The sequence below is a fragment of the Cupressus sempervirens genome, chromosome 4, assembly GCF_028749045.1.
Source record: "Cupressus sempervirens isolate cs-2001-9-10 chromosome 4, ASM2874904v1, whole genome shotgun sequence".
Classification (NCBI taxonomy): domain Eukaryota; kingdom Viridiplantae; phylum Streptophyta; class Pinopsida; order Cupressales; family Cupressaceae; genus Cupressus; species Cupressus sempervirens.
In genome coordinates, this window is record NC_143121.1 from 547,655,131 (window position 1) to 547,727,219 (window position 72,089).

At 34.7% G+C, this 72,089-nt stretch overlaps 1 protein-coding gene across 1 annotated transcript; it reads right to left on the reverse strand.

The window, feature by feature from the left end:
• Nucleotides 1-8,461: 8,461 nt before the first annotated feature.
• On the reverse strand, nt 8,462-40,101 carry LOC149562355 (protein SEMI-ROLLED LEAF 2-like). Its single transcript, XM_089825877.1, has 20 exons — nt 39,217-40,101; nt 38,974-39,120; nt 34,704-34,778; nt 34,449-34,564; nt 31,364-31,478; nt 31,114-31,242; nt 22,389-22,436; nt 21,987-22,189; nt 21,677-21,873; nt 21,131-21,423; nt 20,671-20,820; nt 20,069-20,542; nt 19,780-19,929; nt 18,985-19,060; nt 15,356-15,483; nt 14,766-14,963; nt 14,475-14,615; nt 14,258-14,386; nt 9,159-9,380; nt 8,462-9,032 (listed from the first exon to the last, which is right to left on the reverse strand). Exons 2-20 carry the CDS (start codon nt 39,106-39,108, stop codon nt 8,856-8,858), a joined length of 3,156 nt encoding a protein of 1,051 aa, XP_089682003.1. The 5' UTR covers nt 39,109-39,120; nt 39,217-40,101; the 3' UTR covers nt 8,462-8,855.
• Nucleotides 40,102-72,089: the final 31,988 nt, after the last annotated feature.

A 72,089-nucleotide genomic window follows, 5' to 3' on the forward strand; every position in this document is an offset into this window, starting at 1 on the left:
TAAGAGGATGCAAAAACAAGAGATGCAAATACAAGCCAGGTAGCATGCTTATATAGGCTAGGAAGAGGGAGGAGGTGGCAACACCAACCAATGAGGAGCAACCATCTATCAGACTAAAGATAGAAAAGTATCTTCCCAAGATAGCTAATGGATGCTCACATGTAGGAAGGTGACACCTCACAACCATTCACCTAATAAGACATGCTTTATTAACCTAAGCGAGATTATTAAAGTGTAGGAAAAACCTAGCAAAATAGGAAAAATAAAAAACTACACTAACAAAAAACTTTAAAAATACAACATAATTTGAATGAATTCAAATACTAAACACCCATTAAAAAACCTTAACTCAACTATACAATTAATCTTTTATCTTTTGCATTGTTTCTTTCATTATAGTATAAGAACTATATTGATTCCTACAACAATTTTTTATTTAATAATTTATTTATTTTTAAAATGTTTTAATTTTCTTTTCTTAATTCAATTAGAAAAGCAATTTTTGGAAGTATTCATAAACTTATATATTTAGTAATCTATATACTTCATTCTTCTCAATTTTATGAATACTTATTTTTAAATGCAATTATTTTCATACTTACAAATATTTTAAATTCAAACAAACCATGTAAAAATAAACAAATAAATTAAAACTTTTGTAATGTAATATATAGTTTAAATTCTAAACAAATTCGAACAAAAAAAAAATAGTTACTTCTATTTTTTAATTTATAGTATTTTAAGTATTGATTTTATTTTCCATTTTATTTTTTATCATTAATTAAGTGTTTTTTAAATTGTTTATTTTCTTTTTTATTTATAGATTTTTTAATTAATTTTTTTATTATCATTAATTAAAATAATGATAATATTATTTTACATAGACACCAGAAATCAATATTTTCCAAAACTATTCGACTTCAAGGTTGATATTTATCTTTTGTATATTTTAAGATTTAAGCATATACTTCTCAAATAGGAAGATCATAGGATCTCTTTTCTCCTTATTTTCCATTACATGATCCATTTATGCATTGATCACTCTCTTTTGCTTAATCGATTTGGATCATTCCTATTGAAAATTAGGGTTGAGGAGAGGCACTATTTTCACCCTATTCAACTATATTATTTTTATATTTACTTAATACATTGTATATGCATGTGCACATATACATATATGCATACATGCATATGGATAGACATGTTTGTTTTCATACATAAACATAGATACATGTGTGTCTAGGTGAGATCAAATATTATTTAAATCATGAATTTAATATTTACATAAAAAAGGAAAAAATACTAACAAGACTCTAGTTTTTTGTATCTTAAGAATAGCTTTACATCTTGACTAACATAGGTTCATCTTAGGTTTGAATTAACTTATTATCTAAGAGGACACGAGGTTCATTAACTAATTATTCGACCACAAACAAAGATGGCTTGAACTTAAATGTGTCTATGAAAAGGATCAAATGATATTGATCACATGTTCATCCTATTTATCACTCTCCCAAATTAAAATATTCCTCTCTATTATGGAAGGTAGAGTATATCATCATGTATCCAATTATCGACCACACCAACACTTTTCCATTACATAAAGATGATCATATATAATGAAATAAAAATAGTATTCATACATCATTAAACATTAACAATAACATTAGATATCCATTTTCTCATTTCCAAAACATCTAATTGAGCTAAACTAAAATGTCACATGCATATTTACTACATACTAACATAGAAGTAAAAAAAAATTGTTAATGTCATAAAATGGGGTGAAACAAAAACTCTTGCAGTATTGCCCTTTAAATGTAGAGCGTAGGGAGCATGAATGGTGCTTTGTAAAATCCACAATATCTAGAAAAACCACATCAACCAATCAGCTCTGTTGCTTATGTTAGCATTTTGTAGTCGGTGTTCCATGTTAGCTTCATTGCATAAACAAAGGCATCACTAACTAGAAGTGAAGGAACACCTCAACACCCTCATTATCAATATTTTAAAAGAGTAGGGGTAGGGTCTTAACTTCCTTGAATTGTAGTTGAGCACAGATCTTGTTCATCCCTTGCCCATCACTTCCAAGTACTAAGCCATAAAGAAATTATTTGTTTCTTGTACATTACTTAGTTGTCCATGGATGCAATCAAAAAAATTCTTTTAATGGTAAATATGTTGATAAATATGAGATAATTTCCACACCAAGTCAAAATTATGATATTGCTATCATACTTTAACTATCTAGTTTTTGAATCAAACTCATTGATCCTGATAATAGTATCATAACTCAATATGTTCTTGGTCTTTGAGGATGGTGTAGATGGAATAAGACATCAAAATGCAATAAAGCATGACTCGTGGATTCCTCCTTTATTAAGGCCCTATTCAGAATAGTAGTTAGATTTTCTATTTGAGGCCTGAATTCAACCAATGAATCTTATTTTTACCTCGGCAATGAACTTCTTTTTCTCCAAAATCTAATTCTTATTTAGGTGCCTCTTATCCTTATCTACATTTTTTTTTTGCATACTCAAGATGAGCTTCACTCTCTGAAACCTAGATAACAGTCATATGGAGGTATATCAAATGTCTATGACACAATCTTGGGCTAAGATAAACTATTAGAGTCTTCATAGAGTCTACACATTTTGCAGAATCCTTTTTTAAAATGTTGAGCCAATTTTCTAATTAGTTCAAGGCTTAAACATCAGTTGATATCTTGTAGTAGTTTTATCTCCAAAGACTTCATTATTCATAGCTTTTAAGTCTATATGCCCTATCTTTGTATTTTTCCATAATCAACTTGACTCTAGGCTCATTCTTGGAAACTATGGGCATGTCATAGTACATGTACTTATTGAAAATGGTGCTTTATCAATTTCATTGGCCTTGTCGTACCTCTAAACAACTTTAGGAGTTGTTTCTGCTATTGCATCTTCCTCTCGAAATAATAGGACACTTGCAGGGTTATAAAACACGTTTATAAATTCAAAATAAGAAATTAAAACTATTTATTAGATCAAATTCTATCGCTTGAAGGAAATTTTGGGTTTTCAAGTTTCAAGAAGACAAAAGGTCCAAGGATCAGGATCTAGAGCAAACCCAAGGTTTCAATGATTTATCAAAAGATTGATTAGAATCTAAACAACTGTAGAGAGTCTATTTTTAGACTTTAAAACACATGGGAATGACTTCTATGAAAGTTCCAATCTTATGGACCCAAAGTCCAGCTTTGACACATTAAGTTTTTTTCTAGTGACCCAAAAAAATAGGTTTCTAGATAAAAGAGGGTTTTGAGGACAATATCTTAGTATTCTTTAAGTAATTCAAATCATAAGGACTCTTTTGCAAGTGCTTAGTTGTAAGTTTGTGAAGTAGGTTTTTAGGAAGTTCAAGGTAATAATGATAAATTTGTGTGACTTCTGGAGACTCAAAGTCCTAAAGTATAAACTTCATGGCTTCACAAATACTAGTTTTAGGCTTAGAATTATTTAGTGTTGTCATCAAAGGTTTCTAGTGACTCCATGGATATCCTCCTTTATCTAAAGTCCCAAGGCAATTGTGAAAATTGAACAATTAGTTGTCTTGAGAGCTTGATTTGAGTTTGATGGTGGCCATGAGATGTTATGATATCCAAAGTCCATTGGGTAAGATTTTAATGCACAAAATTGTTCTTAAATTCAAATGTTAATTGGGGTTTATGCATGGTTTGAGAATATTTTAGAATTGTGGAACTTGGAATTCTCCTATGGTACATTTGAAAAAGATTTCTTACGATTAAATTGAATGAAAAGATTTAGAGGTTTAATTTATTACTAATCTAAAAGAGGGGAAATAAATATAAACCCTACACTACTTAGAAAGTGACAAAAATGAAAATTTTCAAAAAAATTAAAAAAAAGGAAATGACAAACAAACAAACAAAAATACATTAAAAAAAAACTTGAGTAGAGGAAGCAAGTAAAGAACTTATTTCCTTCCATGAACTCAGGACACTAATGGAAATCACAAAAAAATAGTGAACATGTATGATAGAAACAAGCATGCAAAGTGAAAATAGATAGTGCATGAAACTTAATTCTTTAATCATGAGAAATGGTACATTTGATTCTCTAGTTTCTTTTTAGAGCTCACAAAATAACTTTTAAAAATGAAATATAATAAAAAATGAACATCCAATTGCTTGAATATCATTTTTTGGATTGGGAATATCACTATAATGTGGTGGTTGAGTTCAATGACTTCACACTCTTTCAAATTCTAAAATTTTAAATAAATAAAAAGGAATCAAGAGTGGGAATTCAATGTAGGAACTTGAGGACTAGGTCCTAAGGTCCATGTGGGTTTTGGGATTATGTAAGCACAAACAAGCATAAAAAGAAAAATAAAACTTGAAAAAGAGAAAGGAAATAATAAATTGAGAAAGTTGAGATTGCAAGGATCTTATGACCAAGTCCCAATATACCTACAACACCTCAAGTCCTAAAAACACAAAATACAAAAATAAACAATTATAACAAAAATGGGGGGGAGGGGAGAGGAAAAAGTGAAACACAAGAACCAAAAGACAGAATAATAGAGGGAGACCTTGTTTTGACCACCAAAATGAGGAGGATCAACTTATCATGTTTATTTTCTATTAGAGTCTATTTGGTTAGTGGAATTATAGAAATCAAGATTTATACAAATTTGAATTTGAAAATCTTTAAAATGATTTTTGGAATTTTAATAGTTCCATTTTGTTAACGTGGAAGATGAATGTGAAGATTATTTTTCCTTCAGAATATAAGATGGAAGGTAAAGTCCTACAAACTTAGAAATTATGAGGTGTCGTCATTAAAGCCTCAGACGAAAGCTTATTCTATTGTTCTACCATATCGTGTCTCCCCTACCATGAAGTTTGGAAATTTACACACATGTCCACTAAATTTTGAAGATGTTGTTGTCTGCTCAAAATAAATTAGATTGTCATTTCCTTGTCCCATGGTTGAAAGGAAAAAATTTCTCACCAATTTATGCTATGCTACATTACAAAGAATTCTAAGATCTCTATAAATGGAGGCACTTATAATGGATTGTGTAGTGAATATTGAACAAAAATATTGTGTGTCTATTGTGCCTTGAGAGTCCTAATTAGTCTGATGTACATTTTGAATGTTTGATCATTTTCTTTGATAAGTCCAATGGCTACAACTATTAAGTACGAAGCGGAGGCCATAACCTTTGAGGAAAGCTCCAAGGATGACAATTTTCCTAAGGAGGTGATGGAGAATGAGTGTTAAAATTTGACATGGATCCTCGTCAAGATTGGAAGTGTGCAGGTGATACAGAGAGACATGGATAGGAGAGCACTCAATTGGCCCAATATTAGAGACCTAATTGAGAGGGGAGATGAGTTCATAGCCTACATTCAAGACCAAGCTTCATGCTATGAAAAGGTGATGGGTTGGATGAACCAACTCACCAAATAGAAAGATTTAATATTGTGCTCCAATCATTGGCAATGCATTTTCCCTCGCCTATGTCGTTGCAGCAGGTAGACTTCAAGAAAAGATAAAATGTGATTTTTTACACTCCTCAAAAAAATTTAACTAGGTTTTGATTTTCAATTCCAGGTAGCTAGTGGGAAGTATGATAACCTGATTTTGAGGTAAAATTAGATTTCTTCATTTCTAATTCCACTTTGAGATTTTGGACACAAACACAAAAAAGTTCAAATCTAGTTTCTACAGATGCCAATTCTCATCTAATTGGACAAACCAAATAGGCCCTTGTAGAACTCTAGATATACCAAGTTTCTTTTCTATTATAGAACTTTGTTGTTGCTTTACTAGGGGTATTCCTGCCCATAACAAATATTACTTCTAAAATGTGTTTCTCTACTAAGTGTTATGTCAAGTTTAAAAACTAAGCTTTTGAAATAAAAAGTGAATCTTTTTCTATTTTTAAATTTAGATTGTTAGTTTGTATATTATATTTGTTTAATTTCTAGTTTACCAAATTTGTTAGTCATACAAAATCCATTTAAAGATTGTGATCAATTATGTGAATCCCTTTTTTCTAAAGAACAGACCATAAAAACTTTCAAAATACAATATAATTTGAATGAATTCAAATATTAAGCACCCATTTAAAATCCTCAACTCACCTATACAATTAATCTTTTATCTTTTGCATTGTTTCTTTCATATTAGTTCCTTACATACCCAAAGAAAATGCATACATCTATCCACATGCATTTATAGAAATATCTAAAATGACAAACTACCTTTTGTTATTTTAGCACACCTTAAACTTCAAAATCCTAGGAGTTTTCACTTTTATTCACATAAGAACTAGATTGATTCCCATAGCAATTTTTTATTTAATAATTTATTTATTTTTAAAACGTTTTAATTTTTTTTTTTAATTCAATTGGAGAAGCAACTTTTTGAGGTATTCATAAACTTATATATTTAGTAATCTATATACTTCATTCTTTTCATTTAATAATTTATTTATTTTTAAAATGTTTTTTTTTTTTAATTCAATTGAGGAAGCAAGTTTTTGAGGTATTCATAAACTTATATATTTAGTAATCTATATACTTCATTCTTTTCAACTTAATGAATACTTATTTTAAAATGCAATTATTTTCATACTTACAAGTATTTCAAAATTTAAACAAACCATGTAGAAATAAACAAATTAATTAAAATATTTGTAATGTGATATATAGTTTAAATTCTAAATAAATTATAACCAGAAGAAAATATTTACTTCCAATTTTTAATTTATAGTATTTTAATTATCGATTTTCTTTCTTATTTATATATTTTTAAATTTGATTTTTTTATTATCATTAATTAAGTGTTTTTTAAATTTTTGATAGTTCAATTTATTTTTCTTTTTTATTTTTAGATTTTTTTAGTTATTCTTTTATTATCATTATTTATGTATTTTTTTCTATTTTTGATAGGTTAGTTTTTTATTCTATGTATTTTATTTAATTATTTAAAATTTGACTTATTTTTATTAAGAGAACATATTACTTGCATATGAATTTATATTTGTCTTACATGCCACTCTTATATGTATAATAGTAATAGTAGTTAAAATTTCAAATTAATGGTACTAATGAACTAGCCAAAAAAGAGATTTTAAAAACAGAAGTTGGAAGATAATGTTAGAATTTATACATGTTTCATTTTAATATTTAAAATTTTGTATTAATATTAGGATACTTAGATTTGGCAAATATTTTAGTAGTAGTATATTGTCTTATTGTATTATAAAAACGAAAGCGATATATTTTTGTATGTTGTACAATAATTACATTAGACATGAATTTCATAAATATACATTATAAGAATAAATTTGAAAATTAATATTGATTTAACTTCTACATATCCACATGTTTGGAAAATATAAGCTAGAACATATTTTTAATACTTTGTATGGCACATTTTAATATAATGTTTATGTATTTTATGTTTAATTGTTATATGCAAAAGGTAGTCTTTTCCCATATTATTTATATTTATGATAAAAAAAAATATTTTAAGATGCTACACATTCTATCACTCACATACACACACACACACACACACACACACACACACACACACACATATATGATAAAAACTTGTTGACATACATTTCGCTCTCTCTCTCTCTCTCTCTCTCTCTCTCTCTCACTCACACTCTCTCTCTCTCTCTCTCTCTCTCTCTCTCTCTCTCACACACACACATGTATCTATACAACTATCTACCAATATAAATTAGCATTAAATTTTGAACTATACTACTATTAGTATCATGTCACTCGATAATAGATCAATATATGAAATAACATTATTCTAATAAATACAATAAATTTAAACTTATTCCAACACATACCAAATAAGTGGATCAAAAATTTTGAATAATTTTTATAATGAATAAAATTAAATTGTCTAAAAACTAAATGGAGCTCTCACATTTTATCAAAAACTAAAAACTAAATAAAACAAACAAATATAGTGATGCATCTTATACATAATGAATTTAAATAAATGTAATACTTATTTATCCTTAGTAACTTCCATAATTTTTTTAGACTAACTTAATTAGACCTTAAAGAAGAGAATGATAGTCAGAACGTAATTAGACCTTAAAGAAGAGAATGGCCAATAAACAAACTTTGTATTTAGGATATTGTTGAGTACCAAAAAAAAAAAAACTTCATTTTACTGAGTGGGGATTAAATTAGCTTTGCCTCTTGTTTAAGAAATCAAAATAATTTATTCAATAATTAAAAAAATCACATATCCTTTGTGACTAAAGGTGCCTATTGTCAAGAATGCTTGCTAAACATTTCAATAAGCTATTGTTAAAGAGTTAAATTTAAAAGAATCTTATTGTTTAGATTTCGTTAAAGAGCTAGTTTAGCTAGTTTTAAAAGGATCTTATTGTTTAGATTTCGTTAACGAGCTAGTTTAAAGAGAATCTTATTGTTTAGATTTATAAATACAAAAATGCCTGCCTTGAGAAGCAAAGCAATAAAAGGTGCATTACATTGTTAATACAGATCCTTTTAGACTCAAAATCAACAAATCCCTTTCCTTGAAATGTGAAAAAGGCTGCTCTTCAAACTAGCACGGTATTGCTTACTCTCTTTTCGAAGCTAGCTTGCAGTCAATAAAAAACCCAACAATAAATACATATATATAATTACAAAAGAATGAGGAGCTCTATGATATTTGCAAGATTCCTGAAAAGTAATACATCTCTGACTGTTTGAATTTGGATACCGCGTGCATTTCCCCTGTCAAAAACCATGAGACACATTTTTTAACCTGGTATAATTTAAACAATACTCAAGGAAAATGTCAACAGCCAGCAGCTTTAAGAAAGTTGTCATAAGGGCTCGACGGAGGTAGCCTGAAAGATTGAAAAGATTGTTCATATTCGCGAGGAAAAATTCTTGTGCTAGGCGACTTGTTAAACCATAAGGGCTTGGCAGCACTCGTAATAGCTTTTTGTTCAAAGACTGAATCGTTTTTAATCTGCAAACACCTCTAGCACTAATTATTAAAAATTCTTGTGGATGAGCTTGATTTCTCATTCTGTTAGAATGTCCAAGCAAGGACAAAAACCATAAAACAACAAAAGAGAATAATTTCACCACCCACCTTAGTGAATTCTTGAATGGATCCATTCTTAGTTGGTCTACTTGAATCGTTATCTTCTGTTAAAGAAAGCAATGAATCTGTGTTTCTCTTGAAGCTCGTGAGAATCGACATCTTCTTTTGCTTGCCTATTACTAGAGCCTCACATTGGCTTGCCATTTCATTGTAAGGGACGGGGCTAGTTGAAACAGAAATACTTGCAACATGACGGGCAGTGTCAAGAACCTGCCAAAAGTCCAGAACCATCAAAGTTATTATTGCATAAACTCTTATTAATATATTAAATACTCAGGAGTCAGCATTAATTATGATCTCACACATTCTCATACATATTCTCTTCCAAACGATAAGATATTATCTTCCTAACGATAAGCAAGGGAGCCTGACACAATTAAATAATACTGAAAACTGAGAACTTCTAGTCAAAATATGTAACAGAGAAACATACACAATGATAAGAGTTCAATTTTCTGTACAAAGCAGGGCCACACACCTCGTGTTTTCCACAACCTATGTTTGACAAATATAAGCAATTTATTTCAGTAGTCAAGACCGTATACATGCAAACATTAATTCTAATTCAATGCTTCTGCTGCAACAAATGTGCGAATGCTCAAAGGCCTGACATGACGGAACACTATTATTGAATTATTCACTGTACAGCCCTGAACGTTCTTCACAAATGGCTCATAGTCCTGGTCTCATCTCATTGGTTGATAACACTAACTTGTCGGTATTGACCCAAGTTTATTGTGCATCTAGACCAAAAGAATGTAAATGAATTCCTGTTTCCTTTCCATACTAAAGTAATAATAACCTCTACATTTTCGTAGTTAAGATGTATTTCCTCAATCCCAACTTCATTACTAAGTTACTGGATAATATGTGGATGTCTGTCATGCCCATAGTCAATAATATGTATCTAAGTGTGGATTTTACTCCTTCCCCTTATCCCACAACAATCTCTTAGTCCTTTTGGCCTGCAATGGAATTTGTGTTTTAACCATTTACTACCAAAGTATGTTTAACTTTACTTGGCATTACTCTCTATTGTACTCTTCTTCACAGAAGAATGAAACGGTTGACACCAATGAGGATGAATGCACAGAGGATTTAAGTGTGCATTAAGTGTGTCCACTTTGAGGTGTCCATATAACTGAATTTGCCTGCGCAGAAGATATATGTGTGCATTAGGTGTGTCCATTTTGAGGTGTCCATATAACTATGAATTTGCCCCATGGTGCCAATGTACCTGGCTTAGAAGCCCGTAAAGAATCCAAACAATAAAAAAGACGTCAACCATTTTTTTTTTTAAATTGCCTGCATTGAGTTGTCCTTGATCAGTATATGACACATTCATTAATGGCTAGAAAAGGATGACTAGTCAAAAAAATTATGCTCAGAAATTTTTAGGCTTCCATGGCCCATAATATTAGAAAATGAAACATGGAAAAATGTTTGTTTCAACATTGGGCTACATAAATCCTTGATAAGAACACTTGAAAGAATGTTAATGATCTAATGAATCTGATTGTCTGCATTATATAATATTGACACTTGTGCAAAGGGTGAATTGTAAGCTTGTGGTTCCTTCACACCATATATCAACATTCATATCAGTAGCAGAGCCATGGATAAACTCCGGTAAACCTGAGTCTTGCATTAAAAACTCAAATCACGAATTTAAAAGTGATTTAATTAAATGAGATTCTCTTTTAAGTTCAAACAGTATCTCTATTTGTCTATATACTTTGGCAAAACTACAAGAAAACATATGCATACAAAAAGCCGAGCTGTCATGGCTGGCCATCTGGTAAGATTTCTCCGGGCTTGCCTAACTGGAGGCAGGTTTTAGGCTAAGGAAGGGTCGATTAAAATTCCACTCCCACCCTGCAGCAGTATGGAGTTTATGCTATGAATCAAGCCCACCAACTACTCTCTTCTCTCTGGATGGAAAGTAGTTGCTCTGTCCAGTAGTCCATCTGCTTCTTTCTGGAGGTGCATCCAATGCTGTATTGACAACTATAGCTAACAATCTCCGGTAGATAACAATTCCAGGGTAGGGGGTTCTATTGCCGCAAGCTGATGCCATGGCATGGGAGGCCCCATAGGAGGTTGGGGTGGGTTGGAGGAGACAGGATGCTATTTTCTGCCAGGTAGTGCACCAGTTTGCCCTATATCCATTAGTCAAAACTCAAAAGTGCGGCATTCTATACAACTGTAGGACTTCCTGGGGTGGGTTGGGGGAGAGTTTGGGTGGGTTGTCGGTAGGTTAGGAAATGGTACTAGCTTCTATTATTCACAATGATGGAAAGGCCAAAGAGTCATCGCAATGCCCTACTATTCTAAGGCGATTGAATCCATCAATAGCAGCAGGTATGCCAGAGAAGATTGATCCTTGACACCGTTTCTTTCTAGTTGATTGATCTTACTAATCAATCGAATCGAGTTTCTTCGATCTTGGACATGACTTTCATGGAAGTGAGGATAGGGCTTTCAGAGAGAGACTAACCATTGATGCTATTCAGTTTGCATTGTACTCACATATCCGAGAAGTGAACTTGAGCAGTTTGTTTTGTAACTCGATGTGCTACCTCCCTGCTATTAGGAAAAGCATAGCACTCATTTAACAGTACACAAGTGGTTGCCACAAAAAGAGAATCCCTGGCACTGCCCAAGATAACAAGTCACAGAACTCAATATGGAGGTATGGTTCTGCTGCTCCATAGAGTGATGGTTCCACTGCTACTGATGCTTGTGATGCACAGATGTTTCTACCAAAACTGGCAAGATAGATAAAGCTTGGTAAACTGTACCATCTGTTAGTGGATTAGCTGCTTTAAGCCTGTATCTGTTGTCTTTCCTGCCTTTACTTATGCCTTTGTGTCCACCAAAGGAGCTGGGGTTAGTAATAGTTAGGCCCCACACAATCAGACCCATACTGGGATCAACCAAATCCGGGTGCATATCCTGTTTCAACCCCTGCCTGCAGAGGCAAAGGTAACGGCATAGGCAACAGAGAGAACACTAGCATGTAGTGAAACAGCAGGCAATGTTGGATAACGAGGAACATGTGCCTATATAAAAACGAGTGGCCTTCACATTATTCCTAGTCAGTCAATCAGATGCTGCTTAGCATACCTCCCTATGGCGGGATGGTGGTGAAGAAGCTAGCCATCATGTTGACTCAAATATAGACTCTTCTCCTATTCTGAGAGGCAATAGGCGATAGGCAGAACCCTTTTGAATTGATGAGTAGAGCACTACAATCTCATTCATCATTTTGGATCTGCACAGGCCAGCCCCCATAGTAATGGCAAAATCTCCGGCATAAACACAAGGAGGATGTATAGCCACCAATAGAGGATCTTAAGAACAGGATTTGATTTTGCAAGCAGTTCTGTGAACAAATCCCTATAGAATGGTAGGCGATCACCTAAGGCCCATCGATTAAGGATTATCCATTTTTTTGCCAAGACTTCCCCACTATAGAAAAAGGTAGTAGGGGCCGAATAGAATTTGAAAGGGTTGTTGCCCATAGAGGATCATTGCCTACTATTCTAAAGGGGCTTCTCTTGTTTCATAGTAAGGACCGAACAGAATTTGAAGGGGCCAAAGCCTGATTTCAAATTAAAGGTTATTGAAATTGCAGAGGTTCCCTGCGGCGGTGATCAAGAATGCAGAAACTGAACTGTCTGTCAATGAATGCCCTGAATTTTGGGCAACCGAACTGTCTAATTAAACCGAAATGTTGTGAGTTTGGAGATATGCAAATAAATGGGTGAGCTTAAGCACAGTCTAAAGCCAATCTTTCTACTATCTTAGAGTAGTTCATTCCTCATAGAACTTAGAAGTATCAGACATGGCTTTGCCAAACGCAATGCATTCCATTCCTTTTTTTTCAATCGATCCAGCCGATTTTGCCCCTCCAAAAGAATCTAGTTGCTAAAGAAGCAATCGAAGACCTTGATCCTTGCCATACCAAGGCCCAACTCCCTTTTGAGTGAAGAGGGTGCAGCTGTTACAAATGACCAATGAATCGTGACCAATTGGTTAGTGTTTCCGAATCATTCCGCATAATATGAATGCTGAATGTGCCTGATCGAATTGAATGAATCGATGCCTGCCCACCCAATGAATTGTGAGCAGCAACAAACAACTCAGATACAAGGGCCCAGTCCCCACTCTATATGGTGATGTTGGATGACTAAGTAACTGAAATGGCATTGGTGATCACTGTGATTGGTTGGACAGTGAACAGGATTGGAAGGGTTGGCTACCCCACCCTTATACCTTACAGAAATCAGTCACTCGCACCTAATATCACTGCCTACACAGTGATCACATAGATGCCAATCGATATCCAAATCCATGGCCATTAAAATTGCAGGGGGCCACAGCGCTAATGTGAGGAGATGGAAACGATGCGGCTGATTTCATTGTAGGTTGACTCCAATCAGATCATGTCTCAGAAGAAGTGATTGCGCTCTGCTGTTCCAAGGTAAATGGATGGCGGTGAGCAGAGTTACGGTCAAGGCACCAGTCAACCATAACTACCTAGGCTATTTAGAGTACTCTCCTACATGACACGCCCCTACCCATATTGCCTATGAGGCTGAGCTTCAATTTACGTAGCTAATCGTAGGGGCATTTAAGTACCCAAGGCTCCTGCATTCTGATAGAGTAGGCATTGGCATATTTGTAAGGATGGGCCAATTCTCTCTATCAATTATTACATCATCTTGATGCAGCTTTGAAATCAGTCACGTCTACGGAAAGCACCACTCACATCATGGTTGTCGAATTCCCATTCAACACAACTCTCACAGGTCCTCTATGGATGAATTAAAAATCATATATTGAATTTGAAAGTTATTTAATTAAATGGCATTCTCTTTTAAGTTCAAACAACAGTGTGTGTGTGTGTGTGTGTGTGTGAGTTCCTTTATTTGCCAAACAGAGAAAAAATATACACAAACATATATATTTGCAAACCCGAAGAAACATATGCACACAAAAAGCCACGTTGCTACTTAAACAACAGCATTCTCATTTAAACAAATATTGAACTACTTGTGAAATCTAGAAAGTATGGAACATACTGATTCTAGTAGCTGATTAACACTGAGTACATGTTTACCATCCACAGAAACATGATCAGTAGTCTTCGCTTGTGTTCCTAATGACTCAATAGCTGTATCTTCCTCTGCCATGAATGTTGCTGAGACTAGCTGTTTACACCCAGATTCGCATAGTGTGTTAGCATGTTTGCAACAGTAGTTTGTTTCAAAATAATCAATCTTAAGTACTATAGACTACCTCATGAAAAGATGAATTTTCAATTGTCTTAAATGGAGAACATGGCCGAGGTGTTTCCATGTATAGCTGAGCTCCTAGAGCAAATGCATCATCAGGAGAAAAATTCTGCAGGAGTTCTTTCCTCAAACTCGAAGACTCTGCCTGTTTAATTAAAGTTTCATAAATAAATAAATTCATCTCACATGAGAGAACTATAGCTATATTAAGGTTTAAGAGACTTTCTTTTACATACTATCAGAAAAACAAAGGTAATCAAACATGAAACGTTTAAGGGACCTTCTTTATACATACCTCTGACAGCTTTCCTAGATTGCTGATGATTAAGGATACTAAGAATTCTCTGGACTGATCTGAATTCAAATTTACCACTGAAAGGAAGGTCAATGCAGCAGCATTATCCTCATCTGAACCATATGCAATTTTTTCCTTGTGGGAAATGGTATTGGACCTCAGCCTATAATCATCTATTAACTGCAGAAAAGGATCCATCTGGTTTGCAACAAAACAAAGCAGCAATGTAACAACCAGATTGTAAGAGTGATTTCATGGTTGACAAGACTGTCCCCAAATTTCTTCTAGATTAGTAAAAGTTTTAATATTCAACAATATCATGAATACAGACAGTAGTTCAAGTTCAAAATGATAAAAAGAGCAACAAACTAAGAATATCCTTGAGAGTCTGAGATACTTTGAATGGCTGAAGATATTACATGGAATTCAATTTTTAACATGCTATCTCCTAACAACACTCTTTCACCTCAGTCTGTGACACTGGACTACATAATCCAGTAAAAGAGATTCTACAATAGTTTACTCATCACATTTGCAAAACTGATCTTAAATGGGTTGTTTTCAAAAGAAGAGGGTAAAAGAATATTAACCATTTTATCTTTGAGTGTTGTCTTTATACATGTAAGAAGAGACGGGCAATGGTAGGTTTTTGCTGCAAAAACAAGCATTGACATAGCCACTGTAAAAAGAGATCTGCGGCAACATGGTCGCAAATAGCCTGCACAAATGATGTATAAAAGTAAGTATTCTGCCCCACAAAAAAAAACTAAAATGTTTCTTAAGAATTATAAATCAGATTTGCCCAATTGTAGTATTATTAATCTGCAAAGATAGACCTGATTTGCTTTAATGGAATCTAGGCTTTAGTTGTCTGAAATCTGAAGGAACAGAAAATCATTTCATTTAAAAAGACAACATTAATCTTCAAGGCTAAAGGCCCCAAGAAACTGACTTGACAAATCATTTCTCCAAAGATTTTCCTACATGTTTATCACCTAATCTATCATGACAATATACAGTACCGTTTCAATGACTAGGTCTTTGCTTACCTAAATTAGTCTTTTCATGTTTGATTAGTGAATATATATCAGAAAAAAGCAATTTGCAACAGCCCTTCACATACACAGGAAATTAATCCTAATAAATTGATATAAAATAAAAGAGCTTTATAATACTGTATGCCTAAAGAATCAAGGTCTCAAGGCAAAGTGATTCGTGCATATGAAGGCTTTGTTGCTGAATATGCACGTATTTGCCAAGGATCCCTTGTCAAGTATTGAAGTTTAGCACTGTGGACAAAAAAAATCTACCAATCCTCAAATGAGAACAATTCTTCATTTCTTCTAAGATTTTAAATTGCTAAAATTGTCAGTTCAGGTATGAGGTCTGGGCATCCCCATATAGTAGTTTTTCCCCTGGGTAAGACAATGGGAGTATATGTATATACTACAGTGATTTTTTCCGTGGGTATAAATTGGATATGTATTTATGCACTTCTTTTCTTTAAACTCCCTCCTATTTCGTGTCTATATATATATATATATATATATATATATACACATACAGATTTAAATAATAAAATATAAGAAAAAGTAAACAGGGAAAAACTAAAGTATGCCCAAGTGGTTCTCTAAAATTAAACTTCGATGGTGCCTCTGTGCAAATCTCTGCGACCAGAGCAAGTTGCACCATCAGGGGCACTAGTAGGAGAGTAATTTATGCAATATCAAAAAAATTGCAGTCAAGGATTAACCTAAGTTGCCAGTTCGGATTCTGGTTTGGATGCGGGTTCGACATTCGGGTTCGGAATTCACTCAAAAAAAATTTGGGTTGGGTTCAGGTTCGTTTTTGGTTTGTCTGTACAAGATTTTTTTTAATTAAATATTTTTTATATATATGTAAAAATATGCTGCAACAAATAAGTTCACACACCACTATGCTAATATAAAGCAATTTAGCAAAATACAACACCACATATATCAACGATTTTGTTTGAATGGCAAGATAAAATGTCAAAATACACCACCATATGAATGTTTCAGTTCAAAAACTTTAAAATAACAATGTCAACAATACTAATCAGTCATCGGTCATAGACTCATATGTTATCAAATATCAATGTATCATCAAATAATATCTAGACCAAGCCAATAAACAGGGACAAGCTCCTTCCAACGGGGACCAGACTAAGCCAACAACAAACATATGCATCTAGACTGCCACTGCCAAAAACCCCAAACTGTCGCTGCCAAACACAGGTTATAATATGGAAAAATCCCAAACGGCGTTGTTTTAGGTTTTAATATGTAAATAGCTACCTAAAACTAAGTTGACAAGTAAATAAGATGACGTGCCCTCAAAATTCACCCAAATTCATTTCACATTCCTCCAAGGCTCCACTGACAGCAAACAAATTCGCTCAAAATTCCTCCAAATTCGACCAGTGTTCGGAACTACAAATTTACCGGGAATTCTGATGGTAACAGGCGAACTTGTAATGATTTTGAACCGACTTTGAATTCAAGCGAATTGAATTTCGAATTTCCTGGTTTTTGAGCGAATATGATAACTTAGGGATTAACAATTAAATCAAATTTCAAGCACTACTACTTGTCTAAAATTGTGAAAAACCATACGTATTTCCAATATAAACATTAAGGGAACTCACGGATAACTATTACTAACACTTTGAGAACGAACATTTCAAATTGGAAATCAAATGGTATTCTCAAGAAAATTTTACCAATTCAAAATAAGATAAGAAACAACACTATCACGAACTGCCGAGGGAAGTAAACAAGCTAGCACACTTGCCAGCCAATCAGAGATTTAAATGAACAGAGGAAAGATAAGTTCTGGCAATCCAAGCATTTTGCATGGCATAAGCCTTGCAGAAATCGTATTGCATAAGTTCTGGCAATCCATGCAATTCACATGGCATAAGCCTTGCAGAAATCATATTGCATAATTTCTGGCAATCCAAGCATTTAGCTTGGATTGCATTGTGTAAAATTGTAGGAGAGCTAGCTAAGAGCAACTGTCCCATAGCAATTTAGCTTGGATTACATTGTGTAAAATTGTAAGAGCAACTGTCCCGTCAAATTTAAAAGTAGCATTGCAGGTCTCACTATTGAGCCCATCATGGAGAAAACATTTGGAGTTGGTGCCTGAGAAATATATTTCAAAAAATTCACTAAATTTTCAAATGATAAAGAGGGCAGTAGGAGTTGGAATAGCACATAAAAACAAAGGTATAAAATTAAAAACAACTAAAAGGATGTAAAAGAATAAAGATTTAGTTAAGACAACTAAATCAATCCGTCAATCAAAAGCATAATAATTGAATTAAAATTCAATCATACCTACCTAAATTTTGAAGAAGTCAACCAGATCAAGGAAATGGCGCTATTTTTCTTCCATACGTTAAAAATTTAAAGGCAAACAAAAAGAACGAAAAGGATGAGAAGGGAGGTCATAGTGGAAATGTTAAGACAACTAAGACAATAAATTAAGGATTAAATTAAAATTTAATCCAATCTATCTAAAATTTGAATCTGCAAGATCAAGGAAAAAGCACTATTTTTCTTTCATATATTGCTTTCCTAAAAATGTATAAAAAGGAATAGGAAAAAACAGCATAGCTATACTTTTATCAGGAATTTGTTGAAAGCTGTCTCATAATGGTGTATCTTAAATTTAAATAATCCAAGCCAGAAATAGAACAATCCATCATCAGGTACAAGAAGCATCTGCACTCATTAAAAAACATCAATAGGTAAACGTAAAAACCTCTTCAAGAGAGTGACTTGAAATCTTGAGTGCATGCATAGTGGGACAACATTACATCGAAATTTTAAAAAGAAAAGTATGACTTCAGTCTTAAACAAAATAAGGACCACATTGGTGCAATGATCACATCCTTTGGATCACATTGTCTACCACTTGAACATACAAGATTGCTCAAATAAGGCCAAACATAACTTTTGTATGTTTGTTTTGAATTAAACAACAGATATTTAATACATCAATCGTAAATGTATTTAGAGTGCATGCTGTTGCTATTCACTAAACCATTGGATGGCATATACTTCAAGATAAACATGTCAAACATATCACAGAAAATTATTTGTGCTGATTAAGTCCATTGACAACGAGATGTATTTTAGGTTCATAAAGAAGGTCCTCAAATAATTAAAGCAGTTTAGAAATATATACTTACTTTCATGATCAAGAGCAATGCTCCTTAATGTGAAAGCAAGCTGGAAACTTCGAATTAATGTACTATGATTTGAACTCTGCAAGCACGTATATTCCATCTCTGAATTAGTATGTTGTGATAAGGCTCATTGACAAGATGCAGCAGCCATGTTGACAAACAAGGAATCCTGCCCTCTTCAAAACAGTTCCATCTACATCCAAATCTCATTTTGCAAATATAAAAAAGTCTTTGCCCTAGTGAATGAACACAGATCAAACTAATATTCAACAGAGGTTAATTGAAATCAAATCACAAAAATTAATCAGAATGCAGTACTCTTATTTCAGTACTTGCCAATGGAGAAAGTGGTATCCCAAGGACTGAAAATGTCTAAATTATCATATGGAAAGGGCACAAGTACAATGTTGCACATCTCTTCTTCAAGCTTATACATATATGCTGTACTGAAGTTACAGGTAAACAAGAACATAAGTATACCTATATTGATGAATCCCACCCATTGTAATCATTGTCGCACATTTAGAATCTACCATCAACAAGCATAAACAGATAGATATCCATTTTTCGACTTGACAAATTTGACCCTGCCTTTACAAGGTTGTGATAAATAATGTAATTCCTAAAGAAAGCATTTTCCATAATCCAACTTTTATGTCCAAGTAAAGAAATGCACAATATACTTAGGCTATAACTTGTAAAGGAAAACATGAGCATTTTAAATAATCAATATTCCTCAAACAAAGCACTCACACAATTAAAGAGCAAGTTAGGCATATAACTTAAAACATAGATTACCTTGACACGAGAGAACAACAATGCAAGACTATAAGTATTGGCAACTGCCTCAAAATTTGCTGGTGTATTTTCAGGGTATATTGCCTGAGTAAATAGTGAGGAAAGTAAAAGTGCCATTTGATGTCCACTCAACCTTAGAGAGCTTGTTTCCTGATAGTTTCAGAAGTAAAAACAATATTTCAACCCTAAAGTTAAAAGTTCTGCCACACAATACAAATGGGCAAAACAGAAGTCTTTCAAAGAGAGATGCCGAAAATAGTTTAAGACATATAACACAGAGTGTACTTACCGCATTCTTCATAGTTTCCCTGGAGAAATTTACATCAGTTATAGCACATAATGCAGGAAGCTTCAAGCTATGGATTTGGGTGGGACTTGGATAAATTGTACAGTGTTTAATATCAGCATCACTTCTTGGTCCGTCCTCTTCTTGGGGCATGTACCCTGTTTTCTGCATCTTCTGAATATCTTTTATATCATTTTCTTGAGCATTATCTTTACTTCTGTCTCCATCCAGAGATCCCTTTTCCTTTCTTAGTTTCTCAAATAAGGAAGATGCTGAAGAAAACACTGAAGCAGTTCTTGAAAATGTCCTCTTGAGTCCCTGCACTCCTGGTGAATCTGGAGGATGAGACTCAGGCTGAGGACAAGTAGAAGATGGCACAAGGACAATTGAAAGAATTCGATGGGCTCCAACCCTTGTTTCATTATCTGGATGTGCCATAGCTTGCAATAACTGATGAAATAGAGCCTCTGGAAAAGCCTGGACAAGAGATATCTTATGTCTTGAGAACCCTTGTGCCTCAAATGCTTAAAAAAAAAAGCCCAAAAATTTAAGTAATTATCTAATGATGCTAGCAATAACTAGGAATATAAGGAACAAAGACATGCCTTATTATAATATGAATGATTTGGTATAGATGATATGATATGTGCAATAAGATACATTGCTGCAATTGTTGTTCTAGCTACGACAGTGGTTGTAGAAAGATTCTCCAATGAGACAGCCATCATGTCAAGAATTGGACCAGCATCACCAACCTGAAAACCCAAAAGTTAATCAAAGATGTCATGGTAGGTTCCTGTAGAGAAAAATTGCAAATTATTGTGATGAAACTCCTTTACTATTTAACATCTATGTTTTGCTAGGAAAAACTCCACTTTCCTTGTCTGAAGGCATTTCTTATTCTTTCAGACAATTTCTTGGCACCTCTTTAGTATTGTATCTAAACAAGTTGAACTTTGAAATTAAATTGACCAACTCTGCATATTAGTGGACATTTAATACTATTTCATATGTGTCTAACAGCATGTGCATTCACGAAATGAAAGGAACTGTTAAATTTATCACCTTTTTTGCAAATTGCACCAGACACTCTTCAATTGCAGCCTGAAAAGACTTGTTCCACTTGTTTATATCATCACTGAGATTGGAAGCCTCATAAGTACAATGCATGCTCTTGCGCAAATGCCTTGCGAGATCAGACATGGCACCAACCATTGCTACAGAAGCTTGTGATTTTGACTGTTGTACCAGGATAGCAGAAATTTCAATGATATTAATCTGCATTTGAGGTTGCTGCACCACATTCTTGTGATCAAGATGTTTAATGAGCATGGACAATAGCAAATGAGTAGAATGGCCTGCAAATTGACCGGCAGAAAAGCATGAGATATCATAAAATATTAAATTCAAAAGGTGAACTTGGCATTTGGAAACAGTAACTGAAATATTCACTTATAAATTATAATTTTAACCAAAGTATTTTAAAAGTGAAATTCGAAATTCAAATCAGTAGATATCATATATTAACCTAGAGATGTAGCCAATGAAGTTTGACTTTTGCATATTGTAATTTGCAAGTAGGATTATAAATTGTGAAATCAGAAATGTTACCTGCTTTCTCCATTAAGCATTGCATGTCATTTAGAACACATAGTGCAAGTCCATTCTGAAGGGACCAGTGTTTCCCACTATCAAAAAAACGAAACATGGGTTCAAGTACACGGCGTATTGTGGTGGCTTCCTTTGCTAATTTGGCCATGTTTTGAAGACAAATCTTTGACCAAACTTTAGGATCCTCTGCTTCCTCCCTGTAATATTATTCAACATATCACCACACTAAAAAGAAATAATGAGAATAGTTCATGAGAACACTGTGAACCAACAATAGAACAAGCATATGAATTATTATGTATTCATATACCCTAGAAGATGTATTTTGCCCTTTAAGTCTACCACCTCCCTCCATGAAGGAATTCTCGTGAGAACATCTGGCAATGCTACAATACGACCTCCACCTCTGAGTACTTCCTGTACCCAGTGGCCATAGGTATTTCCATTGACTTGATTGGTAGTTTCCAAATTTATTGGAAAAGAATCATAATTATCCAACATCACTCCAACAATCTGAAAAATAAAACAAATTAAGTCCTAGAAAATTATTATTAACTAATTGCCATACAGAAATCTGATACAATACCAATATCAGGAAGAAATATAATTCATTTTAAATAAAGATCTCAAGCTAAAATGTGTCAGATACTAAAATCTGATATAAAAATCAGTGTTAAAATGCTTCTGATTTACAAACATAATGGTATCTTACATCATCAAAATCCATTGAAATATGTGAATGTTCTCCCATGAACCACACCTGCACATTCAAACAAGCACATAAGAATGTTAGTAAAGGAAGATTCACAAAGTGCAAAGAACTAATAATTAGTCACGAAATCCCTAGAGAATTCCAATTAGTTTTGTTTTTATGTTAGACAAGACCATAAACCAGACTACCAACTAAATTACAAGATATTGTAAGAAACAGAAAACACTTTCATTAAATTTTGTGTTTAAGGGATATTAATTTGAGTCATGAATGCATCAAATTGCACAACAAGAGGTGCAAGAAACTGCATAACACCAGAAACCTCGCAATGCAGAAGTGATATTAAGTTCAACTATAATGAGAAGCATGCAACTTTAAAATAAGATGGGATACTGCTCCTTTGCAATATATCTCATATTTTTGCACTAATTTTAGTGTGCACTCCCCTGGTATGTTTAAGACTGCTTGTCACATGTTTCTGACTTTCCTGGTGATCACAATAGGACACTACTATCAATAAATGAATGAATTAAAGATTTTAATGATGTCTGTGAGACTGAAGCAGCCTATGAGACCCACTAAAATAGCATGCACCCCAGAATTGGGTGCCAGAACCTTACACAATTTGAAAGTACTTCTCTAAATCTGCTTGTCAACGGTGAATTTTGATCGCTGGGTTTTTCTGTCCTGTCTACCTGTGTGTCTTCAAATAAGGTATTTAAATTGTCCGCTTCTAAAATATCCACATAGCTAGAGCAGATGTCATTGTATGTTGCAACTCGTGATAAAGTGTTGCTTTGTCTCTACCTCTCCCATGTTGCAAAATAGGAATATTCTGTATTCCCAATCTTCCTTAGGTATCATCCATCTACCTATTTCACACCTCAAATGATGAGAAGTAGTCCTAAATTGCCATAAGCATTTTTCTCTCCATTTAATATTTGCTCCTCCATATGCTTTCTCCTCATGGTTTTCCACTGGGTTGAATTCTTTGATGTAATAAACTTTTTTACATCCGTTTTGTATTGACCATATGATACTCGTGAACATTTTCCTCACAAACTTTTTTAATCCGTCATTGTTATCCTAACATTCATGTATATTAAGTTATTAACATTCCATTTTTTCATCCAATTGTCGTTTTGCTTCATCCACTTGTTCTTTCTTCTATCTAGTCTTTCCTACATTATCAATTTAGGCCAATGTTGTTTTTAGATCTGTAATTTAATTATTCAGATCTGCTATATTTATTTTTTCTCTGCTTTTTTCGGAATTTTTTTGAATTTATTTTCTGGCAGAGAAATTTTTTTTTTTTAGCAGAACCGGGCAGTGACACCCCGACTCTGCCATTTGGAGGTATATTCCTTTTGCCGCACAAGTCTATTGTGGGCATTTAAATCAGATTGGGCCATACCACACGCAGTGGCCACAAATTCACAGCAGGCTATACAATACCACCGGAATACGTTACAATTCCGGCAAGATCAAGTCCAAACCGGACCAACGCACAAACTTATTTGTTTGAATAGCGCAGAGGCTTGTCTTTAAACATATCAAATAACTCTTTTCCCACAAATGTGGGACTAAAGAGTTTCAGCTCCCTCGGCCTTTGAAAATCTAGCGGATGTTTTTTTTTTTAAAACTCAGGCAGCATACTCCCACGCAGAGCACTGTTGGAGATTCCCAGGCAGCGGATGTGAACTCTGCCACTTTTCCGACAAACGTTTTTTGTTTCCACGAAGTGGTTAAACTCGGCAATAGCAAATTTTTTTCCGGCAGAGTGAAAACATATTCCGACCCGCATTGAAATTCCAGCACAGCAGATCTAGCATCTGCATCTATAGCGAATATTCTGCCAGCTTGGATTTTTCGGCCCTTTTACATTCGGACATGTGGCTTTGATACAGTCTGCCACCTCACCAACTTGCAAACACGTCATTTGCTAGCTGATCCGCCACGTCAGCGCCTCTGTCAGCACAACACAGACTTGTACAATCAGCATCCTATGCAGATAATTTTGCCATGTCAACATACAGCTCATCCACCATGTCACTGGTCCGTACTGTATGAAAATCCCAGTCAACAGTCCAATCATCCGACACATCAACAAGGACCATTTTTCGCTCACATCAGCTTTTCACTAGGTTAAATTTGACGGTCATTTGACCGTCAAACCTAGTCATTTTATAACTACAGTGACGGTCGTTTGTCTGTCAAATTTAACTTTGCAGTTTTTGCTCAGACCCTCTCCAGATTGCTTTTCAATTTGGCAGCCTGACTTTGCGAGCCCATAACTTGGACATCTAGATTCCGATTCAGGTGCAATTTTTTTTAAATTTGGGTAGAATTTCCTGAATTTTCCAGTGGTGGTGTTGTTTTCTGGTTTTGGTGCACAAATTTTGCAGAAATTGCGTTTTTTGGTGACGATATCTGCATAATCCTACTTTTTGCAACTTCAAACACTCCATACGGGCACATCTAATCACTTTTTCAGGTTCTGTTTTTTTAAAAGTGCATATTTTTTCGTCTACTTTCCAGATCTAAAGTCAGATTCTAAGGTTGTGTGGACCAATTTCTCACTTTCAGAATTAGACCTTTTTCGGCATTGTAAAGCTTTGATTCTTTTTCAGAATTGTTGTAAATTTGAGCTACAGTGCTTAAAGTGACAGATTTAAGCCTCATAAGGCAGTTGTAAAAGCAAAATCAGAAAGTCCATTTTGCTCATTTTGACAAGTGACTCATTGTACACACACTACTTACAAAGTGCCAAAAGCATCTTTTTGGGGGGTCTTTTGATTGAGTGAAAAGAGGGGGGATGCACTGTGTTTTTTGTGTCTCTCTATTGTGCTCTTTTCATTTCTACATCATGGGTTTTAAATGTCCTCTAACTTCACACGACTATTCCACATGGAAAGATATTGCATGGAGTAGATTAATGGAAAAAGGATAGTCTTTATGTTGATGGTACAATTACCAAACCTACTGATGCTAAAGAACTCATTAATTGGCAAACTCAAGACCGACAAGCTTTAGGAGTTATCAAGAGTTGTGTACAAGGGGATATTCTCTTTCACCTTACCAATTGTTCAGACTCTAAAGAAGCTTGGGAAAAACTTGAACAGTTGTATGGGAAGGTGGATGAAGAAAAGGGATTTCAGATTGAGGATGATCTACTTCTCTTGGATCCAAAGAATTTTGACACAATTCAAGATTACATCATCAAAGCCAATGAGTATAGGGCACTTCTTAAAGATTGTGGAAATCCCATGAAGGATGACAAATTGATTCATCACATCCTGAAGAGGCTACCTTCTGAGTACGTTTCCTTTGTTTAGAGTTTTAATACTCATAGGTTGACCATGGGATCTGCTTACCAGAAGCCTTCATTTGATGCATTCGCAAAAATGTTGATTGTTGAGCAATCTCACTTGATGGATTTAGGACTTCTCAAGTCATCAAAGACCAAAGCCTTGGTGGCTAGTGATGAGCACAAATCTAGTCAAGGAGGGAAAAGCAACAACAAGAAGAAGCAGTGGAAGCAGAAATCACAATCTGAGACACAACAATCCTCCTCACAACAAGGCAGTTCTTCTTCAAACAAGAAGAGAAGTAATGAAAAGAAGGAAAAACTCTTTTGTGCATACTGCAAAAAGCCAAATCATGACGAGCATCATTGCAAGACAAAAAGAATCAATGAGTTAGAAAATCTACTCAGGAAGAACAAGATTCAATTGTCAGGTACTTCCAAGGATTCAACTCCTACCTCTTCAAAGGGTAAAGGGCAAGCACTTATGGCAAACACAAGTTCTTCTTCGGAATGGATACTTGACTCAGGTGCCTCTTACCATATGGGTTCTTCAAAGGGAGATTTTTCTTCATTGAAGCAATCAAAGGTACCACACATCTTCATGGGAGATGATACTAAAATGGAAGTTGAAGGGAAAGGACATGTGGAAGTGGAAAATGGGGAATTCAAAGATGTTCTCTACGTTCCAAACCTTAGCTCGAATCTCCTATCAGTTTACCAAATCACTCACCTTGGAGATGGTCATAAAGTTTAGTTCCTTCCAGATTCAGTGATGGTGCTAAGTCTAAGAGATGATTCGTTGGTTGCAATGGTGAAAGTCAATGATGACAAGAGGCTTTATTCTTTCTCCCACTTTGTGCCTAAGTCTCCTTCTCAAGCCTTGTTGACTCACTCTAATTCACACAACAACTTATGGCATGAGTGGTTTGGTCACCTTGACTTCCACTCTCTTCAGCAACTTTGCTCGAAACATATGGTCAAAGGTCTACCAAATATCAACTTTTCTAAGGGAGAGTGTTCATCTGGTTCAGTGGATATGAATCTCAAGGAGAAGTATGATAAAGGGAAGTCTTCTAGAGCTCCAGTTGTTCTCCAGTTAGTTCATATGGTTTTAGCAGGACCAGTTGCAGTGACTTCAGTCAGCCAAGGCCGCTACATCCTCATCTTCATTGATGACTTTTCAAGACTCACTTGGGTCTACTTTATCATAAGAGTGAAGTGGTTCATAAGCTTCAAGACTTTAAGACTCATGTTGAACACAAATCAAGGAAAGCCATCAAGGTTCTACGGGTGGACAATGAGAACAGATATGTAGATAGAAGACTTAAAGATTTCTGCAGAATTGAGGGAATTGATCTTCAGAACCCACCAGCATTTAGTTCGCATAAGACAGATGTTGCAGCTATGAGGATTAGGACTCTCAAGACCATGGCAAGTTGCATGATAAAAGCCAAGTATCTCGATCCTACAATAGAAGTTGAAGCCATTAGCAGTGTTGCTCACATACTTAACAAGTCTCCTCATAATGCCTTAGATAGGAAGACTCCTTTTGAGGCATGGTGCAGCAGAAAACCAGTTGTGGATCACTTCAGAGTCTTCGGTTGTCCAGCATGGGCAAACCTATCTTCTAGGAGTTGCAAGGCACCAGCACCTAGGCCGTGTACCTTCATCGGATATGAAGACAAAGCAAAGGCTTACAGACTTATGGATCCAGAGACTCACGAGATCTTTGTGGAGAAGGATGTTCACTTTGAGGAAAGTTCTCCAAGCTTATCCTCTACTCTTTGCACATCATACACAGTGGAAATTGATAGTGACACATGCGATAGTGCTTCAACAAGTTCAGACACGTGGAGTTCTATCGACAGTTGCAGTGAGAGGTCACATCAGTCCAGTCCACATGCTTACATTGCCACAGTGAAAGGTCCATCACAGCATGGTACATCTCGTCTTCCAACTCCAGCTTCAGTTGACTTAGCAGATAGACTTGAGGACTTACATCTTCTCATTGATGAAGGTGATCCTTCTACAGTTGTTGCAAGGGCTCACTCTGACCCTCATGTCCATTCTCTACATGATCAATCTTCAAAGGTTGGTGTGATTGTGGATCCTTATGAACAGCAATTGGCGGAGGTCTCTTTGTCAATAGAGGAGATAGACAGTTCAGTGGAACAGGTTCAACAGACATCCTTGCCAGATCTGCAATCGTTCTTTTCAGCACAGTTGGAAGGGGTGAACATCAGCGTCAGCACAGGGATACTTGAGCAGGTTTCAGGGCCACCATACATCTTCAAAATTGTACCTTTGCCATTGTTTCTTCCTAAGAGGAGGAACACCATTCTGCATTCTTGGACCAGCTTCTTCATCAGAGCGGCTTTCACTTGTCGGCATTCTTCTTTGGGGGGGGAGCCTATTTTGTCTCTCTTCCTTCTCTCATTCTCTTATGTATATACTGGATGTATGTCATAATGGGGGGGTCTTGATTACTCCATCCATCCATGCATCCCTATTTATCTCTCTTTTTGGGGGAGGGTTTTTCCCATGAGGTTTTCCCTCTTTCTCTGCTTTATGAGAGATTTGCATTTTCATTATGTACATGGGTACCTAACATGGCCTAGTAGCCGGGACCCATCATGCATCTTCATCCTAGTTTTTGTAAGCTTAAGGGCATTCCCCTAAGTTGCACTTAAGAGGGGGTGTTGGTGTAAATAAATATTCACTATTTACACTTACTTAAGTTTACTTAGGTTAATGCATTATTTTATTATTTTATTTTGTGAAACACTTAGGAGTTTGCGCACATTTTTGAGTTGTCATGTTGACAACACAAGAGTACACAACTCTATTTTAGCGCATGCTGTCTACAACACTAATTTGCGTGTCACACCTTTGTAGGCTTATCCTCTCATCACCGCACTTACTTTCGTGTTTAATGGAAGATAACCCATATCTGGTGGACATGTGCCTAGTTGTTGACATATCATGTAGCTGATTACGAGGCATTCTAGATGTATCTTAAAGGCTTTTATATATAGGCACTCCTAGTATACTTTTAAATGGCATATTGAATATATCGTCATTCTGATCATACTCTCTTTCTGCTCTACAGTCATGCTTGTGTTTGAGTTCTTAGTTCCTGGGTGAATTTTGCCCTTGGGAAAATTCTTACAATAAGCTCATACCTAAAATCGGAAACTTCTCCTTCATTTGACCCTTGTCTACATCTCTAATGTGATCCTCCTCATACCTTATTTTAAGCAATTAGTAACCAGTTTCATCTCGCGCTTCCTTTTTATATATGCATACACAATAGCTTGTCATGACCCTTTAGTCTAAAGCTTTTGATCACGCACATTTCCCATTGCAACAAGCTATCCACCTCCTATTTAAATTCCATCACAAGGAAACACCGTGCGTGAAAGTCTCACACCCATGGGGATTTGTAATTTTAAACAACATTGTAGCATGCATCACAAGCAAGAAGCACCTAGGTTTATGTACACATCCAATTTGTCAATATGCTCCACTGGAGGTTCAAATATAACAAACAGGGAACTCACTAAGGCAGTTTCCCAAGCATATTCGCTTTTGTTGACCCTTCCTTTACATTAGATTCTGGAATGACAGAGCCATCCCACAAGAGAGACAGATCCAGCAGACAATCACAAGGACACCATAATAATTTTAGATCCATACTGACCAAGGACCTTAGCACCGAGGGTAGGGCATAGCTGCATCCCTGTAAGAAAATTTTTGCCAAAATACCTCCAAATTCACTCCAGAACCATAATTGGACCTTCCAGTATTTTTCACTCTTAGAATTCACATAAACACGGTGCATACTTTCCATTTTAGCATTTACTTTCTAATAATCATTTCCATATACATTTCCCAAATTTGTGATACAATTTATCTTTCCTGGATCATTGTATTAGATGCTTACATGTCAGAATTATTGCTTTTTTTTTGTCATTATAGCAGTTTAAGCGTGTTTCTCTGAATCTTATGTTAATCGGTACATTTAAAAGTTTCAGATCCGTAATTGTCAATTATCTTAGTCTCCAGCCTGCTGTGCCATATTGCCCAGGGTAGGTCAGTCACACCCCTGTTGGGATGAGTGTACAAGAAGACCTCCAGATTCACACCAAAACCAGATTGGACCTCCCAGTGCCGTGTTCAGTCTGAGAATTTACAGAAACAAGGTGCACCACTTTACATATAGTATTTGCTTTCTAATTTCATTTCCATGTACATTTCCTGAATTTGCGATGCAAATAACTTTTCCCAGCTCATTGTTTAGATATCAGATTTGTTGCTTATTTCCGTTATGGCAGTAAATTCCACCTTTTAGTTAGTCACCAATACATTTGGAAATTCATATAGTCTTATATAGCAATAGAAACACATGTCAACATGCCCACAAGAAGGTAAGTGTTGTCTGCACAAGAATACTGCAGCTCATTTAAATTCTACCTTTTAGTTAGTCACCAATACATTTGGAAATTCATATAGTCTTATATAGCAATAGAAACATATGTCAACATGCCCGAAAGAAGGTAAGTGTTGTCTGCACAAGAATACTGCAGGTCATTTCTGTTGAAATGACCATAAGTTTCTGTTCAGTAAAATGAGTTCGAACTTCCATCCACAGCATCAGTATGAAGACATTGTCGTGTGCAAAAAACTAAGGAACCCCTATTCCTAGGAGCGTCAATTTCTTTACTTGAATAATACTGAACTGCTTGCGATCAGGAATGCACCTCTTGAGGAAACACGGCCCAATCAGCCACAACTACCTCAAATAACTGGACTATTATGGAAAACAAGGTGCTGTTCACATTATGATTAATTAATAAATTATGACGTGGCAGTTCCATGTGGCACCTCTGTTAGCTATAACACATTGACGAGTCATGATAAAAATAAGGTACAAAATGCTAATATGAAATTGTTCATCAAACTACTTAATAATATAATTTAATACATCATTTCTTCTAAATATTTTAGAAGTCAATTCAAAGTGTTTTCTTAGTTATAACAAATTTAGTTTTATCTAAAAAGTTAATTGGGTTTCCATTTGGAGAATGATATGTTGAAATATCAGTGGAGAGCTGTTATAAAGATGAAGGAAACAAACTTGAGAACTCCTATCCAAAGAGGCATTAGTTGTATCAAATCAATACATCATTCCTTCAAAATCTTTTAGAAGTTAGTTCAATATGTTTTCTGTTATAACAAATTAGTTTTATCTCAATAGCTGATTGAGTTTCCAGTTCGAGAATGATATATTGAAATATCAATGAAAGGCTGTTATAAAGATGAAGGAAACAAAATTGACAATTTCAATCCAAAAGAGGCATCTAGATTGTGAAGTAATAAAGAAATCAAAATCCAAGGTTAATCAAACAAAAATAATACCATAGCTGAAAGAGCATGAAGTCCAGCAGAGCGTAAACATTGACATCTTCTTTCTTCTCCCATTTCTTTAGCAAGTCCACATAGCTTAGGAATAAGACCTTCCAAGTTGAACATATAAGTGCTATCCATCTGTTTCCAATCAGTTAAATACTTCCTAGATCAAAATTTCAAAAGGTTTCAAAAACACAAGACCGATTGGAGGTTTAATGCATATCTTCAAAGAAACAAGATAACAAGTCTGAATACACACCTGGCAATTAATGAAATCAGCAAGTATTTGACATCCAAGAATACGAATTTCATCTTGTCGCATTTGATCCAATAGAGTACGGATAATAGTCAGCAAACTGCTAGCAAATAGCGGCCTGCACACGGTTAGAGCATCCACAATGTTAGAACCTATCAGATGAAAATTGCAAATTTTTTTGGTAAAATCAGCTGAATTTCAACTTACTTTTATATCATCGAATGCAGATAATTTTATTCTTTGAGTATGGGCTACATCTAATATAAAGGGAAACAACATAACAATTTCAATGTAATATTTGATTCCATAAAGGCATGTTGGTTGTGTTCAGAGGTTGTTGGAAGCATGAATGCTGATGATATTCCTATGGGGGAGTATTGTAAAAATGTTACTATGATGATATGCTACATTCATGACTGAGTTTGTCATTGATGACAACCTAGCAGTCTTCTGTGGTATCTGACAGAAGAATAGCAGAATGATCAAGTTCATACTATTTACCGTATGGGGTAATTAGTTTAATGCATACAGACAATAGACAAGAACAGCAGTACTCCTTTTATTATTTGCATATATGCCGAAGAGATTACATAGTGCTTATAATGATGATTACAATGATCATCCAAAGTCCATTTCGAACGGTGTAGATATACCATTCCAAAGGGGTGACTCAATTGTCGCACCCATTCGGATACAATTAATTCTATTCGTCGGCTACATTATAATTATTGATAACATGCTAATCTACCCGTCCGCTATTTTATAACTTTAGCGACAACACATACGGACGGCTAGTTGAGTATTCTAACTATCCAATGTTATGGGAGATACTTCTGAGTATCTAGTATATGCAATTAACATTGGAAGAAGAAATGATAAATCTAGAAGAAGTTATGTAAGTTTTGGTGATGTCTATTTTGAGACAAAGTTTACAGAGGCATGTTCTAGTAAACTTGTTATATCTCTTAGAAGAGATGTTATTCTAAGAATCAAGGTTGAGGATGTGAAGAAGACATGTTGGTGATGATGTGGGTAAGTTTGCTCATCATAATATTACGTGTACGAAAAGATATTCAAGTTGCAAGACGGAAGATTAATGTTATCGCTAAATGAACGTGTTCTTAGTGTGGTCCTTATAATGATTAATTGAGAAGGTCTAACAGCCGACTCAGGAAATTGTTTTATGGACTCGGTATAAAGGAAGGACATTTTCCTTTATCATGACAAGTAGACATGACATGAAGAAGTGATTGTGAGCAGCAGAGAGAGAGGAATGTGAAGTTGAGCAGAGCAAAGCAGAAGTGAAGAAAACTTCATTGCCGAAGTTTTGTTGAGTGAGCTGAGGTTTGATATTTTGATCCGAGGTTCGTGCCCTGGTCTATAAGGTCTGATAGTGATTGGTTCGGTTGACAAAACAAAGGAAAGAAGAACATAATAGTAAACTGTGTGTTTGAGCAGTGAGCTCTTCTTGTAGTTGAAATTGCATGTTTGGGCAGTGGGCTCTTCTTGCATACATTGTACTACAACTTCTAACAGGGTTGGAATCTCCTAATAGGGATTCAAAGTCTCCTAATAAGGACTCTATGTACTAAATGTTCTAATAGACTCCTAACAGGGTCCATCCTCTAACAAGGAATATTTATATTATTACATCATCTTGTGGGCATCATTCCCACCAAGGTTTTCCCTCTGATCAAGGGTTTCCCTAGTTAACATATCTGGTGTAATTGTCTATGTGCATCTTATTATGGTTGTTGTTTACTTTGGTTGAATGGTTAAGTTTGTTTAAAGAAGATAAAGGTTTTAATTTTTGGATAACTGATTCACCCCCCATTCACCCCCTCTCAGTTATCTTGGTGGACTATTGTTTCTAACAGATTGGTCATTATTCCACAATATCCCTTTTACACATGTGCTTAAGAGTATTTCTTATGAGAGGTAGCTTATGAAGACTGCGCTAGGGCAATGATGTTGCTCGGCGGTTGAACACTTGGATTTTTTTAATTACAGAGTGTTGTTTTATATTTGCAGTGGGTCAGATGGCTAGAGAATGGAGCTCATATTAAGGTAATGAACCAAAGCACAAAGGAAAAGTATTAAATAGGACAAAAACATTTATTTTCTTGTGAATCAAATGTTGCACTAGAGTTTGTTGAAGGTGTACTTGGTGAGACAGAAATGGAAGCAGGAAATATATCAAGGCCATGCTTGGCAAGACAGTATTGGAAGCAGGAAATAGAGCAAAGGCTGCAGGCTGAGATGATTTTGTCTCTAAACTAGCTTTGGTTATTTTTAATGCTACTTCAAGATTGCGGCTATCAAGGCTTTTGTTACAAGAATTTGAGAGAGAAAAATTATGAAGGACAAACAAGGGAAAGGTTTTTAAAGAAAACAGCTGTAAAGTATTTGGAAGATGCTGAATCAGTTAGCTCACTGGCTCCTAGAGATGACAAACAGTCTGAATTAAAGGATATGTGAAGGGAGCTTCGAATGCTACATGCATACAGCAGCAATGTGGGAAGGTGTTTCCTGACCTGCAAGCTTCACACAACAATGGCAAGGTGAAAATGGGAAGTGACTTAAGTATTCCTGTTTTTTACGGTAGTTTTGTACATCACTCATTTTTTGTAGAGAATTATGTCAAAAAATTCAATTCCCCTCCTTGGCATGGGCAAATCAGAGCAACAGGGCTTGGATGCAGCTGCAGTAGTGACTGGTTAGATGGAATAAGTGGTGGAGGTGGTGGAGGAAGACAATGCAGGAAGAAAGTGTAGGAAAGTGGTTCAAGGAAGTGGCAGCTGTCAGAAATCATGGAATTGTCTTCTAAGTTTGCATAAATCAATGTGTAATATATAAGGTTTTGTTTGTGCAGTTGTTTGTCCATGCCATGTACTAGCATTAATTTTTTTAGTCATAAGTGCCTTGAAACATTAGGACATAACATTTTGTGGCTGTTGCTTTAAAGGTTTTATTATGCTTTGTTCTAATGTAAGGCGGTGCTTATATTTGGGTATACGTAATAGTTATTTCAAGGGCAGGGACTCCGGTAGGACTTCCAACTAAATGATCTAAAAGAAATAGTACTCACATTTGTTCTTTGCATGAAAATAGTAGTTTACTATAAATATGCATGACAACTTTGGCTGATCCAAAATGCTCAGCTCGCAACTCCTTGTAGCACCGCTGCTCCAGATATTTTGCAATCTGGAAAATAATGCAGTGAACATTTCCAGCTCAAATCCAATAGAAAGCAGAGGAGAGAAATTTAAAAAGCCATGGAAAACTATTTATAAGGTACAAGTTGTATCTCAATAACATTTTTGCATTTACTAATGTATATAACCTTGGGAATCCGCATTGGATTTTTCGACGCATATTCACACAACTTGCCAATCTTCCGATCATTTGGCTCCTCATCCTGCACAAGGAAATTATTAGAAAGTATATTTGCAGGGATATTGTTATTTTTGAGAGGTGATTCTCCAAAAATGAAAGAAGCGGATAGAAAAGTCTACTGTCAAATATATTTGCATTGCTCATGATATTTGGCATTTACATTATTCTAAAGAAAATCCAGCACATATGTGACCTGGCAGTAATTTATTATCTATTATTTCTCTACTTAGCACGGAGGACCCTAGGCTTGCAAACTTCACCAACAAGAAAGGCAAAATTACTCATTATACTGAAAACTTGACACTTAAGCCTAACTCACAGTCAAATATCTCTAATATGCATCATCAAAACATCAAAAATAACCATATGTACACTGAATTTCTGCAAGATATTGCCTGTACAAACTTTAACCAACAAACATACATAGCGATGCCAAAAAGAAAAAAGGCAATGAAAATGAACAAACATATCTTTTCAAGTTTGCATTGACGAATATATCCAACAGAAATGATATAATATGCATTTCCAAGAAATGGAACTTATGGAACCCACATTTTGGATATGCACAAAAAGAAATAGAAAGAATGACTGTAATAGCTCATTTAAAACCCAAAAAATTGGTGGCACCTCTAAATTATTTACTACAAGTCTTAAAACTAAGTTGCTGCATACATTTCAACAAAAATATTAGATTGAAGGTTTCAAAGCCCACTTTTTAACTGATAAATATGCACGTTAGAGCATATACTAGAACAAAACTGTAAATGCAACACATGAATGTGCATAAAGTGAATCCTTCCTTGCAACTAAGTCACAAGCTCCTAAAACATAAGCAGTAGAACATATTTCAATCAAACCAGTGCATTAAGATAGATCAAACAACTCATCTTTTGTGGAAACTTATGGTACTATTTCTGTAACAATTGATAAATAACCTGTCAATTCTGCCAGGATTAACTTTGCCAGACTACATTCTGTCTCAAACCCAACTCAAATTATTACACAGCGAACTGATTGAATAACAAATCTGGCATTTTAGACAATATAGCTACTTGCTTTAGCATATGTCAATAGAGTTGTTATAAATTGAAGCACTTTGCTCTCATTAGTAATGAGCTCTCTACAGCATTTGATGGATGGACCATGTAGGTAAACTACCATTATTTCACTGTAGGAATTCATTTATGTGAAGAGAATTTACTTCATTTTTTTATGATGCTTGTTCCAGTCTCGAGCATTTTGCAACCCTACAAGCCACGGTTATTAATCATAGCGTTGATAGCATGGAGTGACTGAATTGTCATTCAGAATCACAGGTTACTTCAATATTTGATAATCAACCATAATTGGCTCTTATTATGTTAGAGAGATATAATTTTGAAAGTATGACTTGTTAGTTGAAGACTGTTCAGAACATGGTGGTGGCCCTTGGGTTTTGAGCAGTCGGCGATGGCTCCAACTTATGAAAGTGTTGGTTCCAACTGTTGAAATGATGTCATGGTTACCAATTGGACAAATCCTACATGTGACATCCCTACATCTAAGGGAGGATGTTAGTTAGGGGAAGGAGACTACCACATCTGGCTCCAGTTGATGGTACCAGTTTTCCTCCTCTATGTCGATGGGAACTGACTTCTTTCCATTGATGAGTTACCAGAATATGTATATATCATTTAATAGCAAAGATACACAAGAAGCTCAACTTCAAATAGTGAAAATTTCTGAAACAATCAGTGTCCTAGATTGCAAGAGGTGCACATGCTGTCAAAAGAGGTTTTGTTATGGGAACATTTAGGCATAATCTTTTTCAAAATATTGTCTTCAATGCCACCCTCCTTTTTGCCCCTCCTGGTTGACATTTAGAGGGCATGATAGAACATGCAAAACCCATCTAGTTGGGTACCTTTCAGTTACAGACACTTTGGAGTATGGCAATGAGTTCCTTGCTGCTGAGCCTGTGTGTAATGTGTATCTATCATATTCAGTTCAGTACCTTATTGTGTCACACTACCCTTGTGCCTTAGGATTGATTGCTGTAAAAACAGATACTCTGCCTCTCCCCACATCGTCAAATTCAATCCAATTCTGTTCTTATATTATAAAGTGATTCTTCCTATTGGTGCCACTTGACACCTCTACATATCGGTGTTCATGTTATTCCTTGTGAACTTCAATGGGGTGCAGAAGATAGATCTAATAACATAAAGGAATGGACTGGAAGATCATCATCGTCAAACTACTTTCCACATTCTCCAAACGAACTCAAATTTATTCTTGGGAAATTGATAGTATAACAAATGATAGATTAACTCTATAAAGAAACATTTGAATTTGGAAATATTGTCCCAACTCCAAGCTAAAAGCTTACTCTTAAAACTCATAACCATCACATTCTATTTATAACTAGCTTGAGGAAAACTGGTTGGGCGTCTCTTGACTATTGGCACACATAACATGTCAAATCTGACTATGGTTATACATTAATTGACAATTTAACTACGTGCACATGTGCAGGAAAATTTGACAATTTTAATGGGTGCGAGAAAATTTGACTATATCCACACTTGAGGGGGCAAGTTACCTATGTCCATGCCTGACCCCACCTATTCATATGCTATTTGGCATTACGGTCATCAAGAGATAAAACATACCTTATTTTTATCTAGTTTATATAGTTACAAATACAGTTTATTGCATGGGATGGTTAAAAAATTAGCACAGTGACATGACAAGAAGTAAAAGAAAATGGAGTTTGCTTCTACTTACAATATGTATATCATGTCACTATGTTAATATATACTAATACTAATCAATTTGTAACAGTAAACACCTTACACCATGCATTTCGCTTGGATCCGTCCCTTTCATATATAAGATGGATGAACTCAATATTATGTCATGATTATTAGAATAATAAAGAATGCAATATGATGTAGATAAACGGTCATGATGCACAATGCCCCAACATTAAAGGAAGAGAGAATTCAAGTCTCGCCATTTTACTTTATCGTATGCAATACATTATATGAATGGACTAACACATGGGAGATTGCCATTATTCTTAATCATATTTATTTTTAACTATACCATGCAAGTATATTCAGGCATGTGAGATTAACATTTGATTGATAAAAGTGCTGCTGAGAGCAATGCGGTTCCATGCTAAGTAATATTTTCTATTCTACCACAATATTCTCAGAATTTATAAAGAAAATTTCTCATCAAAACTTCCTAAGAAAATTATAAATAGCTTGTAAAATATATGGAATTTGGAAATTAGTATTCTAAAATTTCCTGGTGCGCACTGCAAGTTCCTAATCTCCTCCTTCTTGTACTCCCTCAAAATACACTTCCTATACAATAGCAACTCTGTGTTTCAAGGATTTGCAACTTTTCTTTCAAATACTTTACATGGTAACACCTGCTCAAGATAATGGCAGCAATATGGTCCACAAAACTTATATAGACACAGCAATTTCATATATCTGTTGCTAAGAAATTATTCAGCATGGACGGTACCTACTAGGATGAATCACCCCGCCCCAGTGAATATTAGAAATGTGCTACTCTCATCTGGACATGCCTAGGAAAAGGATTTCACTATATAATTCAGTATCAGCTGTGAGAGAGATCAAGAACTCAGTTCCTGTAATTTCATAAAGGTCAATATAAACTAGGTTGTGTATATAAAACACTTAGTATAACTAATTTTCTTGAGTAAAAATGCCACTTTCGTAAATTTTCAAATCAATTGCCTAAGCTCCTTTATGAACCGTCCACATCTAATGGCGATCAGAATCCAAGAAACCTTCTTTAAGGGCCCGTAATTATGTAAATTTTGGAAAGGAACTGTTCAAAAAAAATGTGAATGCCCTCTGACACAAACTAAACATACTATTTGCAGTTCTTAATCAAAAACTATACATACTATTTACAAATTTTCAATAGTTTTTCAAACATTTGGTAGGGCTTTGGAAACTGTAGTCGGTCTATAAACCTGGATGCATATCAAAAATTAACGCGCAATATATCCAGATGTCTTTGGAGGATACAACGACCGTAAAACCGGAAACAAGACTTGAATTTCCATTTCTTGAGCATTGAAAATGTGGCAGATAAGACTCAAAAGAGAGAAATCCCATATTAAACAATTACGAGACCAGACAACCTCTAATTTGATATCATCATAGACAGACCATATCACTGCGATCAAGTACCTGTGATTTGGGGAAAATGTCTGACAAAAGTTTCTTGTATCTCTTAACAGGCTGTCTGGAACGCGCTCTCAAAGAAGGGCAAAAGAAGCAGAGATTGCCACAAATGGGCAATACCCTTCTTGACATAATTCCCATCTTGAACAATCCCTGCAAACCAAATGTTTCGAATGAGGCTTCTCTTGCATGATCTCAATCAACCACCAAGACTTAATTTAATATGTATCCATATATTTATATATTTACCTGTTAAACGAACCGCTGTTATGATACACCAAAAAGGGATTCGAATCCCGGTCTTTTGACGTTGTAAAAAAATCCAAATTCCACCTTTTAAAAAGTCAATTGAATGGAGCCCCGTCAAAACAGCTCAAAAGAAAAGCTTCTCCATTGCTCCGCCAAACAAGACGCTAAATATAGCGCGCCCAATCCGACATCCGTCCACCCCCAACACCCAGTCTCTCACGGCAAACTTTACCGCACAATGCTGTGCCAGCGAAAGGGCACCTATGCTTTTTTTTGAAAAACCGTCTGCAGACGGAAATTAATCAGTCAGCTCGCCGCGCCATAGTCGCATTTAAACTCCGTTGCGCAAATCCTGAGAAGGGGCGTAAATACAAGAGGCACCGTCATAATGACATATTCAACTGGCGACCTCTCTGCGCCGACGTAAGCGGCGTCTGATTGAAAGCGGGACCCCTTTAATTCCAAATGAATTAAATGCCCCTTTTTCCTGGACCGTCAGATTCCTTCAAACAGTGGACGCTCGTTATCGGATGCGCTTGCTTCTGCCGGCATGGTTGAAAAGTATGGCAGTGGGACCTCCGGCAGCACAACCATACGGGGAATTGTTCTCAAAGTTGGCACTATGCAGTAAAAACTGGTTTGAAAGGAGCCCACGATCCTCTGATAGAATCACTAAAACATCGCCTTCTCACGCGAATCCCCTGTTTTTCAACTAGGTTTTGTTCAAATTACAGGAACAAGAGACGGTCTTGTTTAATTCCAGGCAATTTGGAATGAATCGACAAGAATTTTAGCCAGGTTCAATGTCAACGCCCAGTACTACTCACGAGAGTTGATTTCACAGAATTCCACCTTTTTCGGGTTAATTAAAAAACCAGGCTGAATGACAGGGCAACGTCTATACAGCCACGGAAATGCACTTTCCTACGAAGGAGAGGACTAAGAATTTTTTTTCAAAAGTTACAAAAAGCAATGTAAAGGAAGTGCATTTTCGTGGCTGTATAGCCACGGGCGAATGACAGCGGGATCCTTTTATGAGGTGCACGGCTTATCCCTGCTTCTTACCCCTGGCCCTCATTCATACACCCGTACTCTGTTTTTTCAGTTTCCACCGAATATGATCGAAACCCACCTCGAAACGTTAATCATCTACATTGACCATACAAGAACAGGATTTGGAATGTTGCAATCGTCCTTGATGCACGCCTTTGGATCCTAGTGATTCACAGCCGAAATGCTCCCGTTTCTTGTTGTTTTCAAATCGGTTTGTCCGCTTGTCTGCATCTTTTGGGCTACTTCGAAAACATGAATGATAATTGCATCATTTGGTAAAAGTTGTATTCTTGAAAAGTTGGCAAAACTCACTGATTGACATGATGTGAATCTAGAAGATCAGGGGTCCCTCTTCCCATGCAAGTCGCACAAAATCAGGGTCCCTCTTTCTACAATGTCACTTTTATGGGATCTGGTTTTGAGGTAATCTAGGCCTAGATCACACGGTCTCCCTTTTTACAATGTTATTTATTTGGGGATATTGAATTTTTTATTTATTTTCAAAAGGTTTTAATATATCTTAGATGCTTAAATTATAAGCGAATGGTTGATGAGTAATGAATAAAAAGTGATATCTTTCTATTGAGAGATTTTAATAATGTTTTAAGGTCAAAGTAGTATATGTTGGCAAAATCTTGATCACAATTTGTGACAAGGGCTTAAACATATCTTATGTACTATAAGTTGAGTGGTTGTATCGAGTATTAACAAATCCATCATTTGGTAGAACGGCAACCTCACTCTATCAAGATCATTGGCGTAATTGATTAATAAGTTATGAAGTTGAAGATGTTAATTGGATGATGCTATGAGTCTGACATAATCAAGATAGTCATATATATGATTGTCATTGATGTCAAACTTCTTGGCATGTTAAATTGACTTGTTACCACATATCTGTATGAAGAAAGAGTTGAGTATAGGATGAGTAAAGGTTTGTGAAAATTTTGAAGATTGAAATCAAACAGGATAATAGTTGGAGCAAGACAATGAGAACAATTGAATGATTTGAATGGATTGACAAATTTGTAAAGGAATTGTTGATTTGATTACTAATATGGTTTGTCAAATCTATGAAGGAATTGTTGATGTGATAGTTGATATGGTTTGTGAAGATGTTGAGATGATTTGGAGCACAAATGATAATTATTTAATCAATTGGAAAATATAAGAGCTTATCGACAAACTTAAAATGATTTATCGATAAACTAAGTTCTTATCGAAACAAAGGATGAGTGATCTTATCGGAACAAAAAAGTGTATCAGAATAAAGGATAAAGTAATCAGAAAATGGGCAAGTCTTATCAATGGATAAAGATCAGGAAGTGAAATTTGAATTGTTATTGAAGAAGGTGAAATGATTGGACAACTCAATAGTTGAACTGTAATTCAAGGCATGAAGCAATGACATAAAGCTCGAGGAAAATAAGTTTAAGGATGGATTCATTAAGAAGTTTCTATAAGATCAAAATGTTTTACTAGAAGAGATGAATTATGAGGTCGACAAGAAAGAATGATTGGAAGAGTAAGAGTTAATTTGGATCATTGGATTTAGGTTTAGGGTTCGTGATCAAAGTGTTGCCACTTAAGCAAGACGAAGGAAGACAAATCACATCATAGATAGAGAATATTGCCAGTGTGGCTAGATCTCAAAGCGAAGAAGGAAAGAAGAAATTGTGATCATAGAGGTTACATAATCAGAACAAGGAATCAGATAATGGTATGTTAATGTTTGCAGAACTATATTAGATCTGACTTAGTAGGATAGTGCAAACTATAGATCATTTGTTGGTTATTACTCTCTAATAATTGTGATGGTAAAATCCCTAATTGGATGGCCTTAACAAGTCTATTGTAAAATCATCTAACCATGTAGCATTCTCAAAAGATTGTCTAAAGTCCTCTAACAAGGTTACTCCTAATAAAATAAAGACTTTAAAAAGTCTCCAAGGAAATCCCTTAACCAAGTAGCATTTAACAATTCTTTTATAACCCTTAACCGAGCAAGCTCTTAATTGAGCGTATTCCAAAAAAGTATAAATATTTGTAGCATTATTCTCATACCATGGTTTTCACCCTAATTAAGTTTACGCGAGGTAAATCTGGTGCTATTATTGTGTGGATGTTATTTCATGTGTTGCATGTTAATGGATTGCTTAAACCAATAATGTTGTTATAAGTTAAAGAAAATTTTAGAGTAATAAGATATATTCTTAGAAATTAAATCATTTTGATTTAATTTTCTAAGTCACTTATTATCTCTAGTTTACTTAAGCTAAACCATAGGCATATGATAATGAATTCTAATCTAGGATATTTCCTTTGGGGTTTCCACCTTTTAGATTTTACCTCTCATTTTATAAGGATGGTAATTATAAATCTATTCATTCATTCAATACAATATGCAATTCTCTTTTACACACCAAGAATGTCTCATCTTCTATGGATCTCTAAATTCGAGCCTCTATAGCTTTGCTTCTCTCTTTCTATGATAGGTATTTGCATGCAGTGATTCTTTGGGACTGTGGGGTTGATCTTTCATCAACTTCAACATGGTATCAGAGCTTCAAATGTTTATGCCCCTATTCTCTTCATGAGAAGTATAATAGGTATGTTAGCATTAGCAGTAGTGCAGGTGATCTCAGCAGTTTTTAAGCCAAAATTTGATGTTCATTCACCCATCATTGTTTGATTTGTTTTGTCCTAAAGACGTATTGATGTTTTTTTGGTTGCATCTTGGGCATACTGAGGTAGTTTTTGACAAATCTATATTGTTGGAATGCTCTCTCTAAGCTTATCATGATGATGCAAGTTATTTTATTTTCTGGTGCCATATGGTTGCTTATTTATGCATTCAAATTTAGGAGTTCTATTTTGCACTCTAGGAGACATATCTTGAGCATCCAATCTCCGATTTGGAAATTTTTTATATCATTGAAAAGGTATTTCTGTATTCTTTCTAGCAATGCTAGTTTTTCTAGAATCTACTCCGAGCACATGCTATTTAATTTTTTGTATTTTTGCATTCTAGTGGATATCTTGTTTGTTTCAAGTCCAGTGATCAATTTCATTTCTTTAGATGATTTGCCATGGATTGTAATATTTTTTGTACCAATCTTATGTCTCTTTTGATCTTTTTTAACATCCTTTTGTAGTATTATTGCAAATACAGTGAGACAAAGTGTCACTCTATTGCATTTCGGGGCATTGCACATCTTTGTGTCTTGTTGTACTTGCACTACATTATAAAGTGTCTTGGGGGGTTTCATGTTGGCCATATTTGGCATCATTCTTTGTCAAGTGAGTGTTCCTTCCATGACATTAGCTTCATGATGTGTTGATGACACATACCATTTTAGGTGTTTGTACTTCTTCTGCACTCTTGATGTTCCTAGTTCTTTTTGCAAGAGATTACGCATCCATTTCAATATTTGTGTCTTATCGCTCAACATTATAAGGGGGTTATGTTGGTTCTATTTCTTTCTTGGTTCGATGGAGTGAGCTATGTATTCAGTATTTGATCCTATGTATTAAGCAATTGCAGTGGACGGATACTTATACATTTCAGTGAGATGGATCATTACCATATAGACACTCTTTCATTCCTACTTTTTGATGCCATGAAGATATCTTCCATATTTGATTGATTAGTTATTCAGACTTGGTCTTTTATACCTGGTCATGTTCTATATAGTAGAGGTTCTTCAGATTAGTAGTTTGGCAGAGTTTGCAACTTCATGCTTCACTAGTGTTCTTTATGATCATTCTTTTGTTCTTATCTTCTAGAAAATTTTTTCCATCTCTTTTTGGAGCAGGGTTTTTCCCATGTGATTTTCTCTATTTTTCCTCTTTTTGGAGATTTGGTTGTGCTTGGGTACCTAATCAGGCCTCTGTTGTCGAGACCCATTTGTTTTTGCTTTCAGTAGTCGTTTCTAGGTCTTTAGCCACTCCCTAAGCTTATCTTAAGGGGGGATGTTAGAGTAATAAGATATTTTCTTGTTAATTAAATCATTTAAATTTAATTATTAAGCCACTTATTATCTCTAGTTTACTTAAGCTAAAGTTTGGGCATATAATAATTAATTATTTTATTAATTATTATCATGAAACCTAAGATATTTCCCTTTAGGGTTTCTACCTTTTAGGTTTTACCTTTCTCCTTTTATAAAGATGGTAATTATAAATCTATTTGTTCATTCAATACAATTTGCAATGCTTTTTTGCACATCAAGAATGTCTCATCTTATGTGGATCTCTGAATTCGAGTCTCCATAGCTTTGCTCCTCTTTTTCTATGAAAGGTATTTGCATGCAATGATTCTTGGGAGTTATGAGGTTGATTTTTCATCAACTTCGACATAAACTCTAATTAGTGAATCTATTTGATTGAGTTTAATAGGGCCTGTAAATTTGTTTGGGTTGGTGATTATTTATTCAACCCCCCACCCCTTCTAGTAATCATTCCTAGACCTATAATTGGTATCAGAGAATTGGTTCCCTAAAATTTGGAAGACTTAATAACTAAGGGTAAAGATCTCAAGATGTATAGGAAGGATGCACCCAAGTTCAACAAGAATGAAGAGGACTTTGATACATGGTGAGTAAGGTGGAATTACACCTATCAAGAATCTCAAACATTGTTGTTAGCTATCTTACTACTGAGTACGTAGTACCAGCTGGAACTCCTATAGAAGTTGAGAAAAGAGAAAATTTCGTACACAATTAAGTTATGATTGAGATAGTGAATGCATTGTACAATGCAGATTTGATGCAGGAGCATCTTGCATGAAAAAAAGAAAAAAAAAAAAAAAAAATTTGAAAAAAAAAAAATTGAAAAAATAAAAAAATAAAAAAATAAAAAATTGTGGAGGAGAGAGTCAAAGTGACGAAAATTAGAGGAGAAATAATAAAAAAAATAAAAAAAGGGAAAAAGGAGAAAAGAAAGGAAAAGGTGATTTCTATTTTCGAGGTGCATAGGTGGCATAAATAGAAAAATAAGAAAAATAGTTGTCATTACATTAATCGAGGTGTGTAGGTGGCATCTTAGAAGCTTGTGGAAAGTTTCTTAAATCTTGCATTTAATATTTGTTGTGATCCATAAAGGAAATGTAATTTTCTAATTGGGCCACATGGTGGTGCTTAGTTGTAATTCTAGAAAGTTATGGAAGTTTTAGAAGATTGTGGATATTGTGTAGAAGGTTGTGGATAAGTCATGTATTGGGTGGTAAGTGCCTATTTAAGCAAGGCATATGAACATTTCTAATCAAGCTTGGAGAAGCTCAAGGAGTAGCTTGAGAAGTGGAAGCTCGAGGAGTAGAAACTTGAGAAGTAGAAGTTGTGGAAGGAGAAGCTCAAGGAGAAGCTTGATATCATCTTGTGGGTGTTGTAAGGATCTTCAAGTATAATAAAATTTCTTGTGAAGCATTTTTTTGGTCTCCATATTGTTGCTTTCTTGATTGTGAGTGAGTAAGGGTGGTGTGGCCCTCTATCAGTGGTATCAGAGCGTGTACTTCATTAGTGGTATCAGAGCAGGAGTTCTTGAGTGTACAAGTAGATCGCCGAAGTGTGAGGCAGTTTGTACTAGGACCTTGGTTGGGCAAAGTTTATCAGAGCTTGTGGATTGCAAATCTGTTGTCCTAGACTTGTGATGTGGTTCCCGATTGTTCGTGCGAGGTGGCAGGTTGCGATCTGACTTGCAAACAATTTGGTTGTCACAAGGAGCGTAGGAAGGATTTGTTGCAGAGGGTTTACGAAGATCTTGGAAGATGGCTCCAAGAGGATTGGACCCTAAGATGATTACCAAAATCCATGATATAGTGGAGAGGGATTTTTCTAAGATGATTTCTCGGTTGGATGATAGATTGGTTGATCAAGTTAAGGAGGTTCGTGAGAGAAGATGGCATCACAAGGTTGAGGTGGAAGAGGTTGGTTTTGCTGATCAGTCTGTGGAGTCTGATGCAGAACATGTAGAGCAAATAGAGGTTGTTGCTGAGGATATTCCTAACCTTGCTAATGTTGGGATGGAGGTTGGTTTTCATGATCAAATGGTTGAGACTGACATGGAGATTATGGAGCACTCGGTCGTGGATGATCTAGTTGATGTTGGTGGTGACTTGTATGTTGCAGAACACTTGGTCGTGGATGATCCAGTTGTTGGAGGTGAGTTATGTATTGCAGAGCATCTTGTTGTGAGCAATGAGGTTGTTGGTTTTGAGAGTTTGGCATGTATTGATGGAGATCTACATGTTGGTGCTGATATGAAGTTTGTTGTTGCTGATGCGGGGTTTGTTACTGCTAGTGTGGATTCACTAATTGTTGATGTGAATGGGAGTTTGCTAATGAAGCATTATGTTCAGTTTGTTCTTGTGCATGAGCTTGTTGATTGGATGGTTGAGATGTTGGTGTGGAAGATTTGCATGGTGGTTTTGTTGTCCCTATTGAGGTGGAAGCCTTTGGTAAAGATGAAGATGGTGGTAGATCTTTCTTTTTGGCATCAGTTTGATGCAGGAGCATCTTGCATGAAAAAAAAAAAAAAAAAATTTGTGGAGGAGAGAGAAAGTGACGAAAATTAGAGGAGAAATAATAAAAAAAATAAAAAAAGGGAAAAAAGAGAAAAGAAAGGAAAAGGTGATTTCTATTTTCGAGGTGCATAGGTGGCATAAATAGAAAAATAAAAAAATAGTTGTCATTACATTAATCGAGGTGTGTAGGTGGCATCTTAGAAGCTTGTGGAAAGTTTCTTAAATCTTGCATTTAATATTTGTTGTGATCCATAAAGAAAATGTAATTTTTTAATTGGGCCACATGGTGGTGCTTAGTGTAAGGAAACTTGGCAACAAAGAATATAACCGTTTCCACATAACCCATAATAGATCCGAAATAAACACGGAATTAAAATCCACATGCAAGAGAATAGACAACATACCCACAAAATTGTGACACGAGATATACCCTGGGAAACCCTCATTGAGGGAACAAACCCAGCCTCCAAAAGCATCCATCATCATGTATTATTCAGCAAAAATACCATTGCCATACAACCATGGAAGTCTTCATGGCCATAGCCACAACCGAGAAAACTATGTGAACAAGCATGAATCCACACATCTCATGCCATGCTTTCAACCTTCACAAATGCCCCCTTGGCTAACCTGTCAAGCCTTGTCCCGCTTGACTCTTGCCTTTTGTCTTCTCCTTGTCACTCTTTCTTCTCACAACAACTACCCTTGTGGCTGCTTATATAGTAGCAAGTCCCACAAAACCATTAAGTGGTATTACATAAACCATGTGCTACCTAACCCACTGACCCCACATTTAATATTGGGCATTTAATTCTTTTCCCCAATATTAAATAATTACATAAAATATTTTCACAATGTTACAATACAACTCATCAAAAATATTCCATGAGAATCTTTACATGTTGCACGTCCATCTAGGTACAATAAAATAAAATATAACAATATTATGCGATGTGTGCAACACCCATTATCTCAACAATCTCCCACTTGTTGTATACATTGCATAGGGTCAATCCGTAGCCACATAAATGAACAAGGGAACAATCCCTCCCAGCACATCCACCATCCTGGATCAAAATACACCAAGTGCTCCATCCTGGTACTCGCGACAAAATCAAAGTATCTAGCATCTCAAACATGAATGATCTCACCTCCTATTATGCCACTCCCACTGGACATACATAGAAGCCATCCAAAGAGAAAGCCACCCAACTTGTCACATTAGAAGATCATAAAATCATGTACCAACTGAAATTTCAAGCACAAATAACCTCAAAGGTATAACAAGTGAATCTTATATCACCGACATATCCAATCTATAACTTGCAATCACAAGCCTCAAGAGCAATACCTGCCACATATATACCAAGAAGCTCCCACTGCAAAAGATAATGTCAAATCTATAACCAATCCACTTACAACATCTCAAAGAAGTGAATCCATGTAGTATCAAGGACATCCACAATACATAAACTAATATCCTGCAAGAACAACTCTCATAACAAGTCTCCAATGCTCTCCCAAGTTCACCACAACTAACAGAGGAAAGAGATAAAGGAATAACCATGTCATCTCTCACATGACATACATGAGTACAATCCAGTGATCACAATCTCTAACCAATCTCAAATCCAATGTAAGCAAAACTGAACATCCAGGAAGATAACCAAGACCAGAGAAACCATGCAAATCATAACCTATATCATATCCTTCTACACACACCTCTAGATGTAAACTGTGCAAGTATGATCTCCTCCATAAAACCCCAACAAGAAGCCTCAACAACACCCAAACCATACCATATTTAACTCATCATGGATGTAAGCCTCTCACAAGAAGATCAAACTCAATAAACCCATTCCTAAACCAAGGAATAACCATTCCTAATCCAAGGAATAACCATTCCTAATCCAAGGAATATGCCCAATATAAAACCATCTCCCAAACTCAACCAGCATAACAACATATGCACATGGAGATAACCAATACTAAACCATCTCTCAAATGAACCCTCCAGAACTAACTCATGTGCCGTAGTTCAAGATTCATATCCATGAAAGATAAGCATAAATATAATGCAACTGAGAGAAACAATGGACTATACCTCTCAAGTAGCAAACCGCCGAGTAGACCAAGAGTGGGGAATGAGAATGCTCATCAAGATACCCAAGTCTCCAACCAAGACTCATCTAAGAACAATCTCCTCTCAAGTCCATATCAGGTGACTGCCCCTCGGACTTCCTGCTGAAACCATTAACTGTCCCAACAAATACTTCTCTAATCCAAGAGAAATCAGCATCACCACCGTCTCTAAGTATCCATGAGCACCTGTAACCAATCAATCCATGCCAACTCCAAATGCAACATAGCAATATCATGAAGTATCCAGCTTATGATCAGTGTACTCAATACGAAGAAACTAAACCAAGATCAATGTCAAAGTTCCAACCATGGCCTCAAGAACATAAACATGACAACATGATCTAACCATCTCAACTAAAAGAGATAACATGCTCCATATGAACACAACATAATATGTCACAACTCTAAACGCGTATCAAGAGTATACCATGACATAATAATGAAACCATCCTCATACCAAGGATAACATGCCAAATAAAAGCATAAACCACACCTTTGCCAAGAACCCTGTGAGTCCTCAAGATGCAACCATCTCCACACACCATGAAGAAAACCATCTCCACATACCATGAAGAACCATCTCCACACACCATGAAGATAACCAAGAACTCCATGAGTCCTCAAGATCTAACCATCTTCATACACCATGAAGATAACAAGTGCACCATGCAAATGTCAAAGACGCTTCTGCAGCAACAAGATCTAAGACAAACCTCCAACATCTGCAAACACTCAATAAATATATCAATGCCAACAACTCCCACTCAACCATGGTACCAAGTCACCTATGGCATCATAAAATCCATCCTCTCCAAACCAAGAAGATATAAACCAAACCAGGAACTAATCCTGCACTGTCACCCCATCACTGTCACAAGCTCCCACTAAATCATGTATCCAAGCTATCCATGACATATGATGAACAAACCATCCTCTAACCATGAGAATCAACCAAGGCATCAAGCCATCAAAGAACTCAAAGTGCACATCATGAGCTCTTCAAAAGAAACCAAATAACCATGATCCTCAACCAAGAAGATATACCACCATAACTGAATTAGAAAATCCAAGCTAATGAACATCAAGGATGTACCTGTATAACCAATCATGTCATGCCAAAATCCATGACACCATGATCACATCCATGAACCGAGCATCTGGCTCTCAATATGTCCAACCTGTCAGCATAGTCAACCACAATCCTCCACCATGACTATACCTGGTAACAACATCTCATCCCTTCTACATGAAGAAAATAGTAAATCATGTGACTTAGGGCATAGACAACCCAAATCCAAGCCACCAATCTGAATATGCATCAATAATGAAAGATCAATTGGCAAAGACAACCCATAACCAAGCTATAAATGCAACCTGTAAGTATAGACCACTTACAACACTACACAACTTGTAGACCCAACAAGCCATCATGCATATCTAAACCAAACATTGATAACCATATCATCATGAGACCAATCTGAAATATGAACTGAGTATACAATGACATCAAAACTTAAATCTCAAATGCCATAAACTCACAATGTTACCATAGTCAAAATATACTTATAAACTGTTCAGATCAATATATCAATAAATAAATCATGCCAAACATACACCAAATCTGAACCAATGTGTAGAGCTCTCCAAGAGCTTTCCATTGACTACTTGAAGTCCAAAATCTGACTCCGTATGCCCAAGTTATGCCCCAATTCGTGCTCAAAATAAATAACATCTGACTTTAGGGCTCTTAAAACCTGACAAAATCTCAAAATCACAAAACCAAACCTACACCATCTTGAAGTGCTCTAAATTAGCTTTCCAACACCTATAAGAACTCTGAAATCCGATATTCTAAGAGAAAGTTATGGTCGTTTTACTAAGACAGTCTTTTTACCATTTTCAGTACGATTTTTCATTTTTTATTTTTTCAGTGACGAAAATTCCGACGGGATTAAATTTGACGGCCATCATGGGCTGAAACCAAAAAACTATTTCATTTCCTCTGAACATGGCCAAACTAGGGCATATTATATATCAAAATTTATGTAAATGTCGACCCGGATCCAATAGTGAGGTCTGTTTTTACCCAGGAGGTCATTTCTGCAAGCTACCCCCCAAAACCCTCATTTAAATGAAACATCTATAAAAAAAAATTTGTCCAACAATTTCACATGCCCAAATATTTTAACATCTCATCATAACAGCAAACTCAAAGTCCTCAGATCTACAATAAAACATTCATATATCTTGCCCTTTTCTTTTATCCTCTCATGCATTCTCATGGATTCAATCTAGGGTTACAATAATAAAACCATAGCTCTGATACCACTTGTAAGGAAACTTGGCAACAAAGAATATAACCGTTTCCACATAACCCATAATAGATCCGAAATAAACACAGAATTAAAATCCACATGCAAGAGAATAGACAACATACCCACAAAATTGTGACACAAGATATACCCTGGGAAACCCTCATTGAGGGAAAAAATCCAGCCTCCAAAAGCATCCATCATCATGTATTATTCAGCAAAAATACCATTGTCATACAACCATGGAAGTCTTCATGGCCATAGCCACAACCAAGCAAACTATGTGAACAAGCATGAATCCACTTATCCCATGCCATGCTTTCAACCTTCACAAATGCCCCCTTGGCTAACCTGTCAAGCCTTGTCCCGCTTGACTCTTGCCTTTTGTCTTCTCCTTGTCACTCTTTCTTCTCACAACAACTACCCTTGTGGTTGCTTATATAGTAGCAAGTCCCACAAAACCATTAACTAGTATTACATAAACCATGTGCTAAAACCATGTGCTACCTAACCCACTGACCCCACATTTAATATTGGGCATTTAATTCTTTTCCCCAATATTAAATAATTACATAAAATATTTTCACAATGTTACAATACAACTCATCAAAAATATTCCATGAGAATCTTTACATGTTGCACGTCCATCTAGGTACAATAAAATAAAATATAACAATATTATGCAATGTGTGCAACACCCATTATCTCAACACTTAGTTGTAATTCTAGAAAGTTATGGAAGTTTTAGAAGATTGTGGATATTGTGTAGAAGGTTGTGGATAAGTCATGTATTGGGTGGTAAGTGCCTATTTAAGCAAGGCATATGAACATTTCTAATCAAGCTTGGAGAAGCTCAAGGAGTAGCTTGAGAAGTGGAAGCTCGAGGAGTAGAAACTTGAGAAGTAGAAGTTGTGGAAGGAGAAGCTCAAGGAGAAGCTTGATATCATCTTGTGGGTGTTGTAAGGATCTTCAAGTATAATAAAAATTTTTGTGAAGCATTTTTTTGGTCTCCATATTGTTGCTTTCTTGATTGTGAGTGAGTAAGGGTGGTGTGGCCCTCTATCAGTGGTGTCAGAGCGTGTACTTCATTAAGATTATGTTGATGTCAAAGATTTGAAAAGTGCAAAGGCAATATGGAATAAGTTGAAGACAGTTCATGGAGGTGATCCACATGTATTGAAAACTAAAGTTGAAAGTCTCAAAGGAAAATATGGTGACATGAAGATGTGAGAAAAAGAAAGCATTGCACAGTATGGTGCTAGGATAAATGAAATTGTTGTTTCTATTAGAGGAGTTAGAGGAACACTTGAAGATGATGATGTTGTAAGTAAAGTTCTCATTACCCTTATATAGAAGTATCTAATTATAATTTATGTTTTTCAAGAGTTGAGAGCAATTGATTTCGACAAGATTACACTTGATACACTTATCGACAAGCTTACTACATTTGAATTGAGTGATAAGAGTCAAACTTCTAGTCAACCTACTATGAAAATTACATTTCAAGCTAGTCTTAACCTTGGTTCATCAAAAGGGAAGTTCATTACACATAGTTTAGATGATTATGACTTCTTAATAGCTTAAGAAAGAGAATTAGAAGACTCAAAAGAATTAATAGAAAAAAGGTTGTCCAAAGGGAAAGGAAGATACAAAGGAAAGAGTCATATTGCATGCTGGAATTGTAAAGAGATGGGTCATTTTACATATAGATGTCATAATAAGACTAAGAAGGATAATAAAGAGAAAAGAAAGACAAATTCAAGAAATTCAAGAACTTTATGAAAAGATCAAGAAGTTGTGTTTTATTGTTGAAGATGAAGATGGTGATTAATATAATATAGATGGTAATGATGATGAAATGATGTTTATTACATTAAAAGGATTTCCCTCTACCAATCAAAATGAAACCAGTATAGAGAAATCTTTGATCTCTAATATGAGTTTTAATGATGGTTGGACAATTTACATTAGATATACACATCATATGAATGGAGATATGGATAAATTTATCAGTATGGAAGAATGTGATGGAGGTTCAATTAGATTTAGAAATGGTTGTCCTTTCATAATCAAAGGTAAAAGTTTTGTTACTTTTGTGAAGACTAGCAGAGCAATAGACGGATATTGGCTTCACCTGGTTCATGAATTGAAGATTACCTTATGTGTACTTGCAGAGATATTCTAGAGTGTTTCTATATACCACAACTAATAGCACCTATAAAAATATGAAGACTAGACAGAGTTTCAAAGAATTTGGTGAAGGCAGCTTTTAGACAACATTTCTAAAAAGTGGGTATTGCTATTTGTATTTTATCTCCTAACATAGATGGAATATGGTTGAGTGACATGAGATAGAGGTTGAATACATGTTGAAGATGGCTTGGTTAAATGCACATAATCAAATGGTCAACAAGTAGAAATTTATGAAGAGTGTGAGCCACAGATTGCTTGTAATTGTGAAAAGATGTAACATGTAATGTAATATCTTAAGTTGGTCCTATACTATTATTATAAATTGGGAAAGATTCAAGGCCAACTCAATAACTTTTTTTAAGACTTGATATAAAGGAAAGATGGTTTTCATGAGGTAGAGTGTGTAGATCAATGAGATCATATTGTGATATGTTGTCATATATATGTGATGTGTCATGCGGGTTTGAATGCAAACATCTTTTGGATTAGAGCAAAGATTGGTGCAATTGAGGCATGGAGAGCTTACAAGGAAATGTATTTGGAAAGATAAGTTATTGTTAAACAGTTGTTGATGTACACATGTATTATTCAGTGAGGATAGTACTAAATTTGTTTGGACAGTGGGTCCATTTGTCTTCCTTTCAACTCCTAACAAGGTTGGCACAACTCCTAGTAGGGTTGAAATTTCCTAACAGGAACTCATATGGACTAATTGTATTTCATTAACTCCTAACAGGGTTCATCCTTTCACGAGGAACTTTTATATTAGTACATTATTTTGTGGGTATCATCCCCATCAGGGTTTTCCCTTTGATCAAGGGTTTCTCTAGTTAAAAAATCTAGTGTTATTGTGGTTGGTTATCTTTCTATGGTTTTTGCATCTACTATTTACATGTTTCAAAATTAGTAAAGACATTGAGAGTTGTTTTGATTGCATAATTAATTCATCCCCTACCCCCCTCTCAATTGTCTTGGTGGACTTTACTTTCTAACAACTTTAACTGATAACATTACCTATGAAGATGTTTATTAGGTGGATAGATTAAAGTAAAATCTATTGAGCATATCTCAGTTTAACAACAAAGGACTCAAATTTGAGTTCAGTAATGGAAAATCAAGATATCAGGAAAGTCTGGCAAACTGATCACTACTAGTGAATAAACAGAAGGTAATATTTTCAAGCCAAGTAATATATTTGGAAATTTTTTAATTTCTAAAGTAGAAGAAAGTTGGTTGTGGTATAAAAGGTTTTGTCATGTAAATTCTGATAACCTGGTGGAGGTGAGAAAAATGAAAAGTGATAGGCATATATTGATACTAACTAAATCGAAGAATGAAAAATGCAAAGAATGTCAGTTAGTAAAGATGACAAGTTCAAGTTTCACCAACAAGGTATATTCTATAGAAAACATTCTAGACTTAGTAAATACACACTTTTGTGGTTATATTGGAACTAAAAGTTATGATGGTGATAAATTATATTTTTATTTATTGATGACTACTCAAGAATTATGTATGTTATGTTTCTTAAAGTTAAATCAAAAGCTTTTTATATGTTTAAGATGTATAAAGAAATACTTGAGAAGGAAACTAATAAAATATTGAAGTGTCTTATATCTAACAGAGGAGGTGATTTTACTTCACAATATTTTCCTAGATTGGTATGTTGGATACATTTCCTTAGGGGGAGAAGGTTTTGTGTGGTTCCATGTTGTAAGAATATTAGTTAGCCTTTTGAGGTCGGTTCAAAGATCTCATGTCATTATTCCCTTCGTCATTGATGTCAAAGGGTGAGAGATAATTGTGTAAAACATATATATGTAGAGGGAGAGATAATTGTTGAAGATATGTAGAGATTGTTTGAGTTGGATATTTAGATTAATCAGGTGGATATATTATGACTTTGTGAATTAATTAGTTTTTCACTTTGTATGTTTCCATCGATGCTAAAGGGGGAGATTATTAGAGTTTTGGTTGAGAATGTCAAAGATTATTGAGGTGTGTTGATACTAGTGTTCTGTCATTGATGTCAACATGTTATTTACTATTGTAGGTAGTATTTTGATAAATGTTCACTTTGGTGATTTGAGTGGTTTGGTTAATGTATTTAACATCCATTTCTGTTATTCATATTGGAGGTTTTAAGATGTCTGTAGTTGATTCCTGTCAACTTAAAAAGGTTTGCATGATTCTTTAATGAAGTTTCGATCAAGTTATTGGTTACTAGTATTACAATGTGTGGAGGTTAAGTATTTGGTTTGGTATGAGTTGTATTTAATGATTTTGAGATTATGAAGATGGTATTATCATTATGCTTTATCATTGTATCCAATGTTGTTATTATTCACAATTTTGAGTACAAAAAGCTATCTTTTTGTATGACAAAGTTTGGTAGTACAATGTTCTTGATGATTGATGCTAAAAATGAGTTTATATTTTGATTTGGAATTAATGTGAAGGCTATGGATGGTATTCATGTTACAATTTGGTGCTCTTGGATCATATTATGATAATGTTATTAGTCTACATTGATTGAGGAGATCGGAATTGTTATTTTGGTAGTGTGTGAGTGTTTTTTTCATTTTGTCCATGATTGACTTGATGGATTAACATTGTTGTCCTCTATGTTTCATTGGTGATGGTGTAACATGTCCATGGTTGAAGATTTGGGTTGTATGTAAGTCCTAACTAACTTTATTTGGATCACATGAATGATTGAGCATATTATTTATATCTTCTATTGTACTAGGTCAACTTCTACACCTAGTGGATTTTTATTCTTTGTAATTAGTATAGATGACAAATAATTTTGTAAATGAGAGTGTGTAATGAGTGCATAAGGAATATGAGAGGGTAATGTAAGTGAGGTGATGTAAATTATACTTCATTAGAACTATATACGCACAATTTGTCAGTTTGGTTGTAATGGACTGCTTGTCTATCTTGTTGTAATTGAAATGAGTTTGGTGAGTTCAACTAAGGACTATATCTGAGATTGTATTGTAAGTAGTGTTCTCTTAGAAGTATGCCTAAAAATTGAGTTGAAATTATATGGATTTAAGTACATCTTTTGTTCTCCATTTTTATCCTCTTAATCAGGCAATACTTTTACTAGAGTACATCATCTTGTGGGTTAGACTGTAGTCAGGGTTTTCTCTAACGAGTTTTCTTGAAACAGAATCTTGTGTTCAAGTGTCATGTATTGTAGATCTTGCATTTATTTTTATATTTTAGATTTGAATTATATATGAGATGTTTGTGCTTTAAGTGTTACAACTAGTTGACACCACCAAGGGGTTGAATTTAATAGTTGTGCTTGACTTGTTTAGGCCATACACTACAAAGTGGATGAATTTAATCATTTATCTCTCTCCTCCTTTGAATTTAGAATATCATTAGTTTATTTTTTTTGTCAAAAAATTTATTGTGTGTTAATGCTCCAATTAGCCAATAGTCATACTCATAAAACATTCTTGCTAGGGTTGTCCCTGATGACTTTTGTGTCTAAAGCATTTTTCTCAAAAAAAAAATGCTTCTTACTCTATTATGTATGAGATATTAATTTCACATTTAATGAGAGTAATGTTGTTTGTGTTTTGTTTTGCATTTTTTCCCTTTTTCTTTGCTAGTTTGATGATACTATTACTGCATGTTTGGGATTTTTATTTGTTTAATGAAATTCTATTAACTCTCATAAGACAAATTGGCATAGTTTTTGTAGTGATGGGAAATTGATTTGTTCTACAAGTTGATATTTCCAAATGTTTCCATTATAATATTGGTTAATTTAGAATTTTATTATTCACATTATGTATCATTGCCCCTGAGGAGCGCACTTTTTAAATTTATAATTTTTAAATATTTTTATTTACTTATCACACTTTGATACAAGCATTTATTAGTAGACTTCATATACTTTGAGTTTTATTTATAGTTGATAGAAGTGAAAGTGTAATGTAATTTTAGTTATTATTAATTATTTTGACTGAAATTAAAATTAAAATTAAGTTTAGATAATAATTATAATTAAGCCGATAGGCTTTATGTGGGAGCTTTGCTCCCAAAAATGCATTTTTTGTCAAAAAAGTTGTAAGACTTTTCCCAGGTAATTATCTTTTCCGATGAAGGTGACTCTTTCCATGCACATCTGCTTAAATTGTGGAACTCAGATTAATCCTCACCATGTGTTTTTGAAAAAGATATAATATTCTCTTTACTATTTTTAAAAATTGTAAGTAGTGGATAAGATATTAAAATAAGAAAATTTTATATGAATTTAGTTGTTTATAAAATGACTTTAAAAAAAAATCATATTCTTACTCTGTGTTTAGAAACTGTTGGTGTAAATAAGTATTTACTTATTACACTTACTTAAGTTCACTAAGGTCAATGCATTATTTTATTATTTCTGAGGTGAGACACTTAAGAGTTTGCATACTCTTATGAGTTGTCATGTTGACAACATTGGAGTAAGCAACTCTAATTTAGCACATGGTGTATACACCATAATCTTGCATGCTACACCTTTGTAGGCTTATCCTCTCATCATCACACTTACTCCTGTGCTTAATGGAGGATATCCCACACCTAGTGGACATGTGCCTGGTTGTATGACTTATCATGTTGCTAACTCATAGGCATTCTAGAAGCATTCTAGAGGCCTTTATATACAGGCGCTCCTAGTGTACTTATGCATGGAATTGAATATCATATCGTTATTTTGATCATACCCTTTTGGTTTACTATTGTGCTTGTGCTTGAGTTCCTTGATCTTGGGTAATTTTTTCCTAAGGCAAATTCTTACATGGTATCAAAGCTTGGGGAATTTCTCTTCACATATTCATTCGAGACCATTCTTGCTTCAACACCTCGATCTAGATTCAGAGTATCTGCAGACATTGGGAGTGTCTAGAGCCAAAGCGGACCTCGCTATTGAATCTAGAATGTCAATTCGGTGAAAATCGACTATAAATTTGCCTATATTGGGCCAAAGTCAATTTTGAGTCAAATTTTTTTTGCAAACTGACACCCGAAGGCCCGATTTGCAAGTGCGGTATGATCTAATGGACCTACAATTTATTTTAGTTTCAGATCTGTGATTAATTTTTCTCTGCAATTATTTTCATGCGTATTTTTTCAAAAAAAAATTTAGCTCGTTGGAGTTGTAGAGAATTTTTTTTACAGGAACCAAGCAGTGACACCTTGGCCCTACAGGAAATATTTGCAGAATATTCCTTCAATATTCGACAGTTTTATAATAGCTCAACTAAGTGTTTCAATTGGCGAGTATATGTTCAAATTCTGGAGAAGTGACCACTACATAACCCACTGGCGAGTACACAAGCCTTCCTCACACTGGCAACTTAGTTATTTTAAGGGGGGTGGTGCTTTGGTTTTAAACACTTGAAGGAAAAATACCCACTAAATGTGGGATTATTGATATCCAAACCTAGCATCGAATTTCATCAACTTGGCACTAGATTTCATCACTGCTAGCCCTCGACGACCATTCAACCTCCCGCCTCAGCATTTGAATTTTTCAGAGCCCACACTTCAAATTCTGACATTGACACAACACCTTTTCGGCGATCTACACTGATCTACATTATTCAACCAACATTACAGTCATCCACATAAGTCTAACACATTGCCACATCAACAAACGCGATAACTTAGCCAAATCGACAGCGAGGACATCCATATATGCACAGTCATAAGCAATAGTCACTAACAAAGTGCCACGTGGCTTCGTCATCAAATCTGACTCAATAGTATGCCTAATCAACAACAGGGTCCACATCATCGACACACAAACAACCACATCATTTTTGTCCATACAGTCTGTACATGCTAATGTCATTCGCTATGTCATCCTAGGGGGCCAAATTTTCTGTTGGCGTCATCATTTTGCTTGTTTAAAATTGACGGCTTTATGACTGTCATTCCTAGCCAAATTTGAATTACTACAATGACTATTTAACCATCAAATTTAACCTCATCTTTTGCTGATCAGACCCCTTTTCAGATTCTTTTTTTATTTGACAGTCCGACTTTGGGAGGCCATTTCTTAGTCATCCGAGCTCCAAATCAGGTGCAATTTTTATTTATTTTTGGCTAGAATTTCCTAAACTTTTCAGTGGTGCAATGCTTTCTGGTTTTGGTGTACAGGTTTGCCAGAAATTATATTTTTTGGCGCCAGTACCTGTCCAATCCTGCATTTTACAACTTCAATTGCTTCGTACGGGCTCATTTGGACTCGAAATCAAGTTTCATTTTTTTTGAAAGTGTATAATTTTTTGTCTACTTCCTAGATCTGCAATCAAATTATAGGGTTGTGTGGGCAAAAATATCACTTTCAAAATTAGGTTCTTTTCTGCACTATAATGCTTTGATATAACTTCATAATTGTTGTATATTTTAGATACATTGTAAGTTCCAGATTTGTCCTCCATAAAGAAGTTGTAAACAACAAAATTAGAAGTCTACTAAGGCCAAATTAACAAGTGGCTATTGTAAATACACTAAGTATAAAGTGCCAAAATCTTTCATTTTGGGGGGTTTCCTCATTGAGTGAAAAGCAGGGGTATTTCTTGGTGTTGTGTTCCTCTTTTCCGATTGTTTTATTTCATTTCTTGTATCATGGGAAATTTTAAGTTTCCAAAATTAACACCACATAACTATGCTACATGGTCTATTAAAATGTGGTGTCAATTAATGCATAATGAAGTTTCTCAATATGTTGATGGTACCCTTCCTAAAACAATAGGTGATCAAGTATCTAAAAGTGAAATTAATGCTTGGGAATCTACATATAGGAAAGCCCTAGGTGATATTTTGTTGGGGGTTGAAGATAAAATCCTCTATCAAATCGAGAAGTATAAGACATCCAAGGATGTTTGGGATGCCCTCAAAAACCTATATGGTAAAGTGTCTAAGGAGGATGTTTACAAAATTGAAGATGAGCCTGTCTCCCTAGATCCTAAGACATTTGATTCTATACAAGATTTCACTATTAAGGTGAATGAATTAAGAATGAAGCTTGATGATAGTGGTAGTCCCATTAAAGATGACAAGTTAATCTATCTCATTCATAATGAGTTGCTATCTAAGTACTCCACATTTGTTTCTTCTTACAACACCACAAAGACTACATTAGGGGTTGCCTATCTGAAAGTCACTTTTGATCATTATGCTCAACTGTTGGATGATGAAGAAAAGAAGTTGCAATCAATGAGGATTCTCTAGTTTCCCAAGTCTAAGGCATTGGTGGCCAATAATGAGGGTTCTCAACATTCAGCTAGTCAAACTTCAAATAAAGGAAAGGGCAATAAGAAGAAGTGGAAAAATAACACACAAGAGGATACAGAAAAGACATCACCACCATCAAATCAACAAGGCAAGTCTTCCTCGAATTCAAATAAGAAGGGGGACACTAATAAGGAGAAGAAAAAGTGTGCCTATTGCAAGAAGTTAGGTCATGATGAACATGAGTGCTATCATAAAAAAATTGATGAGTTAACGAACATCATAAAGAAACACAATGTTCCACTGCCTAATGCTTATAAGGAAAAAGGATCTTTAGATTCAAAGGGCAAAGGACAAGCACTTATGGCAAACTCAAGTTCTTTAGTGGAATGGGTTCTTAACTCCGGTGCCTCATATCATATAGGTTCTTCAAAAGGAGATTTTTCTTCATTGAAGTAGTCTAAGGTACTGCACATCTTTGTAGGAGATAATACAAAAATGGAAGTTGAAGGGAAAGGACATGTGGAGATGGAAAATGGGGAATTTAAAGACGTTCTCTATGTTCCTAACCTTTGCTCTAATCTCCTCTCAATTTACCAAATCACTCACTATGGAGATGGCAATGAAGTTGAGTTCCTTCTAGATTTAGTAATGGTGTGCACTCTCAAAGATGATTCATTGGTTGCAATGGGGAAAGTTAATCATGACACAAGGTTGTATTCTTTCTCCCACTTTGTGCCTAAGTCTCCTTCACATGTCTTGTTAACTCAATCTTATTCACAAACCAAATTATGGCATGAGTGGTATGGGCATCTTGCCTTTCGCTATCTTCATCAAATTTGCTCAAACAATATGGTCAAAGGTCTACCTACAATCAACTTTTCCCAAGGTAAATGTTCAACATGTTCGGTGGATATACATCTAGAGGAGAAGTTTGATAAAAAGAAGTCTTCAAGAGCACCAATTTGTTCTTCAGTTGGTTCACATGGTACTAGCAGGTCCTTTTGCAGTGACATCAGTTAGCTAGGGTCACTACATACTCACTTTCATTGATGAATGTTCATGCTACACATGGGTTTACTTTCTTGATCATAAGAATGAAGTCTTGGATAAGTTTCTAGTCTTTGAGAAATCATGGAAAGCCATCAAAGTTCTTAGGATGGACAATGAAAGCAGATATGTGAACACAAGACTTAAAGACTTTTGCAAACTTGAGGGTATTGATCTTTAGAATCTACCACCATTCAGTTTGCACAAGACAAATGTTGCAACACTGAGGTTACGAACTCTTAGGTCAATGGAAAGTTGCATGATACAAGCCAAGTCTCTTGATCCTACACTTGAAGTTGAAGCTATAAGTAGTGCCAATCACATAATTAATAGGTCTCCTCATAATGCCTTAGATGGAAAGACTCCTTTTGAGGCATTGTGCAATAGAAAACCAGTTGTGAAACACTTTAGAGTCTTCAGTTGTCCAGCATGGGCAAACATATCTTCCAGGGGATGCACTGCCACCTAGGCCTTGTACTTTCATCAAATATGAGGACGGTGTTAAGGCATACAGACTTGTGAATCCTAAGACTCATGAGATCCTTATAGAGAGGAATGTTCACTTTGGGGAAAGTTTACCTAGCTTATCCTCTAATCCTCTCCGCACTTCATACATTGTGGAAACTAATAGTGACACCGGTGATAGTGATTCAACAGATTCAGATATGTGGGATTATGTTGATATTTGTAGTCCATAGTCACATCATCAACACATTCCACATGCATACATTGCTACAATGATAGGTCCAACACAGTAGGGTACACCTAGTCTTCTAGCTCTAGCATCAAGGGATGACTTCTTGATAGATATTTTAGGTTTGTTCATGGAGTCACACATAGCAGACTTAGGAGACATCATTGATGATATACATCTTCTCTTTGATGAAGAAGATCCTTCTTCAATTATTGTGAGGGCTCACTCTAGCCCTCATGTCCATTCTCTACATTATCAGTCTTCATAGGTTGATATGATTGTGGATTTTTATGTACAGGAGTTGCAGGAGGTCTCTTTATCATTCGAGGATATAGTTGGTTCTTTGGGATAGGTTCTACATTCATCCTTGCTAGATCTGCACTCATTCTTTTCAACAGTGTTGGAAGGGGCAACTATCAATATCGACACAGGGACAGTTAAGTAGGTTTCAGAGGCATTATTGATCATTGAGATTCTTTTTACACATAGGGGAAGCATCTCATATGTACCTATGACATTGTTTCTTCCAAAGGGGAGGAACATTATTCAGCAGTCATGGATCAACTTCTACATTGGAGCAACTATCACTGATCGACACTCTACATTAGAGGGGGGGAATACCTTGTCTCTCTTCTTCTCTCTCTTGTGGGGGGACCTTTTCCTCTATTGGGATTATATTATTCTCAAACTTCTCTTTTGTATATACTTGATGTATGTTGTAATGGGGGGGTGGGGTCTTGATTACTCTATCCATCCATGCATCTTGTTTTTTAATCTCTCTTTTTGGGGGAGGGTTTTTCCCATGAGGATTTCTCTCTTTCTCCACTTTATGAGAGATTGCATTGCATTTTTGTATATGGGTACCTAACATGGCCTAGTAGCTGAGACCCATCCTGCATTTCATCCTAGCTTTCATAAGCTTAAGTGCATTCACCTAAGCTACACTTAAGGTGGGGTGTTGGTGTAAATAAGTATTTACTTATTGTACTTACTTAAGTTTACTTAGGTCAATGCATTATTTTATTATTTCTTAGGTGAGACAGTTAGGAGTTTGCATACTCTCACGAGTTGTCATGTTGATAACACTGAAATAAGCAACTCCAATTCAGCATATGGTGTCTACAACATAATTTTGCATGCTACACCTTTGTAGCCTTATCCTCTCATCATTGCACTTACTCTTGTGCTTAATGGAGGATAACCCACACCTATTGGATATGTGCCCTATTGTATGACTTATCATGTTGCTAACTCCTAAGCATTCTAGAAGCATTCCAGAGGCCTTTATATATAGGCATTCCTAGTGTACTTACACATGGAATTGAATATCATATGGTTATTCTGATCATACTCTTTTGGTCTACTATTGTGCTTGTGCTTGAGTTCCTTGATCTTGGGTAATTTTGCCCTAAGGCAAATTCTTACAAAAACTTGTCTTTCTTTCTACAAATGGGCCATTAAAAGGTTTTGGAAGAATGAAAGATACAAATTTCTCTTGGTTAGCAAAGTTCTTTGGAATCCCCTCATCATTTCATTTGCTAGTAAGAGTTGATGTTCTATTCTTAAAATAAATGGCTACAGGTGGATGCAATTTAGTTTATTTTCCTTTGGATGCTTCATCATCTTCTTGTATTGTTGTACCTTCTTGCTTTGATTATGTTTTCTAGCATCTATTTTACACCTATTTTGTGAATAAAAAATGGAATTGGAAGAAAACTGATCTAGTATTTTTCTATTTGTTTGAATTTAGGGCACTCCAAATTAGAGCAAATTGAGAATAAAAGGCTTTCATTGTTTCCTACAAAGCCCTCTTTTACATCCCCAAGTTTGGACATTTTTTCTCATCTGACATTTCTTTTTAAAATATCACATCTAATTGTGATTGTTTGTATGAATATTATTACTCTATTTAATCATATTTTTTTTGGATTTTCTATCAAAGTAAAGAAATTTACTTTCCTATCAACAATAGACTAATATTATCTAAGCAATTTTCTTGAATTTGGATTTCAAAGCATGAAAATTTTATATAATTTAAACCACAAGTCATTCTAAATTTTCAATTTATGAATATTTTATATTATGTACATATTACTTTTGTCATTTCTTTTTCACAAATTGAAGTTTCTTTATTATTTTTAATGAATCAAGAAAACAATTTGTCATATTATTATGGATTAAAATGAGGAAATACTTCACCCATAACACCTTTGTTTGTTGTAATTATATAGCTTTAAATATAAAATATTTATGCATTTTTACAACTACCTCATCAAAGTTCTCTAATAAATTCAAGTAATTATATCAAAACTTAACACTTTAAAATTCTAATAATCGCTATGAGAAAATAAATAAAATAGAATGAAAAGTTTCTTTAGAGTATAGATTTTAGAATAATAACTTATTTGCATGCAAAATATTAAAGGAATAGAACATAAAGTTTATATAAATGATTTGCATGTAAAAGTCAAAATTAGAATAAAATATTTTTTAAACCTATTTTTTGTAATAAGTTTTAATAATTGTTATTTTAAATGAAAAAATAAATTAAAAATTTTATTTTAAATTTTCATTTAACACAATTTAATCATAATATTAATTATTGAAAATGAGATTTGTATATAAAATAAATAGTAATAGTGTTTGATTTTAATACATAAAATTAAATCTTAAATAAAACTAAATAGTAACTCTAACAATAAAACAAAAAATAATTAGTTGTTTGTGTGTGATAATATTATGCGAAAAAAAGCAACGAATATGCGAAAAAAGGACATGATAGTGATAATAAGAGCAAAAACAAAAGCTCTGGATATTGAAAATAAGATGGTCTATACATTCAAGAAGGAAGAAAATAAACACCCGACAGACTTGGCAAAAAATTTAAACCATAGCACACAACTACTAGGCATTCCCTCAAATCCTCTGATTTGGTCATCTTCACAATGCCCTAGCAAGAAAATTAATAAGCAGGGGGAATACAACATCAAACATCCTTCTCTCAGATTCGTGCCTGAATTGAAGATCATGAACTCCTTCTTGGCCCTAATTGAGCATGAAGCATGAAAGCACCTCCCCACAACACAAGCAAAGCAAAAACAACAGAACAATAATTTAAAATTAGAAGCCTTAAATTGAGAGAAAATTTTGAAATCGACTGAGCAGTTAGGTTTTCGAAGAGAAGGAACTCACAATGCAAATCACGGATTCAAAACCAAATGGGATACGAAGCAAACTAGTCCATCTCAAGTTGTCTCGGATTACTTAAAAACAAGTAAGCTATCTACAAACCCTCAAATCGATAATTCCCCCAAATTGGTTGGCACTTCTGCCCATAAGGGCTTTTGACCTCATATCATATGTTCCACTTTCAACGTAGACAAATACATCTTCTTTTTTAACCACACTAAATATGCATATCAAGATTGATTACCCTTATATAATCAACAATTAGGATTTCTCTCAAAACCTCAAGCTACTCCCATTAATACCTGTGAAGCCCCCTCACGGATGAAGGAAACTGCAGTCATCAATCCCTCAGATGATCCCACTAACACATATATTCCCCCTCACCATAGGGAGGCTACCCCCAAGCTCCATACCCACCCCTCCCTTCACTTACATTCTAACTCTCCCCCTTTTACTCACCCTAAAATGAAGGATCAGTTCTTGGTTATCAACAATCAGGATAGTGAGGATCGCTAGTAGGAATGTCAAAAATTTGGTGTCTTCGCATACTAGAATGGACCAATTCAAGAAATGATCAACCTCACTATTTGGTTAAAGGAATTCTACAAAAGTTAGGTAAGTATTTCTCACTACTCTAATAGATTGGTATATATCCATTATAGTGATGAGTGTGTTAAAATAAATTTCTTTTTGTCTCTATTTCCTATTTTAGATGATATGTTGTTAAATTCTTTGAATAGAATCCAAATTGTAAGGAAAATTAGTTAGATTTCCCCTTACCTACCTAGATCTCCATTCCATCTTTACCTCCTGAACTTATGCATATTGAGATCCTTAGAAAAATAGGTTTTTCCATTAGATTTTTAATAGGAATAGATAGTTCTTATAAAATTTGTAATAATATAAAAAAATTAACCAACTTCAAAACTAGAAGCCCATAATTCAAATCTATTAAGCTAATAACAAATAAATCAATATATAACTTAAATTACTATAGATGTGAAGATAAATTTTTTGAAATAATCATATTAAACGATGAGCGAAAAATTTCATTTAAAATTCTTCCATCTACATCAAGTCTTAAAGATACCTTTACTATGATGAATATAAGAAACAAAAAGGTATATTAGGACAAAATCTTAATAGAGAGAGATTTACTATGACATCTTCAAGATACAACAGGATCAATAGATTCAAATATGGAGGAGGGCAAAATAAGAAAATGAAAAATAACATATCTGGCCTCGGTTGCAAAGATCAGAAACAACATTACACCACTCTCTAAAAATGATTAGAAAGGAATAATACAAGATGTAAGGAATAAAGAAACCTAGAGTATGGAAAAAGGAAAAGCACCAGTTTTGGATAAAAATAGAGAAGATATTATAACATCTCACAGAAGAAAATGGATCTCAAACATAAGGAACAAAATCCTAATGTGATAACTAAGAGAGTTGTAGAAGAAATTGAACAAGATAATCCTTGCATAAGGATACAAAACACTGCCACCATTGGCAACAAGCCTCATAAGAAACAAAAAATAGATCAGAAAGAAAAAGGGACAAGCGAGAAAGGTAAAATATTAGATGAAGAATTCAGAATTCAGGGTAAGATCCCCATGATAAATTATAATAGTTTTCTTGAAGAAATTGAAAATAGGTATTTGTACTCTAATGAAGGTCTAGATCAAAGAAAGGCTAAAAGCACAAAGGAAACACTACAAAAATCCAATACAAAAGAAAGCAGAAGCCATGAGGACAACTAAAAAATCCAAAAAAGAGGTAATAACAATGTTTACCAAATTTTGGCAAGCACCAACACCAGTACAAGACTCACCTATTCTTAATTTCAATGAGTATACTGCAAGTAAGAAAGTTCAAAGTAAGTTGAAAGGAAATTTAACACAAGATTTCCAAGATTTTTTGAATAAAGAATCAAAATTAAATGAAGATTTGGGGATGTTTGACTCATATGGGGTTGATAATAAGAATTTGGAATTATTGATTGATGAACTAGTCCACGTATTCAATTTTGACAACATTGATTCAAGTATTGAATCACAGAAAGAAGAATTAATGCAACGAGAATTGAAACTAGGTGGAGATAATAATACATATGATGATTTAAGAAGAGATATGTTACTCATCAAGGAAGAAGATAAAATGAAGAATGCTCCATAGAATTTTAAGACAAAAGTAGCAACAGACCGAGAAAATGGCACAGATATGGACTGGGTAAGAAAATTATCAAGTTCAACAAAGATATCAGAAATTCCACAAGCAGAAGCTTAGAAAACCCTTGCAGAATGGATAATGAAACAGTTGGAAAAAGAAGACAAAGTTGAGACAGAAGAGAATCAATTTGAAAGTGTGATTAATTTTCAAGAGAACATAGAAAAATTGGGTATTTAGATGAATTAGGAAGAGATAAATACCCCTAAATATGGTAGACTAAAAGCTAAAAGAGGAAGGAAGACTCTTAAAGAACTCAGAGAAGCAGACGGACAAGAATAGGAATAGTAAAAGATTAGACAGTTACTTATATTAAGGAAGGGGAAGAACCTTCCTAAGGCAGCATGAAGATTATTACATGAAATGCTAGGGGTTTAAATTCCGCTAGCAGGAAACAATTATTAAAGAAAAATTTAAATTTATTTGAATCTAAAATTATAATATTACAAGAAAAAAAACTAAATAAGGAAGAAGGAATAAAGTTAGAAAAGAAACTTGGTAGTTGGAACAGTAATTTTCAAGAATCTAGAGGAGCTTCAGGAGGCTTAGGTATGATCTAGAACCCTAGGAAAGTTAACCTAGATGTCCTAGTCTCAAATTATTCATGGATGAGCAGCAAAATTAAAAGCATTAAGAATAATCTTGAATTAATTTTAATAAACATTCATGGACCCACCCATAACATAGATAAAAAATTACTGTGGGAAGAAATAAGTATATTCATTAATAATAACAGCAATGAACATATTCTAATAGGAGGTGATTTTAATACTATCCTGAACATAGATGAAAAATTTGGAGGTAGCTAGCAACTCTCCCGAGCATCTTTGGATTTTAAAAAATGGATAGAATTGAATAACCTTATTGACATTCCTATTAGTAATGGGAAATATACATGGAACAATAGAAGAATAAACTTTTCATTTATTGTTGAGAAATTGGACAGATTCATTTTCAAAGGAGAATTGAGAGAATTAGACTTAAATATACATTCATCAATATTACCTATAACAGAGGCAAGAGCCTACAATGCATCGATAAATTGCGAGACTCTTATCAGGGAGGTCTTGAATTCAAATCTACTCGAGATTAACACATAATAATAATTAATCTAACAATAATGATAAAAATGAATGATAAATACTCTAGGCTTCGGTTGATTACCTATATATATATATATATATATATATATATATATATATATATATATATATATATATATATATATATATATACCCATAATAGGATCAGACCATTACCCTATTCGAATTGAATTTATTGAACCTACAAAACCTTTTAGAAACCCTTTTAAATATGAAAAATGTGGTTTTTAGAAAAAATAAAAACTATGGACCTCATTAAAGTATGGTGGAACCAAGGCAACCTCAAAGAATCTAAAATGCACATATTTGTATCGAAGATGAAAATGCTTAAAGAAAACATACTCAAGTGGAATAAAGTACAATTCAATAATATACTCAAACAAAAACTAGATAATGAGGAGAGGTTAAAAAACTTAAATATAGAAGTAATTAAAGAAGGAATGAATAACGAAAAAAAATTCTCGAAAAAAAACTTTTAGCCACACAAGAAGTTATTTTAGTTAAGGAAGAAGTATTTTGGAGATAGAAATCAAGGGAAAAATGGCTAGCAAAAGGTGATCATAATATTAAAAAAAATCATAACAACACTATGTATAACATATCTAAAATAAAATCACAATAAATAAAGATGAAATAGGTACTACAACCAAAAATCCTGCTAACATAGCAAAGATTTTTGTAGATTATTTCAGTAAAATATTAAATAACGAAGACAGCTTGAACATGATAGCACAATAAAAAATGTTAGAAGCTATCCCAAAAATAGTAACTACAAAAGATAATAAAGCACTAAATACACCAATATCTTTAGAATAAGTTAGATCTGTATTGTTTAATATGAACCTAGACAAATCTCTAGGGCCAAAAGGATTTCGGGCTTTCTTTTACCAAAAATGTTGGAATATCATCAGAATTGATCCTTAGAATGCCATCGAAGCATCAAGAAATGGTGGAATTTTATTAAAAGAGATCAACAATACCTTTCTTACCTTAATTCCCAAAAAATATGACCTTGAAAATCTAGGGGACTTCAGACCCATAGCTCTTTGCAACAACCATATATAAAATTTTATCAAAAATTTTAGCTAGCTGATTGAAACCAATTCTCCCTAAGCTCATCTCAAAAGAAAAAATATGTTTTGTTCCAGGTAGATCAATTCTAGATAGAATCATTATCATCCAAGAAATGCTACATTCAGCAAACAAAAATAAGATGGCAAACATGTTCATGAAACTAGACATTTAGAAAGCATATGGCATGGTCGATTGGGGGTTTCTATGCAAAACACTAGAAGTCGTTGGATTCTCACACTGATGGATTAATCTCATCTACCAATGTATATAAACTACTAAAATTTTAGTTCTTATTAATGATACCCCTAAAGGTTACTTTGACACATCTAGAGGTATAAGACAAGGTGATCCTATGTCGCCTTTTCTATACATTGTTATGGCAGAAGCCTTTAGGAGAGCCATATCCAAAGCTCAGAATGACGATAGAATCAAAGGAATTACTGTAACTAAAAATATCCCTAATATCACTCATCAACAATATGCTAATGATACCATTCTGCTAGGAAAAAATACAATAAAAGAAGCCCTGAATATTAAAAACATCATTCAATAGTATATGGAAGCTTCAAGTCAAAGAGTGAATGTTGAAAAATTAGAAATTTTTTTCATTAACACCAAACCTGAAATATAAACACTGATTTGAAATATTATGGGTTATAAAAGAGGAATTTTCCCTTGTAAATACTTAGGGATTGAGCTAGATAAAGGCAATAAAACAAATAAGGGTTGGTTTGGCATCATTGATAGAATGGACAATAAGATAGGAGGGTGGAAAGATAAGTGGCTTACAAAAGCTGGTGAGGTCACAAAGATCAAAGCAATCTTATATGCTCTACCAACATATCCTCTCTCCTACTTACCCCTATCTAAAAATATTAAGAAGAAGCTAGAAGCAAAATTTAGAAATTTTCTATGGAATGACATAGAAGAATAGAAAAAATTGGCTCTTATTAAATGGGAAAACATATGTAAACCAAAATCTCTAGGGGGTCTAGGCATCAAGAACTTAAGTTGGCAAAGTGAAGCATTAGATGCCAAACTTGTCTAGCGACTTTTTATAGAAAGAAAACAAAAATGATCGAAAATCTTATATAACAAATACCTAAATGTAGCTGATCCTTATTCCTTATTTAGAATGAGGAACCTCCCTAAAGGATCTGAAAGCTAGAACTTTATTGATAATAGCATATACCTGATCCTTAAGTACCTTACCTGGGACGTTGGAAGCAGAGAAGATGTTCTCTTCTGGGAGGACTCTTGGGACGACCTTCCTCTAGTGGATAGTTTGGGTATCCCTACTACCCTCAAAGAGAATCTAATCAAATTATGGGGGAATAAGGTTAGCAATTATAAAACTAAGAAGGTTGTTCATGGTAGGGTAAGTTGGGTATGGAAAGCATTGAACAATGTAGACCTGGAACTTGCAGATAAAAAAGCTTATGAAAACATCATTCATAAAAGGAAGATAAAGCAATAAGACAGGAAAGACAAACTCATGTGGGTAACATCAAAAGATAGAAGATATAATGTTAAAAGTGGATATAAAATTGTTATCCAATCACAAAGATGGGCAGAAGTCAATCTACCTCTAAACCTATGTTGGGATTCCTCATGTTTGCCAAAAGCAGGTTTCTTTATGTGCATTGCCTTATAAAAAAGAATTATTACAGCGGACAGACTCAGAAAGTTTGGCTTTAAGGGTCCATCTAGATGTGTGTTGTGTAAGAATGAGTGTGAAGATGTCAATCATCTCCTATTTAACTGCCCCTATACTCAGTTCTGTTGGGAATGACTGTGTCAATGGTTGGATTGGACTGCCCCTCTACCAGATCAGTTGGATGATCTACTTAGGGGTTGGTCATTTGATAATAGTAGACACATATATGGTAAACTTTGGAATATATGCCCCTCAATCCTTACTTGGGAAGTATGGAAAGAAAGAAATAGAAGAAGTTTTCTCGATTAGGATATGTCAGAAATTGAACTCACTAACAAAGTCGAGGCTTGTATAGTTGAAACCCTAAATTATCATCTTAGGAATGTTCCAAAAGAAGAAGCTTCCTTTTC

What these genes read in the sequence shown, in the direction of transcription:
- LOC149562355 (XM_089825877.1), bottom strand. Translation starts at nt 39,108, where the DNA reads ATGGGAATTATGTCAAGAAGGGTATTGCCCATTTGTGGCAATCTCTGC. An exon ending in ATGCTTAATGGAGAAAGCAG is followed by an intron (nt 21,424 to 21,676) that starts GTAACATTTCTG and finishes GTCAATTTGCAG; the next exon opens with GCCATTCTACTCATTTGCTA. An exon ending in ATCTAGGAAAGCTGTCAGAG is followed by an intron (nt 14,616 to 14,765) that starts GTATGTATAAAG and finishes TTAATTAAACAG; the next exon opens with GCAGAGTCTTCGAGTTTGAG.